The sequence below is a fragment of the Sinohyriopsis cumingii genome, unplaced genomic scaffold (assembly GCF_028554795.1).
Source record: "Sinohyriopsis cumingii isolate HCF-2022 unplaced genomic scaffold, ASM2855479v2 utg000036l, whole genome shotgun sequence".
In the NCBI taxonomy this organism is placed as follows: Eukaryota; Metazoa; Mollusca; class Bivalvia; order Unionida; family Unionidae; genus Sinohyriopsis; species Sinohyriopsis cumingii.
In genome coordinates, this window is record NW_028315863.1 from 1499693 (window position 1) to 1562370 (window position 62678).

At 35.2% G+C, this 62678-nt stretch overlaps 1 long non-coding RNA gene across 1 annotated transcript; it reads left to right on the forward strand.

Moving 5' to 3' along the window:
• The first annotated feature begins 32193 nt into the window (after window positions 1–32193).
• LOC149775018 (uncharacterized) lies at window positions 32194–36045 on the forward strand. The gene is made up of 3 exons (XR_016416650.1): window positions 32194–32749; window positions 33390–33534; window positions 35303–36045. It is a non-coding gene; the product is annotated as an uncharacterized LOC149775018 (long non-coding RNA).
• Window positions 36046–62678: the final 26633 nt, after the last annotated feature.

Sequence of the window (62678 nt, forward strand, 5' to 3'; positions counted from 1 at the left end):
CCCACAAGTATAGCCATCATGCCAGTCCACCCACAAGTATAGCCATCATGCCTATCTACTCACAAATATAGTCATCATGCCAATCCACCCACAAGTATGGCCATCATGCCAGTCCACCCACAAGTATAGCCATCATGCCAATCCACCCACAAGTATAGCCATCATGCCAATCCACTCACAAGTATAGCCATCATGCCTATCGATTCACAAATATAGTCATCATGCCAATCCACCCACAAGTATAGCCGTCATGCCAATCCACCCACAAGTATAGCCATCATGCCAATCCACCCACAAGTATAGCCATCATGCCTTTGCACTCGCAAGTATTGTTATCATGCCGATCTACTCACATTTATAGTTATCATGCCAAGCTACTCACAAGTATAGTTATCATGCCTATCCACTCACAGGTATAATCATTATGCCAGTTCACCCACAAATATAGTCATCATCCCAAACCATCTCCAAGCTTTTCTTCACACATTACATGTACCATATATGGGTCATATAAATATCATTTACACAACACATGTGCCATCTATGGGCCATATAAATAAATCTCTATCCTTTTTTGCAACATTTTGAATGACTGTGGTCCATATAAATACATCTTTATCATTAAGCAACACAATGACCAACTAAGATCCATGTAAATGCATCTCTTATTTTATTTGCATCTCATTTACATCCATCTTTATTTGAGGTCTCTTTAACATTTCTCAAAACATGTGATATCTTCAAGACTGGAATTATGGGTCATTATTACACAGAATAAAACTGTTTCAATAAATGTATACCATCTGTTCTTGACACCTCATCTATAAAAGTGACTGAATTTTGACACATAGAAATTCCACCCTGTATATTTTAGTAGTGCACATTGATTGTGGCTGAAATATCAGTATTAATTACCATTGAATATCAGCCTTAATTACCCTTAAATATCAGTCCTAATTACCATTGAATTTCAGTTTATTTACAATTGAATAACAGTCTAAATTAACATTGAATATCTGTCTTCATTACCTTAGAATATCAGTCATAATTACCCTTGAATATCAGTCTTAATTACCCTTGACTTGCTGCTTGTATACTTTCCTACTAAATAGATGTTGTCAGTAACAAAATTACTGTAGCTGCCAATAATCAACATTAGCTTCACTAATGTTTACACCTTATTGGCCTCTAATATCACTACCATGTAAAATACTGTAAGTATTGCCTGGTAATACCACTACCATGTAAGATACTATAACTATTGGCTGGCAATATTACTACCATGTAAGATACTGTAATCATTGCCTGGTAATATCACTGCCATGTAAAATACTGTAATTATTGCCTGGTAATATCACTACCATGTAAAATAATGTAATTATTGCCTGGTAATATAACTACCATGTAAAATACTGTAATTATTGGCCAGCAATATCACTGCCATGTAAAATACTGTAATTATTGCCTGGTAATATCACTACCATGTAGGATACTGTAATTATTGGATAGTAATATCACTGCCATGCAAGATACTGTAAGTATTGGCTAGTAATATCACTACCATGTAAAATACTGTAATTATTGCCTGGTAATATCACTGCCATGTAAGACACTGTAATTATTGCCGGGTAATATCACTACCACGTAAGACACAGTAAGTATTGGCCAGTAATATCACTGCCATGCAAAATACTGTAATTATTGCCTGGTAATATCACTACCATGTAAAATATTGTAATTATTGGCTGGTAATATCACTACCATGTAAAATACTGTAATCATTGTCTGGTAATATCACTGCCATGTACAATACTGTAATTATTGCCTGGTAATATCACTACCATGTAAAATACTGTAATTATTGGCCAGTAATATCACTGCCATGTAAAATACTGTAATCATTGTCTGGTAATATCACTGCCATGTACAATACTGTAATTATTGCCTGGCAATATCACTACCATGTAAGATACTGTAATTATTGGATAGTAATATCACTGCCATGCAATATACTGTAATTATTGGCTGGTAATATCACTGCCATGTAAAATACTGTAATTATTGCCTGGTAATATCACTGCCATGTAAGATACTGTAATTATTGCCTGGTAATATCACTACCATGTAAGACACAGTAATTATTGGCCAGTAATGTCACTGCCATGCAAAATAATGTACTTATTGCCTGGTAATATCACTACCATGTAAAATACTGTAATTATTGGCTGGTAATATCACTACCATGTAAAATACTGTAATTATTGTCTGGTAATATCACTACCATGTACAATACTGTAATTATTGCCTGGTAATATCACTACCATGTAAAATACTGTAATTATTGGCTGGTAATATCACTACCATGTAAAATACTGTAATTATTGTCTGGTAATATCACTGCCATGTACAATACTGTAATTATTGCCTGGCAATATCACTACCATGTAAGATACTGTAATTATTGGATAGTAATATCACTGCCATGCAAGATACTGTAATTATTGGCTGGTAATATCACTACCATGTAAAATACTGTAATTATTGCCTGGTAATATCATTGCCATGTAAAATACTGTAATTATTGCCTGGTAATATCACTACCATGTAAGATACTGTAATTGTTGCATGGTCATATAACTACCATGTAAAATACTGTAATTATTGGCCAGTAATATAACTGCCAGTAATGTAACTGAATATCAGTCATAATTACCCTTAAATATCAGTCCTAATTACCATTGAATTTCAGTTTATTTACAATTGAATAACAGTCTAAATTAACATTGAATATCTGTCTTCATTACTTTAGAAAATCAGTCATAATTACCCTTGAATATCAGTCTTAATTACCCTTGACTTGCTGCTTGTATACTTTCCTACTGAATAGATGTCAGAAACAAAATTACTGTAGCTGCCAATAGTCAACATTAGCTTCACTACTGCTTACACCTTATTGGCCTGTAATATCACTACCATGTAAGATACTGTAAGTATTGCCTGGTAATACCACTACCATGTAAAATACTATAATTATTGCCTGGTAATTTCACTGCCATGTAGGATACTGTAATTATTGCATGGTAATATCACTACCATGTAAAATACTGTAATTATTGGCCAGTAATATAACTGCCGTGTAAAATACTGTAATTATTGGCTGGTAATATCACTACCATGTAAAATACTGTAATTATTGGCTGGTAATATCACTACCATGTAAAATACTGTAATTTTTGTCTGGTAATATCACTACCATGTAAAATACTGTAATTATTGTCTGGTAATATCACTACCATGTAAAATACTGTAATTATTTACCAGTAATATCACTACCATGTAAATACTGTAAATATTGGCTGGTAATGTCACTACCATGTAATCAATGCAGTAAAATAAACACAAACTGGGAAGAGCTAACTGGCCACTTTAGGTGTACATAACTGAAACAATGTTTATGTGTTTAAAGATATATTTAATGTTTATGACAAAGGAAGACGGAATCAATTATTTAATTGGATTAACTTGCGATCAAATATTGGCATTTATTTGATTATCTATTAAATTATAAGGAAGTAAAGCTAGAAAATGTGCTGGCTTGCAAAATTAGTTGTCAGAATGGAAAAACTCTGATAGGTTTATTGGTGATTCATTGACTTCAGTCAGTATAATGTAAAAAGTTGGTGTTATAGATAATAGGTCATTCCATAAAAATTTACTTGACATTATGCTTAGTGATATTTTTTCCATTGGAATAACTATAAGATTGAATAACAAGATGGAATACTTTGTTATATTAAATGGGTTTTTGAACTGTTATGTAGCAAGGTCCATCAGTTAAAATACTTTGATAAAGAGAGATTTTTGCCAAGTTTGTAAAGAGCCAAAAATAGGAGGAAATAATTCACTGACATGTCCTGTTGAGAGTTTGCAAAGTCGCCAATTGTGTTGTTCATCCTTGATTTAAACTGGATTACTGAGTATGCCTTGATCATGTTGTTTATTATGCATGACTTTCATTCTTGATAAAACTGGATGCTGAGCATGCTTTCATTATGTTGTTTGATACATGATATTCATCATCCTTGATTTAAAATGGATACTGAGTTTGTCTTCATCATGTTATTTTGATGAAAGGATGTTCATCCTTGATGAAACTGGATACTGAGTTTGTCTTGATCATGTGATTTGATGCATGAAGTTCATCCTTGATAAAAATGGATACTGAGTATGCCTTGTTCATGTTGTTTGATGCATGAAGTTCATCCTTGATAAAACTGGATACTGAGTATGCCTTGTTCATGTTGTTTGATGCATGAAGTTCATCCTTGATAAAACTGGATACTGAGTATGCCTTGTTCATGTTGTTTGATGCATGAAGTTCATCCTTGATAAAACTGGATAATGAGTATGCCTTCTTTATGTTGTTTGATGCATGATTTTCATTCTTGATTTAAACTGGATACTGAGTATGCCTTGTTCATGCTGTTTGATGCATGATGTTCATCCTTGATAAAACTAGATACTGAGTATGCCTTGATCATATTGTTTGATGCATGATATTCATCCTTGATTTAAACTGGATTACTGAATATGCCTTGATTATGTTGTTTCTAATGCATGATGTTCATTCTTGGTAAAACTATACTGAATTTGCTTTGATCATATTGGTTTGATGCATGATGTTCATTTTTGATGAAACTGGATACTGAGTATGCCTCAATCATGTTGCTTGATGCTGTTTGAATTGCTACAGTAACTATAGAACATAGGCATTTTTGTGTATACTCACTTTTGGCTACATGCATCCATATGTATTCATTGACCATACACATACATACTCATTATTGATCATCAATTTGTATTCATTATTAACCTTAATATGTGCTTGTTATTGATCACATGCATCAGTGTGTACTTAGCATAAGCCAATATGCATATCTTTCAACAACATTTTGATATGACAGTAGTTCCAGCAGAAATTAAAATTGATTGGCATTCAAGTTATGTTATCATATAGCATTAGGACTATAATTTTAATAATATCAGCATTTTATTACATATTCAACTTTACATGTTTTCTCTTTCAGCTTCAACAACTTTTGCACCCACAGCTATAGAACAAACAACTCAGTCTCCAAAAGTCCAGACATCAGCAGCCAGATTTTCCATACCTGCTGCACCAGTGACAAAATCAGTAGCAACTGATGCACCCACAGCTATAGAACAAACAGTTCAGTCTTCAAACATACAGACCTCAACAGCTAAAGCATTAGTAACTGCTACACCAGTGACAAAAAGACTAGCAACTGCTGCACCCACAACTGTAAAACAAACTTCTCAGTCTTCAAAAGTCCAGGCATCAGCACATGAAGCTTCAGCAACTGCTGTGCCAGTGACAAAAGTAATATCAACTGCTGCACCCACAACTGCAGCTCAAACAACTCAATCTTCCAAACCCCAGGCATCTGCAACTAAAGCTTCAACAGCTGTTGCATCAAGAACAAAATCACAAACAACTGCTTCAACCTCAACTGAGGATTCACCCATCAGAGCAAAACAATCCAAGGCATGTTATTTGATGTGAACTCTAGAAATGTTTTGATGATTTACCACCATAAAAAAATCATGGATTCTTTGAGGGAACGTGTTTTATGCAAAGAAATGTGACCCTATATTTTAAGGATTACATCCTGTTTTATCATGATATTTTACTTCATACACACTATTCAGAATTGTATCATCTGTAACTTTTATATTTTTTCATATAATATTTCATGTTTACATTTATTTGAAAGACTTCATCTTCCCAAAGTTTGTTTTCAGTTTTATATGTTTTTGATAATTTTATTTTTAATCAGCACAATATAGCCATTGCAGTCTTTATCTGCCATAAACCTAACAAAAACACATATACAGACACACATTCAACCAAGGCACCAACAGCCATTGCAGCTACCACATCCAAGGCTGCAATGACTGCTGCACTAACAACAAGGATCAAACAGATGGAGCATCTTCAACCATGGTGACAATACTTGCTATACCTACAAGCAAGGTTTCAACAACTGCTGCACCTACAGTCATGACTATGGTAACTGTTACACCGACAACAGAGGTTCCAACAACTGCATTTTGAACTGTCAAGACTGCAACAATTGCTGCAGATACAATGAAGGCTTTCACAACATTTGATAACCAATGTTTAGATAACCATAGTTATAACAACTGCTACAGCAACAAGTAAAGCTTCAACTGGAGCCTGCAGTATCAATAACCATAGTTTCAACAATTACTGTGTCTACAACCAATGCTTTACTGTGCCACAACCAATGCTGCAACAACTGTTGCACCAAAAATTAAACTGCAAACCTTCTGCAGTACAAACAACCCAGGCTTCAATAACCACTGCACACAAAAAGCATTGGCTTCAACAACTGCTGTGCACTGATTGAGGCTGCAACAACATCATTTACTGCAACTAATGTTTCAACGCGTGACGTGCCAACAGCCAAGCTTATAATAATGCTGTGCCAGCAACCTAGGTTTCTTTGCCAACAGCCAAAGTTCCAACATGTGTTGTGCCAACATCAAAGATGCTAACATGTACTGTTCGAACAACCAAGGTTCCAACAACTGATGTGCCTACAAACAAGGTTCCGTCATGTGCTGCACTCTCAGAGAGGACTACATCAATTGTTGTACTTGAAACAAATGCTCCAGGAACGCCTGCTAACAAACAAATGTTCCAACAACTACATAGACAAGCAAGGCTTCAACTAAAGCTATATCTACAATAATGCGTTTAGCAACTGCTGCAGTAACAACGAATGCTTAAGCAACTGCTGCATCAAGTCATCAATAACTGCAGTACCTACAGTGAAGGTTCCAACATCTGCACTTAAGAATTTGAGTTAGAACATGAGTCTAGAAAAGCAGACAAGCTGCCAACTTATAATCATAATCCCATTTTCTGAACTTAATTAGAGTCAGGTAAATGTTAGATGATATAAAGTCAAAATAAACAAAAGGCCAATGTTTCACAAAAGTAGCATAATTGATTTATAAGTCATATCTGTACAGGGATATAAATCATGAAATTATATTTTAATAACATTCACATTGAGACAGGATGTGTTGATAGTGTGTGACATAATGTCACTGGTAATATTGCATTGCTTTCTTTTCTGGGATACGGCCTAATATCCCCACTCCAGTTAGTAATTTGAGATCCAGAATTGAAAAGAAGATTATCCCAGTCCAACTCATTAGTCATAGCCAACATACTTTTCTTGGATTGATGGTGCAAGTTCGAATGTAAACTTGGTCCAACCTATTTTGATGTTGCTAAATGTATTTTGGTCAATTATTGCCCTTTTTGTACGGACTTATTTATTTTCTCCCCGTTGCTTTCATCATTTGAGTTTTTCAGTTTATTTTTCTTATAATTTGTAAGGATTTTGCACACCTTTGCTCAGTGAAGCAATGATTCCCTTAATTTTTCCCATATTAGTAATAGTGTTAAAGCAGATTGTGTCAAGTGGTATATGCTTGCCTAGGGGGCCAAGTGGTATATGCTTGCCTTTACCAGTCCCTGCCATGTCACCGTCTGATGTCTTTCTGTATACAAAGAAGAATTTACTCACCAATCAAGGGAATGCTCAAGTTCCACCAAAGAGAAATCCTCAGATTCTGGCTGTAATAACAGGTCTTATGGTCAAGACTTTTTTATAGACCCTTTTTAACTCATTCTAGTAATAACTTTTAAGATAGCTATGGAATGGATTTCCTGAGTGAAACTGCAGTTATAAACTCTCCATTTCTTGCAGCTAGCAAGCTAGAGACTGCACATGGATCCATTATCATCACCTGGGTACCATTTTCACCACCTAAGGTTTTGAAATGGAATCCAGGTCAACACTCCAGAACCCATCTCAATTCTTCATTTAGATGTGACATACTCAGATTAGAGTTTACATCTGGAGCCAGAAGTTGTAGTCCTTTAGGGATTGTAGCCTTAGGAATAGGTGATCCTTCCTATTTTACAAATTGCTTTAAGTGGTCAGAAGATCAAAGTATGTCATCCACTTAAATATAATAATGTGTGCACTGTGGCTGTTAAGTTTAAAATGAATTTCTTTCAGTATAATTTATGAAGCAGAGCATTGATAATTGGAAACTCTTGCAGGAAAAGTTAGTCATTTTCAAATTTTGTTTAGGTGCAAATCTGGCTTTCTGTACAAAGAGTTCCAAGTGGGCCTGACAGGTTGCATCACTTAACATTTGGCCATTTTACTAAGCATATTCATATGTACTTTTAGAACTCAGCCTATGTAAACTCTCTTCAAAAACATATCTGATTGTATCATATCAGGTTTTGCTAGAGTCTGATAAAACATTTTTACAAAGATATAGACATAATTAGTATGCATTGCTAAGGACCGAATGATTCAAGATCCTGGTATTAAAGGATCTATTAGATGTTATATTGAAATTGAGAAATGTTGTTTCTTTATACTAGCAGGTAACAAAACTCAACTGATAAGATACATGATCATCTAATTAATATGCACATATATCTTATTACAGAACCCATCAAAGACATTGATGATCAAAAGCTTATTTACCAAGTTAGAGCATAAAATCACTAATTGATTTTTAAATTGATTAAAAGTTCAATCAGTTAAGACAAGATAACCTTGTAAACATGGGTAAATCTGGATCATAGTCAAACTCATATGATCTAACATGGACTAGCAAGTGCCATCAAAATCTCATCAAAGATAGTTTCAAAAGTATTTGAAAGTGCAGCTGATCGAATGCAAAGATCATATCTGTGATATTAAAGGATCTCACATAAATATTCTATATCTTGCTGAAATGAACTTTATTTGCCATGTTAGTGTTAAGCCAAGATTTAGCATACATATTCTATATCTTGGTGAAATTAAGTTTATTTACCATGTTAGTGATATGCCAAGATTTTGCATACATATTCTATATCTTGGTGAAATTAAGTTTATTTACCATGTTAGTGATATGCCAAGATTTAGCATATATATTCTATATCTTGGTGAAATTAAGTTTATTTACCATGTTAGTGATATGCCAAGATTTAGCATACATATTCTATATCTTGGTGAAATTAAGTTTATTTACCATGTTAGTGATATGCCAAGATTTAGCATACATATTCTATATCTTGGTGAAATTAAGTTTATTTGCCATGTTAGTGATATGCCAAGATTTAGCATACATATTCTATATCTTGGTGAAATTAAGTTTATTTGCCATGTTAGTGATATGCCAAGATTTAGCATACATATTCTATATCTTGGTGAAATTAAGTTTATTTACCATGTTAGTGATATGCCAAGATTTAGCATACATATTCTATATCTTGGTGAAATTAAGTTTATTTACCATGTTAGTGATATGCCAAGATTTTGCATACATATTCTATATCTTGGTGAAATTAAGTTTATTTACCATGTTAGTGATATGCCAAGATTTAGCATATATATTCTATATCTTGGTGAAATTAAGTTTATTTACCATGTTAGTGATATGCCAAGATTTAGCATACATATTCTATATCTTGGTGAAATTAAGTTTATTTACCATGTTAGTGATATGCCAAGATTTAGCATACATATTCTATATCTTGGTGAAATTAAGTTTATTTGCCATGTTAGTGATATGCCAAGATTTAGCATACATATTCTATATCTTGGTGAAATTAAGTTTATTTGCCATGTCAGTGATATGCCAAGATTTAGCATACATATTCTATATCTTGGTGAAATTAAGTTTATTTACCATGTTAGTGATATGCCAAGATTTAGCATACATATTCTATATCTTGGTGAAATTAAGTTTATTTACCATGTTAGTGATATGCCAAGATTTAGCATACATATTCTATATCTTGGTGAAATTAAGTTTATTTGCCATGTTAGTGATATGCCAAGATTTAGCATACATATTCTATATCTTGGTGAAATTAAGTTTATTTGCCATGTTAGTGATATGCCAAGATTTAGCATACATATTCTATATCTTGGTGAAATTAAGTTTATTTACCATGTTAGTGATATGCCAAGATTTAGCATACATATTCTATATCTTGGTGAAATTAAGTTTATTTACCATGTTAGTGATATGCCAAGATTTTGCATACATATTCTATATCTTGGTGAAATTAAGTTTATTTACCATGTTAGTGATATGCCAAGATTTAGCATATATATTCTATATCTTGGTGAAATTAAGTTTATTTACCATGTTAGTGATATGCCAAGATTTAGCATACATATTCTATATCTTGGTGAAATTAAGTTTATTTACCATGTTAGTGATATGCCAAGATTTAGCATACATATTCTATATCTTGGTGAAATTAAGTTTATTTGCCATGTTAGTGATATGCCAAGATTTAGCATACATATTCTATATCTTGGTGAAATTAAGTTTATTTGCCATGTCAGTGATATGCCAAGATTTAGCATACATATTCTATATCTTGGTGAAATTAAGTTTATTTACCATGTTAGTGATATGCCAAGATTTAGCATACATATTCTATATCTTGGTGAAATTAAGTTTATTTACCATGTTAGTGATATGCCAAGATTTTGCATACATATTCTATATCTTGGTGAAATTAAGTTTATTTACCATGTCACTGATATGCTAGGATATCAGATACATGTCCTATATTGAGGTGAAATTAATTTTGTTTACCACATAAAAGCAAAATATTTTTTACAAATAGTTGCTATATGCAAGGTTCATAAAAATGCAAAGTCAGCTCATTAATATGCAAAGGTTACTGCATTAATATGCAAGATGAGCTCATCAGAATGCAAAATCACCTTATTCATTTGCAGAGGTCACCTTATTAATATGCAAAGGTAGCTTAATGAAACTCATATAGATTGGTGACAGCTTATTTGCACATATGCAAAATCACCTCATTAATCTGCACAGATCTCACTTACTATGAAACTGAATTTAAATATTGATGATTTAATCCCGTATTTAATATTAGATGGGGGGCCTCAAGTGGTCAAGTGGTCTAAAGCACTTTCCGTTATGGATAACTGCCATCTCACCTCTGTCTGCGTGGGTTCCAGTCTCGGATTCGACTAATTTGGGTATGTGAGAAAGCTTGCCAGTAGCTACTCGTGGGTCAGTGGTTCTTTCCGTGCTTTTCCCTGGTTCTTCCTCCACCATTAATACTGGCTGCCATACATAGCCAGTCATGAGCTGAAAAATGGCGTTAAACCCTACAACAACAACAACATATTAGATGAAAACTGGATGAAAATTATGGTCATCAGAGATCTTGATGTCAGCCCACATTCCAGGTTAGATCAAAATTGACTAAGGTGTATGCCACATTATAATGGTAACAAGTTTTGGCAGTCGAATGTAAGATGGTTTATTAATATGCATGGGTAATTCGTTTTATAAAACTTGTGCAAAATCAGGCTGATATAAGCCCATATTCCAAGCCAATCAAATGCAAGATCTCCTGATTAATATGGCTGGATTTTGCTCATTATCAAACACATGAAATACATTCATCCATGTTTGACCAAAGTCATATTACATGTATAGCCTGCTAACCAATCAGATGCAGCATTACATCATTATTATTAATAGATCCTGCTCATTATTGAACTAGTTCAAAATCTTGATGATATAAACCCATAGTCCTTGTTGTACCACAAATATTGACTCAAGGGATATCTCATTGACTTGTGACACAAGTTCAACTTCTGATCAAAACCAAAAATCATGAATATGCCACTGTAGATTTGTAACAAACTCTGCCAATCAGACTAGCTCATTATGTGTGGATGTTGATCATTATCAGGTTTGTATAAATCCACTTTTCACAGATGTATATTCATAATCAGCTATTTAAACATCAAGCATGAGATAATTATGCAAATGTACACTCAGTCATGTTAGTGCTTTTGGAAAAAAATTATTTCTACCATATAACTGGAGTTCAAAAACATCAACAGTTGTAAAACATGGAGGATGGCATACACTTGAAGAAGAATCCTATTGATTTCAGGGTTCAAAGGTCAGAATCACAGAGACTGAGAGAAAAAAAAAATGATTTCAAACAACAACATTAATTCCAGTTCAGTTATTTAAATAAAGCTTTGGGGATGACATATTTGGAGTTAGAAGGAAGCCTTTTGCTTTTGAAGTCATATGTCAAGGTCACCTTGACTGAAAAAGAAATTTATTTTAATTCCATGCAGCAAAATTGGTTATACATCACATATATAGGCTAAACTTTGCAGATGTTTAAAAGGGTATTGATTCTGGAGCCAAAATGTCAATGATCATGGTCATTGACTTTGAAGACAAAAAATCACATCTGCAGAAAAAATTAGCTTATCTACATAGAGGACTATTAAGACAGGGGTTATCCACATATTGGACTATTACCGATAAGATGGGGGTTATCTACATAGAGGACTATTATCAGTAAGATGGGGGTTATCCACATAGAGGACTATTACCAGTAAGATGGGGGTTATCCACATAGAGGACTATTACCAGTAAGATGGGGGTTATCCACATATAGGACTATTACCAGTAAGTTGGGGGTTATCCACATAGAGGACTATTGAGACTTGGCTTATCCATACAGAGGACTATTAAGACTGGGTTTGTCCACACAGGGGACTATTAAGACTGGGGTTATCCACATATAGGTCTATTAAGACTGGTTATCCACATAGAAGACTATCAAAACTGATGTTATCCACAGAGAGGACTGTTAATACTGAGGTTATCCACACACAGAGGTCTATTAAGACAGGGGTTATCCACATATAGTACTATTAAGATGGGGTTATCCACATAGAGGACTATTGAGACTTTGCTTATCCATATAGAGGACTATTAAGACTGGGTTTGTCCACACATGGGACTATTAAGATGGGTTAGTATCCACATATCAGTCTATTAAGATGAGGTTATCCATATAGAGGACTATTGAGACTTGGCTTATCCATATAGAAGACTTTTTAGACTGGGTGGGCATATAATATGCCATTTCATGGGATAAAGAGGTAGATAGGCCGATGAATAGAGACCAATATTTAGCAAAGCAACAGGAACAGAAAATAGAGAAAACAATACAGAAGCCATACACATGTATGAATAAATATAAAAGAAACAAATTCAATTAAGTTAAATTGAATATTCAAATTGCAATCTTCAGATAAAAATTGTGTTTCAAAAGAACTTGTATATTTCCAAAATAAAAATTACCAGGTTGTGATAGTCCTGAAAGTATTATATGTTCATAAAGTAAATGTCAGATTGTAAATATGAATTGTGTAATTGTTTATCAAATCTGTATAGTAATTACATTCAAATATGGGACTGGATGTGGTGGCTGAGCAGTCTAAAGGACTGATCACTTACATCTCACCTATGTCTGCATCAGTTCGAGTCATAGGCAGAGCCAATTATGTGAGAAAACGTTTACACTTTTACCTTTTGTACTATTTACATTTCATTGTACCATTTTTCCACTTTTACTGTGTTGAATTTCCAACATTTTACAACTGATTTCAGGTCTGGTGCAGATGACTGACACATTGGGATTTCTTACGTAACAACACTCGTACAATGTTGATTGCACCTTTCATTGGTCTACAATAAGTTTAAGTAGTGTAAGATTTAATATTTATCATATCTACATTGTCTGATCTTCATATTTATGATTGTATTAAGAATCTGCCTCTATTCTTCTGTACATTTTATTTTTATCAAAATCTCAGACAAGTTTGAGTCTTTTAGACTTACCAGGTTCATGTTGTTTTTTTTTTTTTTCAGGTATAAGATTTTTTCCAGGTATACTTGTTTCAAACGTATACAAGTTTTTTTGGTCTCTGTGTTTGTTCAGGCATATGCATTTTTCCATGCATGTGATTACGTGTTTTTCAGGTGTTTTTCGATATGTGTTTTTTTCTTCAGGTATGTGTTTGTCCATGTGTACCTGTTTTTCAAAATTTTGGATGATATAGTTAAAATCTATTTCATTTCTTCATAATATAATTTATTTTCTTCGTAGGTTGTCACACTTTTATGCATTGTGTTTTGTTATTTACTGTTGATGTTTATATATTTTCTGTCGAACACACTGTGTTTGCAATCGTTATCTTTCCAAACTCAGACATTTCATAGATGTTATTACCATACTTGTATTAATTGTGCTTCTTGTGTCAGCAGATGTAAGGTTTGCTTCTGTACATTGTCTCTAGAGGAGTCAGAGTTTCTTTTATATTAAATGTTTAGCTGGTTTCTCAAGTACATGCCCTTTAACCATTCATTCATTCAGCCTTAATTTCTAACTGTTATACTGCATGCAGGTGAATGTTCATTGTTTGTCAAAGAGAGATAACTCTTGTTCATAAAACATGCACTGCATAGTCTTTATCTTCAGGTGTTCCAGTATACGACTTAAAATTACTTGCCTGATTTTTACCAGTGTATAAATGACTGGATGACTTAAAATTACTTGCCTGGTTTTTACCAGTGTATGAATGACTGGAAGACTTAAAATTACTTGCCTCTTTTCTGTCAGTTTATAAATCACTGAATGACTTAAAATTACCTGTTACATACCTACCAGTTTATTAATGGCTGGATGACTAATCAGACATTGCTAAACATTTGTTTCTGTATGGATATTTTAAATGGAGTTCTCATTGATTCACTGCATTGATGTAATGGGTTTAGAATCAGTGTATATATCAATACTTTAATGAGATTATTCATTTTATACATGTATGGCCTCTTCTTAAAATCAAATATTAATTATGTATTGCTGTATTTATCATATTTTTCATTGTCTATACAGATTTAAGATGGCAGTTGTGCCACTAAAACTGATGCTTGTCACCATTTTTTACACCTCCCTCCCTATTTATGAAGCCAAAGGGACGAGTTAACCGATTTCTTGCATGATGCATTATGTGGCATGATGACATTTTATGAAACCTGACCATCATGCTCTAGCAGGGTATCATTGTATGTATTCATCTGCTTTGACAATATTTGTGAAACTTTATTACATAATAGTTCTGTCATTCCCTTCAGTATGTCTGTTCATTCAGCGTGTATTGAATTTTCAAGATTTATGATTCTTCAAATTCTGAAAGTATTACTTAAATTTTGTAAGTAACTTTGTGCCTTGATTTATTTGTGCCTTAAGTTTTGTGTAGCTGTTTTTCATTACTTTTCAGGAAAGTTCAGGATGGTATTTTTCTGTCATTACAAGATTGTTTCCTTGCTCTTTCTGGTGACATTTTATTGTTTGCACATCAACTTATTGGGATGAAAACATTTATCAGGTGCACTGAATTGACAAAATCTGGATAAAAATTAATGTTACTGTTTGCTGACATTTGTGTAAAGACGAGAACAAACTATTGCAGTCTGGAATTGGACCCAGTTAACCTGTCTCACAGTAAGGTGCACATACCACTTGTCTAAAGGTCTGGACTAGCTAAGCTGGTTCGTAAGTGGCCTTATATACATAGACTGCTACACTTGTCCCCCATTACTGTAATTTAGTTTTACTTGCATAACTGAAAAAAAAAAATTTTTTTTTTGTATTTCAGAATGAGCTTAGTTTATTGCATGTTCCACTTCAAGGTCATGGCAGAAGCCATTTTTTATTTTAAAGGGGTGAGATTGTCACATATATTAATAGTTCCAAGTAAAAACAATTCTCACTGTCCTCATATGGTTATGTGTATCACTTACCAATAAATAAAAGTATGGTTTGACTCCTTTTGAAAACATACTATATATCAATGTATGGTTTCACTCCTTTTGAACACATACTATATATCAATGTATGGTTTGACTCCTTTTGAACATATAAAATAATTCATTTGATGGCCATATGCATGGACTGCTCATATATTTGCATGTGTGCATAATAAGCACCTGGATTGATTAAGTTCCTTATTAAAGCCCCTGCTTTTATAATTGTAGTCCTGACTCTCAAAAGATTTCTGCAGATGTTTCTATACAAATCTGCTAGAATCCATTTTGACAGGTCATCCTCTGTTTCTCTGATTCTGATTACAAATCAAAGCCACATACCCTTAATAATCATAGTCATTATTTGTATTCCTGGATATGGAAGGAATTGAACCCTGTGACATGTAATGACAAAACTAACTGCATAACAATAATGTCTTCTTGTTTAGGTCTTTGGGTTGATGATGCAATCGCCACACTATAATTATAAAAAGTATTAGGTGTCTGTGTATGTAGATGGTGTGATTAGTAATTAGTAATTAATCAGTTTTATACAACATGAAGGCTTGCACAAACTTCATGTATGTCAGTTTGAATCTTATCACACAGGAACAGACAAAAAGACTCAAGTAGGATATAGTTACATAGCAAATGGCATTAACATAACAGATTTCTCATCTGTATATACTACATTTGTATTTAATCCATTTTTATTGTGTTATCATACAGTTAACTCCCTTTATTTACTTTATAAAATATACTTACTAGCATTCAGGGAGAAGAGGGAGTTTGTCATTTATTTTTCTGCTAATAAATCAAGCTGCAGAATTGTAAAGTTTGTATTGTTTTATCTTATATTACTGATGTGAGAAGAGTTCATAAAATTTGATGTCAAACAAATAATAAATAAAAGTCACTGTGATTACTTGTCTTTTAATTGGTACTATATAGCCTGTAATGTTCTGACATACCATACAGGCATATATAATTACATTCATACATACATATATACTTACATACATACATACATACATACATACCTACTTACCTACCTACCTACATATATGCATACCTACCTAACTACCTACATGAGTATACATACATACATACATACATATATATTTGTATGACTGAAGGTATTGAGGTGTTTTGTTTTATCAAAATGGTAGCTTACACAGTACTACTATTTTAATTTTGTAACCTTTCTGATGTTTTTCATGATCTTGTATTATCCTGAATTTGATTAATCTGATGTAATTTCTGTTGAAGAGGAAACAAATTCAGTCACACACACACATACACACATACATACATACATACATACATACACAGAATTTAAATATGGACTTGAATACACAGTGTAGTATAACTACAGACATAAACAGTGGTAGGTAACTAAAGACTTACACAGACACAAAGGGGGATAACTTCAGACTTGTAGAGACACAATGGGGGATAACTACAGACTTAGATACAATGGGGGATAACTAAATACATATTGAGAGACAATGGGGGATAACTACAGACTTGCACAGATACAATGGGGGATAACTAAAGACTTATAGGGAAACAATGGGGGATAACTACAGACTTACACAGACACAATGGGGGATAAATACAGACTTGAACAGACACAATGTAAGATAACTGCAGACATGCATAGACACAACAGATGATAACCACAGAGTTGCACACACAATTGAGGGTGACTACATATTTCAACAAACACAATGGAGAGTTACTAAAGACTTGAACAGATACAATATAAAGATATCAAAAAATTCTTTACTCATTATTTTATTGTTAAGACTCTGTGGCTGCTATCGTTCAGCTTTACAGCTGTTATGGTCAACGTCTATAGTTAGCTCTACAGCTGGTACCACATTGACTCTGATTATAGCTGGTATCACATCGACTCTGATCTTAGCTCCGACCATAGCTTGGAGCTGCAGCTCCGATCAGCTGAAAATACATCCAACATAAAATACCTGACCAATACATATGCCAGCTAAATGAATACTTTCCTGATCAACATCATTCTCAAGAGCTTTCTTTGCCATAGCTCTAGTAACTGCACAAGTTGGGTATAGCTCAAGGAATTCTTTTTCAATTGGATAGACTTTCTGATCTAAGCAAGACTTGTCAGTTACATGTGGATTAACCACAACCTTATCTCCAGCTATGTCAGTGCCTAGTAATAAATGAATGCACTCAATGGGTAAAGCAACACTGTTCCAACTTTCACGGGTCCTGAGACTGTCTGATGACAAATTTACACAGTGGAGAGGAACATTAACAAAGCCACACTCTACTCCCTGAATAAGAAGACTCTCATTAGAAGCAGACTTTTCATAAAAAGGCAAAGTACCTGATAATAAAAGACTCTCTTGTGTTCCTAAATATTTAATAGGTATAGTTCCAGCCGAATCACCCATGAGTTATACAGAACCCTTCGACAAGAATGGTTCATAATTTTCCATAATAAAATCAGATTGGGTTTATTAGACCCAACAATTATGTTGCTCTCGATACATGAATGTGACCTTGACCTTTGAGAAATAAGAGCATTTAGAATAGGTCTGTCTTGATTTTGTTGCTTATTTTTCAATTTGTAGCAATCAGAAACAATGTCTCCTTTCTTCTTGCAATAGGTACACATAGGAAGAGATAATGATTTCTGATCAATCTTATCAGAAACTTGATTTCTAACAGTTGTGCCATAGTGAAATTTAGAAGGGCATGTATTGCTGCAATATATTGTTTTACCAGAAGACTGCTGAGTGGAAGACTTACAAAAGAAACTTTATGAGTGAACAAATACTCGTCAGCAGCAAATGAAGCATTTTCCAAAGTTTTTGAACTGATGCTCATCAAGATAAGTCCTAATGTCATTATGGACACGGTTCTTGAACTCCTCAAGTAATACGAGTTGTTTTAGATTTCTGTAATCTTGATCAACTTTCTTGGCTAAGCATCACCTATCCAATAACTGTTCTTTCTATAAATGAAATTAAAAAATTAAAACGTCATTCAGATCAAGCAGAAAAGAACTCAATTTTGGACAAGGTCAGGTCCAATAAACAATGTTACATTATATTAGCATATAATGAAACAAAAAAATGATAAAACTAATGGTAAAACAATTAAATTAAATATAAATAACAAAAAGTCAAAATTGCTTGGTCTGAAGTGGGAGGAATTAATTTGACTTACAAAGTTAGATTCACTCATACTCAAGAGGGAAGAATTAACTGTACTTTAAAACATAAAAAGCACTTAGACTGAAGTGGGAAGAATAATATTGGATTCAGAATGTAAAAGTCACTCATACTGAAGTGGAAAGAATGAATTAGACTTAAAAAGTAAAAGTCACTAAGACTGAAGTGGGAACAATTAATTGAACTTGAAAAATCAAAGTCACTCATACTAAAGTGGTAATAATTAATGGGACTTGAAAGGTCAAAGTCATTCAGACTGAAGTGGGAAGAATTAAATTGGACTTAGAAAGTCAAAATCACTCAGTCTCAGGTGGAAAAAATAACTGGACCTTAAAAAGTAAAAGTCACTTAGACTGAAATGGGAAGAATAATATTGGAATCAGAAAGTAAAAGTCACTCATACTGAAGTGGAAAGAATGAATTAGACTTAAAAAGTAAAAGTCACTAAGACTGAAGTGGGAAGAATTAATTGGACTTGAAATGTCAAAGCCATTCTGACTGTAATGGAATGAAGTAATTCTTGGAATGTAAAAGTTACTTAGAATGCAGTGGGAAGGATTAAATGGACTTAAAAAGTCATGGTCACTCTCACTGGAGTGGGAAGAATAATATTGGACTTAAAAAGGTTGAAAGTCACTCCAGCTGAGGTGGGAAGAACTACATGGACTTAGAAAGTCAAAATCACTCAGTCTCAATAGGAAAAAAAAACTGGACCTTAAAAAGTAAAAGTCACTTAGACTGAAGTGGGAAGAATAATATTGAACATAAATGTCTAAGTTACTCAGACTGAAGTGGGAAGAAATAATTGAAATTGAAATGTCAAAGTCACTAGGACTAAATCTTTAAGAATTAATTGGACTTGAAAAGACAAAGTCACTCAGACTCAAGTGCGAGGAATTAATAGTGCTTAAGAAGTAAATGTCACTCTGACTGAAATGGGAAGAATAATATTGGACTTATAAAGTCAGTCACACAGACTGAACTGGGAAAAATGCATTATACTTAAAAAGTCAAAAGTCACTCCGACTGAAGAGGGAAGAATTAATTGGATTTATAAGTCAAAATCACTCCGAATAAAGTCGGAGAAAATATTGAACTTGAATTATAAGTCAAAATCACTCAGACTGAAGTAGAAAGAATAGCATCAAACTTGAAAAGGCAAGGTCACTCATAGTGAAGTAATAAAATATAATTGGACTTATAAAGACAAAATCACTCAGGCTAAAGTTGGAACAATTAATTGGATTTAAAAAGACATAGCCACTCAGACTTAAGTGCTAAAATTAACTGCACTTCAAAAGTCAAAGTCACCCAGACTCGAGTGCAAAGAATAATATTCAACTTAAAAGGGCAAAATCACTCAGACTGAAGTGGGAAGAAATAATTGAGCATGAAAAGTCAAAGTCACTCAGACTGAAGTGGGAACAATTAATTGGAGTTAAAATGTCAGAGTCAGTCAGATTAATGTGAGAAGAATTAATGGGACATGAAAAGTCAAAACCTGGACTCAGACTAAAGTGGGAAGAATTAAATGGACTTGAACAGTCAAAGTCACTCAGACTGAAGTGGAAAGAATTAATTGGAATTAAAAAGAGAGTCACTCAGACTCAAGTGCAAAGAATTAAATGGACTTGAACAGTCAAAGTCACTCAGACTGAAGTGGAAAGAATTAATTGGAATTAAAAAGACAGTCACTCAGACTCAAGTGCAAAGAATTAAATGGACTTGAACAGTCAAAGTCACTCAGACTGAAGTGGAAAGAATTAATTGGAATTAAAAAGACAGTCACTCAGACTCAAGTGCGAAGAATTAAATGTACTTGAAAAGTCAAAGTCACTCAGATTGAAGAGGGAAGACTTAATCGGACTTGAAAAGTAAAAAATCTCTTAGGCTGAAGTGGGAAAAAGTAATTGGACTTGGATTGTAAAAGTCACTCATACTGAAGTGGGAAGAATTATTTGGACTTTAAAGGTCAAAGTCACTCTGACTGGAGTTGGAATACTAACATTGAACTTAAAAAGTCAGTCACACACACTGAAGTTGAAAAAAAGAATATTGACTTAAAAAGTAAAAAAGTCACTCAGACTGAAGTGGGAAGAAATAATTGGATTTGGAATGTAAACATCACTCAGACTTAAATGGGAAGAATCAATTGGACTTAAAAAGTCCAAGACCCTCTAACTGGAGTGGTTAGAATAATATTGGACTTACAAAGTCAAAGACCCTCTAACTGGAGTGGTTAGAATGATATTGGACTTACAAAGTCAAAGACCATCTAACTGGAGTGGTTAGAATAATATTGGACTTACAAAGTCAAAGACCCTCTAACTGGACTGGTTAGAATAATATTGGACTTAAAAAGTCAAAGACCCTCTAACTAGAGTGGTTAGAATAATATTGGACTTACAAAGTCAAAGACCCTCTAACTGGAGTGGTTAGAATAATATTGGAATTAAAAAGTCAGTCAGACACACTGAAATGGGAAGAATGTATTGCACTTGAAAAGTCAAAGTCACTCAGACTGAAGTGGAAAAAATTAATTGGACTTACAAAGTCAAAGACCCTCTAACTAGAGTGGTTAGAATAATATTGGACTTACAAAGTCAAAGACCCTCTAACTGGAGTGGTTAGAATGGTATTGAACTTACAAAGTCAAAGACCCTCTAACTAGAGTGGTTAGAATAATATTGGACTTACAAAGTCAAAGACCCTCTGACTGGAGTGGTTAGAATGGTATTGAACTTACAAAGTCAAAGACCCTCTAACTAGAGTGGTTAGAATAATATTGGACTTACAAAGTCAAAGACCCTCTAACTGGAGTGGTTAGAATGGTATTGAACTTAAAAAGTCAAAGACCCTCTAACTAGAGTGGTTAGAATAATATTGAACTTACAAAGTCAAACACCCTCTGACTGGAGTGGTTAGAATGGTATTGAACTTACAAAGTCAAAGACCCTCTAACTGGAGTGGTTAGAATAATATTGGACTTACAAAGTCAAAGACCCTCTGACTGGAGTGGTTAGAATAATATTGAACTTAAAAAGTCAAAGACCCTCTGACTGGAGTGGTTAGAATAATATTGGACTTACAAAGTCAGTCACACACACTGAAGTGAAAAAAATAAATTGGGCTTAAGGAGTCTAAAATCACTCAGACTGAAGTGGAAAGAAATAATTGGACCTGAACAGTCAAAGACACTTAGACTGAAGTAAGAAGAATAATATTGGACTTAAAAGCTCGGTCTCAGAGACTGATGTGGGAAAAATATAATGGACTTAAAAAGACAAATGTCACTCAGACTAAAGTGGGAAGAATTAATTGGAGTTAAATAGTCAAAAACACTTTGATTAAAGTGAGAGGAAATAATCAGACTTGAAAAGTAAAATCCACTCACACTGAAGTGGGAAGAATATCATTAAACTTAAACAGGCAAAGTCACTCAGACAGAGCTGGGAAGAAATAATTGGACTTGAAAAGTCTAAGTCACTCAGAGAATTAACTGCACTTGAAAAGTCAAAAGTCTGTCAGACTGAAGTGGAAAGAATAATAATGGACTGAAGAAGTAAAAGTCTGTCAGACTAAAGTGTGAAGAATTAATTAGTCTTAAAAAGTCAAGTGTGTGTGAATAGGATTTGTAACGTAGCTATAACAATTTTTCAGTCATGTTGCTATGATGTCTGCAGTGTGGCAGTTTATAGTGATGTCTCCCATCAAGTCACATTATTCTGACACCAGGCCAACCAGTCCTAACACTAACCTCTTAATGCTGAGCATCCAGCGAGGCAGCTGTTAGTACCATTTTTGTAAGTCTTTGGAATGACTCTGCCGGGGTTCAAACCCATGACCTCCCACTTCCAAGGCAGACGCTCTAACCACTAGACCACTGGAACGGTGCTAAAAGGTCAAAGTCACTCAGACTGAAGTAGGAAGAAAAATATCGGACTTTCAATGTTAAAAACACTCAGACTTAAGTAGGAGGAATTAATTGGACTTGAAAAGTCATAAGTCACTCTGACTCACGTTGGATGAATAATATTGGATCTAAAAAGTCAAAATCACTGATACTGAAGTGGGAAGAATAATATTGGACTTGAAAAGACAAAAGACAATCAGACTGAAATGGGAAGAATTAATCAAAAAGTCAAGGTCACTCTGACTGAAGTGGGAAGAAAATTATTCAACTTAATAAAGGCAAAGTCACTCAGACTGAAGTGGGACGAATTAATTGGACTAAAAAAATCAAGGTCACTCAAACTGAAGTGGGAGGAATTCATTGGACTTGAAAAGTCAAAGTTACTCAGACTAAAACTAGAAGAATTTATTGGACTTGGAAAGTCAGTGTCACTCAGACTGAAGTGGAAACAATTCATTCGAGTTAAAATGTTAGTCACTCAGACTGAAGTGGGATTAAATAATTAAAATTGAAAAGTCAAAACCACTCAGTCTGAAGTGGCAAGAATTAATCAGATTTAAAAAGACAAAGTCACTCAGACTCAAGTGCAAAGAATTAAATGTATTTGAAATGTCTAAAGTCACTCAGACTGAAAAAGGAAGAATAATATTGGACCGAAAAGCAAAAGTCACTCACCCTGAAGTGGGAAGAATTAATTGGACTTGGGAAGTCAAAGTTACTTAGACTGAAGTGATAAGATATAATTGAACTTGAAAAGTGAAAAATCACTTAGACTGAAATGTAAAAAAATAATATTGGACTTAAAAATGTGAACGTGGAAAGAATTAATTTGACTTAAAATATCAAAGCCAGTCAGACTCAAGTGTGAAGTATAATATTGGACGTAAAAGATAAAAGTCACTCAGACTGAAGTGGGAATAAATAATTGGACTTTAAAAGCCAGTCTCTCAGACTGAAGTCAAAGACTTAATTTGACTGAAAAAATCAATTTCGTTCAGACTGAAATGGGAAGAATTAATTAGACTTAAAATGTCAAAGTCACTCAGGTTGAAGTCGAAAAATAATATTTGCACAATTACAATAGTTCCAAACCAAAGTGTTTAGATTTCTTTCATTTGATGTGGGAAAAAATATTATCAAGTGTGGGGTCAAAAGGTTAAAGGTCAAGATCACTGTGCCCAAAATTATTCCCTTGGAGTATTTTTTAGAAAAAGGGAGGTGGCCAAGGAACAACTCATTAATTTGTATGGATTGTTACCATTATTTTTTAAAATTTATTATTAGTAACCTTTTACAAACTTGAAATACTAGATGTAAGAAATATGGTATGTATTAATGATGAAATCATAGACAACAGATGTTGAAATTTACTGTTAATAAGCTTTGATCCCTCTAATCACTAATCCTATATTCTATTTCATTATTTGTTTAAATTCTATTACCATGTACAGAGATAAGAAATTTATAGGTCTATCATGTAGCTCAGTTTGAACTAAATATATAAGTAATGTCTCTAAATCTAATTATAACAAAAGCCATTTTTATAAAGTTATCTTACAGAAACTACATTGTTGTTGTTATGGGTTTAATGCCAATTACAACATATGTTCTATATGGACACCAGTATAACTGGTGGACAAAGAACCCAGGAGAAAACCTGAGGAAGAAACAACAATCCACAGGAAGTGAAACAAACTTGTTGATGGATGGACGGATGTATTGAGTGATTGACTGATTGACAGACTGATGGATGGTTATGTGGCTGCATGGATAGATGGATGGATGGATGGACTGACTGACTGATGGACAGACTGATGGAATGATGAGGTGGATGGATGGATGGAATGATGGCTGGATACAGGAACATGCTCACCAAGATTACTAACGAGCTAAATTACTAAATTAATGTTCAGTGTTCTTGATTAAGATGTACTCTAATTAACTAAACTGTTAGTGACCTACCCAATTGATTAATATAGACTCTAATTAAATACATTTTTCGTGATCTACCCACCTGATTAAGATGGACTCTTAAAACCTAAATTGTTAGAGCTTTCCCACCTTGATGTTGTTGTTGTTGTTGCTGTGGGGTTTAATGCCATTTTTCAGCACATCATAGGCTATACATGGTGGCCAGTATTAATGGTGGAGGAAGAACTCGGGAAAACTGCGGAAAGAACCACCGACCCAAGAGAAGCTACTGGCAAGCTTTCTCGCATACCCACATTAGCCGAATCCGAGACTAAAACCCATACAGACAGAGATGAGATGGCAGTGATCCGTAATGGAGAGCACTTTAGACCACTTGGCCACTTGGGGGCCCCTCTCAGCTTGACTGAGAGAGATTCTAATTAACTAAACTATTACTGATCTGCCTTCTTGATTGAGACGGACTATAATTAACTTAATTGTTAGTGATTTGCAATGTTAATTAAGATGGGACTCTAATTAACTAAAATGTAATTGTTCTGACACTTGATTAAGATTGGCTCTAATAAATCAGATTTGTATGGCTCTCTCTAATTTGTTTAGAGGGATTCTAATAAACTAAACTATTAGTGTTTTATTGCTAAATGCTAAAATTGTGAAAGTTTTACGAAGTATAACATGATATACACTAGTGCCTTGCATAGTACATAGATGTCACATAGAGCCATCAAATGGTTTTATCAATGCTAAAACTGTGAGAGTATTTATAAAGTGTAACATTATTTATTGTAGTACCAAGTACAGTATTGAGTTATCTTGGGAAGTCATGTTATGGCATAATATAATCTGTGAGAGTATTTCTAATGTATAATATTATATACAGCAATATGTTAGATATCAAAACAGTTAAATGAAAACTGCTTTTGGTTGTGTTACTTCAGTTTGGTTGTATTACGTCACATTGGTTGCATTACCTCACTATGGTCGTGTAACCTCTGGTTGTACTACCTCACTCTGGTTGTATTACGTCACATTGGTTGCATTACCTCACTATGGTTGTGTAACCTCTGTGGTTGTACTACCTCACTCTGGTTGTATTATGTCACATTGGTTGCATTACCTCACTATGGTCGTGTAACCTCTGGTTGTACTACCTCACTCTGGTTGTATTACATCACATTGGTTGCATTACCTCACTATGGTCGTGTAACCTCTGTGGTTGTACTACCTCACTCTGGTTGTATTACATCACATTGGTTGCATTACCTCACTATGGTTGTGTAACCTCTGTGGTTGTACTACCTCACTCTGGTTGTATTACGTCACATTGTTTGCATTACCTCACTATGGTTGTGTAACCTCTGTGGTTGTACTACCTCACTCTGGTTGTATTACTTCACTTTGGTTGCATTACCATACTTTGGATGTATTACCTCAAAGTGGTTGATTTACATTACACTGTTTTACCTCATTTTTTATTGCATTGGTACTTCTTTTGTTACCACACTGATTGGGGTGTGTACAAAACAATTGTTTTAGACAATGTTCTGTATCATAATAAACTAAAGACTTCCGTGATCACACTAATTGGGATGTGTACATCTGGACTTTACACTTGCCTTAAATTTGGTCTTGTATCATTACATTGGAGATTTCTGTGATCACACTAAATGAAGCCTATACATCTGGATCATCCACCTGTCCTACATGTGGTCTTGTTTCTTTAGGCTGATGACTTCTGAGACTAAATTGATTGATGTTTGTACACCCAGACCAGACAGATACTCTAAGTGTGGTCCTACATCATCAGACTGAGGGATGTATACAATTGGTTACATTAGAAAATCCTAGCCTTATTACATTTTCTATCCTAATGCAGAGACTATGATCGCTTAATATGACCAATCAAATGACTCCATTCATTACATGTGGGAAAAACATTCATGGTGTTTTCACACTGTCATCTTAATTCAACTGATCGAAACCTATCAACACGTTTTTGTCTTTGTTTTTTAACATTTACATTGATCAGTAGTGCAATAAGACTTTTATAAAATTGATATTTGACAAATAACAGCTTGTACTTAGCATTAATAATGGCTATAATGCTAGGTACAAAATAACATCTTGTTCTGAGCATTAATAATGCTCAATACCGAATACCAGTTTGTTCTGCATTAATAATGGTTGCAATGCTCAATAACAAATACCAGCTTGTATTGAGCATTAATAATGGTTATAATGCTTGACACCAAATACCATCTTGTTCTGAGCATTATTAATGGTTGCAATGCTCAATACCAAATACAAGCTTGTTCTGCATTAATAATGGTTGCAATGCTCAATAACAACTACCAGCTTGTATTGAGCATTAATAATGGTTATAATGCTTGACACCAAATACCATCTTGCTCTGAACATTATTAATGGTTGTGATGCTCAATACCAAATACAAGCTTGTTCTGCATTAATAATGGTTGCAATGCTCAATACCAAATACCAGCTTGTTCTGCATTAATAATGGTTGCAGTGCTCAATAACAAATACCAGCTTGTTCTGAATATTAATAATGGTTATAATGCTTGATACTGTTATTTATATATATATATATATATATATATATATATATATATATATATATATATATATATATATATATATATATATATATATATATATATATATATATATATATATATATATATTATTTAATTGTTTGTCAATTAGTTTTAATTTTTTTGAAATTTCATTACATGTTGTTGTAATGTAACATTGTTTGCTGGACTTGACCTTGTCCAAAACTGAGTTTGTTTCTGCATGACCTGAGTGACTTTTTTATTTTTTTTAATTTAATTTATTCAAACAACTAATAATAGCTCTACGAGCTTATTATTAGGAGTATTATTCAGGTAAACAAGAATTTGTCATTATGTTGATCACTGTCAGGGTTTTAAAGATTCCTAAATGAATTGTGTAGGCTGTTGTGTTGCAAATAAACAAGGCTCATTAGATCATTATAGAAAGTTTTTTCCATTAGGTAATGGTTCTTTTTAGAAAATGTTAATTGTGACCTGAAATCAAACAGTGTACTATATTATCTTGTGACTGTGAGGAATTTACCAGTCATGCTTTAACATCTAGTACTTTAAGTTGGGCTGAATTTTATTTTATTTAAATTATTAAATTTAAGTGATTGTTTTCTCTGGAAACACAAAAGTTGTCTGATAAAATTCTTGGATGAAGACATTCACTGGAATTTATACTGAATTCGAACCTGGAATAATATTATTTGTTAAATTTTACAAAGCTTGCTGTCTTCACTCTTTCCTGTTACTTATTTTAAGAGCATAGACTCATAACAGATACCAATAGCAGCTTGTTCTGCGCATTAATGATGGTTACTGTACAGTGATTGATACCATTCATATTGTGCTTACATTGTTATACTAGTAAATCATCATTTCTCATTTTGATGTTCATGTGGGATTCAGAGGGAACAGATAGTGTTCTTTAGGAAGTGTTAAGTACCTTGATTGTATCTTTTATTAAATTGAGTAGTCAATTTTTATAGTAGTAAATCATCATTTCTGAGTTGCTGGAAGTATATATAAATCAACATTCTAAGTTCTGCAGTTAAAAGGATATGCTTTTTAATATTAACATGGTTGAAAATACAACAAAGGGATGTCTTGCAACTTAGAGTGATATTTTATTTGGGTTTGTTGGTTATCAACTTAGGAATGATTCAGAGCTTTATTCAAAGATGAAGAACTGGTTTATCAATTTTTTTCTCTCCAGACCATATGATCGAATGAGAGTATTGCATGTCTCTACTTCTGTTGTTCATTTGCCAACAAAATTGCTTGCTACCGCTTGCTATATTTCTTATCTAGATTTGAAATAATTATAGGTTACTGCATTTGTATGGGATAATATGAATGAGTTTTTCAGATTGAATACTGCAATGGGAAAGGGGGGTGGGGTGGCTGTGACTTTCTAATCTATGCTATTTACAAGCTAGGAATAAACTTTCTTAAATTCCAGACCATACACCTTCTCACAAATATTAAATGGCAAGTTGATTAGTGGTAATTATATTAGAAGTAAAATAAAGTATTTAGAATAAAACACGGTGTATAAATAGCTGGCAGAGAACTGCATTTCTTCTGTAAATATTGTGCATGAATTTTCTTTTCATTTTCTGAACTAATGGAGTAAAATATTTATTGGACATGGTGTATGTTGAATAATTCCTTAAGTTTTTGGACAAATAAATGAATTTGTTAAAATTATTGTTTTTGTGTCTTTTAAAAGGCAATTGTCATTCCATTGCAGTTGCTTTACAGGCTAAGATATATGCTGATTAAAAACTTAATTGCAAAACTGTCTGTTATAGAAAGAATGAGTGATATAAAGCTTTAAGATGTACATGTACGATCTTTTATCTATATTGCTTACAGACCAGAATAACTTGTACTTTAATATAGGCTTGTCATCCATGACAGTTGTTATATAATGTTTTATACAGAAGTTTGGTTTGATTCTAATTGAAAATGGTACATATCTGACATACGATATGGCTGCCATCTTGAATATCTTGTTATTGCTGTTCACAAATGGAAAGTCATATTGAAATAAGGCTTTCACCAGAAGACTGCTTATGTTGTATATTTGGTCCTAAATTAAAATATTGCCAATCTGACCTTAGATATGACTGCCTTGATGTTGATATTAAAGAGCATATTATCACTATGACTCCTAGTTCAATTGTCATATCAACAAGAAAGTTTAACTCAAGGACATATTATGACTGGTTGGGCCTCAATGAGAAAGGTGCCAATATGATAACCTGTATAGCAGCCATCTTAAAATGTTGTAATCACTTATGCACATAAATGGAAAGTTATCTACATGGAGTTTTCTCCTGAAGACTTGTTATTTTATCTGGTTGGTCATAATTGAAAATGACACCCATCTTGCAGGCAGTTTGAACACAATTGGCAGTCATCTAGAAAATCTTGCCATTTCCTAACATGATTTTTTTTACCAGATCATTTTCTATTGGTATTATTTAGTACCTGGGAAAAATGAAGTGGGATATCCATAGAAATGCTGTGTAGCATGGATTTTTCCAGCGATTATTTTCCTCAATATTTATTCTCAACATGCAAACTTGTGAAGCATGTTACGAATCGTTTTAGTCTTCAATATCAAACCATGTAAGACATTAAGTTTGTGATTTTGTGATAGTGCTAATATATTGACCTTTGTAATGAATTGGGTATTATACAATAATGTCATGTAGGTATGATAACTGGAATATAAACATATTTATAGGTAGATGTTTGGCTGTTCGGCTGTTTATCAGGTTGTAAACATTGATACGGCGATTGAATAGCAAGTTCCAGAATGGCTTCTCTGAAATAGGTCTTGCAACCCGTACAGAAAAATCTCACCAGTTCACATGAGCTGCTCATAAGCTGCACATGAGAACCTTGTTAGAAATGTATGCAAATTGGGTAGATTTTGCAGGCTCATGTGTGCAGTTTGTTAGATCTTGTGAGCCAAGGAAAAACTAACCTGATTCTCACGTGAGCAGATTTTGCTCACGTGAGAATCTAAATTTTCACATGAGAAAGTAGAACTTAGAAAATTTTCTTTCTCCATTACATACAACCATGTTTGAAAATAAGGCAGAGTCCTAATTTCTCACGTGAGTTATCACGTGAGAAACTTGGACTTTGATTCTGATTAAACACTTATTTCAAATTTATTCAAAGTTGGATTTTCTCATGTGAGTTATCACATGAGCAATTTGGACTTAAATATTTTGTGTAAATGTTGAATGTCAAGCATCTCCATTATTGTCAAATAGACATCATTTCTATTTTGCACTTGTTCATGTTGCTTTGTTGTATTTTTTAAATTTTAAAACATTTTCAACTTATTTTCTCACACTTAGTTTTAATCTTATTTTGACCCAACAGGCTCCTTGTATTTGAACATATTAAGGTTCATTTCACTGTTCATAAAACGAAACAATTCAGAATTAAGGTCTCGTATAACCAGACTACCCATTAAACTTTAACAGCTGTCAAAGAATAGAGTTAATAACTTGCATACTGATCGTGGTTAATGTTTAATAAAGTAATCCGTAAAAAGGTGAAATGTTTCTCTCCCCAAAATACACAGTTTACAAATATAAAAAGGAAATAAAACTTTTGCCCTAAAATGAATCCTATGTTCCATAAACATATGATGCAACTCCTTTATTCACAAACTTCTAAAACCCCACTATAAAATTGTAAAACAAATACATAGCCACATATCTGGAAAAAAAATAAACACTGATGCACAGTCCTTTTGGCCTAATAAACTCTCAAGTCATTTTCCAGAAAAATTGGAGAATTACATAAACTACGTCGTTTTCTTCCATGCCTAACATTCGCACAAATAGTCAATACAATCTTATACTTACTGAATTGTGTAATTCGCTTAGGGGTAATCCATTTAGTACCTACGCAAAAATCTGGCAAAGCTTGACCCCCCCCATGCATGCATACTTTTTTACGCACCCCCCCCCCGCGTACATACGCTTGACGCCCCCCTCCCCATATTCTATTAAACGGCCTATGTTTAATCCACGCAGAAACCATAAAGGATTAATAATATTAATGTGTTTAATAAAACATTGTCCACCGACGTTGAATGTCTGGCATCAAAGAAATACGCGGGGTAACATTAAACATTTTGTCTAGTGTCCGCCAAAATTCAAACGCCAACTGAACAGTCGAACAGGTTACGTATTAGACAAATTATTATCGAGGTTTCACCTCAACCCCGTTTCCTATGCATATGTACATTACCATTATAAAAAAAAAATGTACTGTACATAAAATTTAATAAATCCGTAAGAAACTGCCTAATCCAGTCGTGTTTGTTTGTGTAGCTGTTTCGCACCGTTTTACATGTGTATATTCTTGGCAATGGAAAATTTTGCTTATTTGCAGCCTTTTAAATGTTCTGATCGTGTCATTTCAAATTTTATAAAAGAAATTTCCTATTGAAATAATCACAAAACAAATCACTGACGTTTCCGTTAACTTTTCTGTGACCCAGGTTATAAGAGTACACGGTGGAAGAATCGGCTTGTTAGAACCATTAGAGTGTCCTATGGGGCATGGCTCGGCACAAGCTACTGTAAAAACATCAAAATTAACTTGGTCTATATTAATTAACTTATTAATGATATGAATTCACGTATAGCTCAGTTTTTGTGAAACATCAGATAATAAAATAGCATTTATTTGATATATAAAATATAACATTAAGAAATACCCGCGTACATGTGTACAAAGGAGTGTAAAACCAGAAGGGCTCGCATCGTTGCTTACAATTTAAATGTCAGTCATACAGTAGTATAAAATAATAAAAGTATTATTTTTATACTAAATGTATGACTGACTTTTATATTGTAATCAATGATACAAGCCCCTATGCGTACAACAACGTGTTTACTAATAATTTACCCTTTATAGCGCCTCAGATAAACTCAACAGATGCTGGATGTTGACCTACAGTGTACATGTAGAATAGCACTTTTAAACCGAACAGACAGAAATTTACGCGCGGGCCATGTTCTCTTAGAAAGGGCCACGCTGTTTATGAAGAAAGTTATTTAATATTCTCCTGCAACATGTTTGCTCTTAAAACATTCTGACAGCAAGAGTGTGGACATTATTAAAATATAGAAACCAACACCAACACCTAAAGATGTCCACGTCGGTACTGATGTTAATGTCCAGTACGAAACAGAAGACGTCGACGTGCTGTTAGGGAAAATTCAAGGATTATGAAAGACTGGTTCTTTGCCGAGAAAGAGGTAAGTCACTTTTTCTCATTTATTTTTACAAATTTCGCATATAGAATGATCAAAGTGGATAGCCTGAATCATCGACATTATAAGCATAAGCATAAATTCGCATGGTCGGTTAAAATTGAGCCAAGGGTTTGTTTCAGATTGTACTTAAAGATGATAATTCAACCTCCTGTTTCTAAAAATGATATCTACACCACACTATCATCGAATATTTAAGCCTTCCACAATTCAACTGTGCAACCATGTCTGGCTCTTACCCCCACCCCCAATAATAATGCGGGCGCCTCAGTGATGAGCACTTGCGTTACCGATTGAAACAATATGTACAAACATAAATGTTCTTCTTATTATTTTATTGCTGATTGGGTGGATCAAGATAAGCATACACGATTGAGAACCAAATGCAGTAGCTTAATTCATGATTTTATTCCTAAAAGACATTTGCCCTGTCTGTCAAATATTTTGATTGTTAAATTTAAAAGAGATTTAATTGGATAAGGATTACAGCTTTTCTTAATGCTTATATATACTTATAGACTAGGATTCTTTTGCCAACCAAATCGTTTTCTCATTTCAATGCATTCTTTCTGTTCTGCGTAGATTAATAAACAGATCAATTATACTAATTTTTATCTTTTTACAGATTAAATTTCATGAAGGTCACAAAATTTAATGAACACAACAAAGTTAGCAATCATTTGAAAGAAGTGCAAAACACTGACAGCAACAGGAAGAAGTCAGACAAAACTGCATTGCCATGCTAGAGGAAATTCCAACTCCAGTAAAGGGTATGTATAATACGCTTCAAATCTTTTGACATGATAACATATGCATTTCAGACTCTACAATTGGACCCCCAATACATTTTTTTTTAAATATAAAAATTGGAAACCAGATTTTGAATTTCTTTATATATTGCAAATGTACATATTTTGGAAAAATGTATCCTAAAAGTTTTGGAGAAATCTTCCAGAGGACTGTTCAAGAAGTCAGTTTTTTGGAAATTTCTAATGTGTACCCATCATTCCTAACGATTGGTTACCAGAGTATACAATCAAAAGGAAATTGTATTAAATGTGAAGCTGAACTGCTTTGTTGTAGGTTCACATGTTCCAACCCCAAAAAGAGCTGTAAGCATAATTATTACTAATATAAGTGGCAAAAATCATAATCTGAGCACAATGAGTATAAATTACATGCCATTATTACAGAAAACTGTATGAAAAATGTATATGCAGTTATAATTTTTGTCACAAATCAGCTGAACTTGTGTGGATTAGTAGTATGGATGAGAACAGACAAAAGAAATTGATAAATTATTTGTGCATAACAGTCATTTCGACTAGCGTACATGTCTACAGTAACTTTTGCGAATTATCATAAAGTCCATAAATGTTGATTGTTGTATTATCCTCAACCTGCCATGATTCATTCCATAACGACGGTCCAGTGCAACATGTTTTTAAGTTTAACAAAATCTCTTTTCTCTAACATTTTTCAGTTACATAACATCCATCAGTTACATTGATACATCCCGGGTTATTTTTGTTGTTGTTTTTTCTTCTTTTTTAAAAAATGATATCTGGTGCCATTTATTTTCTATTTAAGCAGGACTACTATGTGTGTAGTATCATAATAGAATGAATCTAGGGCAAATGGTTTCACATTCAAGAACCTGTCTGTTTTCTTGGAACTGTTTGCTGTAAAATTCATGCAGAAGTTACAAATGCATTAATTTTTATTTGATTTTTTCAAAACTGTTATTAAGTAGCAAACTTTTTTTATCTTTATATTTCAGTCTGTATAGTTGTCCATTTCATTCATTTTTTGTCCTAACATGGTGGTATAAGAAGTGCATGTTACAGTAGCCAAGTTAAACCAGACATTCATATTGTGCTTAATTTTATTTGACCCAGATAATGTCACCAGGATCTGAAAACAAGAGTGTTTTAAGTCCTGAGAAAATTGGCACATGAACCATGGACAGGCATGAAGTTAGGATGGTCAGGCTTGAAATATCAGCGTTGATTCTTAAATAGGTCACTTGAGAAAGGATTGTATTATTATACAGAACACGTATGACAAGTAAACTGTAAGCAACCATATGAGCCCCTGTGAACACTTTTTTTTTAACGGGTACCCAATTGTTCGTTTTATTACCCAGATTATTATCTATGGGAGAATACCCGGGTACACATTGGCATCTTTATCCAGAAGTAGTCAAATTTGGAATATGCATCATGGCTTGCAGATATCTCATCAACAGTGCAGTTTATATGTTTGCTACTTAACTATGGTAATTCTATTGGTAGAGCTATTTGACTCATAGTCCAAAGGATGAATTGTCAGACTGGGTTGGCTGCGTAAGTGTGTCCTTGGGAAAACAGTTGGCTTCTATTTTCACAGTGTGATAAAGTGCCATCTAATCCAAACTACAGTTATGTATTTTGCCTTTACCTTGTAAAACGAATCTTAAAAAATCAACCTTACATAATGTCTCAAATGCTGTGATCAGAAGAAAAAAAACTTCTACCAACATTTTCATTTCCATTTCAGGTTTCATTTTTCAACAGTTCAAAACTGAGCCTGCTAACTTAAATTCAGTGGTCAACAGGAAGTGCATTGATTCAAAGAGAACAATCTCCAAGTGAAAATATTGTTGCAGACTGGCAAATGATGAAATTCAGAAGCAGGAATGCCAATTACACGTTTTGTTTGCTTCGAATTTTCTGGAACAGTGAAGAATGGTCTTCATGTGAAGCAAATTTCCAGCAGTATCTTTCATTATGACCTTAAAGTGTTTAGAATAAATGTGATGTATTAATATAACAGGTACATTCATTCATACATACATACATACATATTCTAGTTGTCTTACCTTATTAAAAGATCACTAATTGAACTCGAATTATATGCTTATGATTACTAGATTTGAATATTGATCTTACTCTGTTTAATTCTTGTATTCAATAAAAACTAAATACTATAGTTGTTTTTTGTTGTTTCTGCTCATGTGAGCAAGATGCTGCTCACGTGAGCAAAATCTTGCTCACATGAGCGAGGTGTGGCTCACGTGAGCAGAACTTGCTCACGTGAGCGAGGTGTGGCTCATGTGAGCGAGGTGTGGCTCACGTGAGCAAGATATTGCTCTTGTTAACAATTCCTGCACATGTGATTTTCTTATTAGAATCTATTTGCTCACGTGAGTTCTACCTAATTTGCATGTTAAATTGCACATGAGACTAACCTGAGTTAGATCTCACGTGAGAATCTCATGTGCAGAAGGGTAGGCAGTTTTGGTGTGGGAAGTTTGTTATGTGTATTTTCTTGATAATATATTACCTCCCTTGACAAATAACATGAACATTGCCCATCGCATGGACTTTTATCATGAAAATTAGTGGCCAAAGAAAAATAACAGAGTGATCAGCAAGTCAGAATTCTGTTATCTGGTCTGCAGTTTTCGTAGATCAGGAAAACATGGACATAAACAGACTGATCAACATTTTAACACAAAGCTGTGATTTGGGTGTTGGGGTTGCAGTGTGCAGGGAAAGCCTTCTGAAGGATGATTGACAACACATTTAAAATGCACTGCAAAATTATGAAATTGAACAAACCAACGTAAATGTGTCTATAATAAATAATTTAGGATGAAAAAGGATAAGAAAGTGGTAAAAACTCGAGTCCCAAAGACTCAAAAATATGTAACCATTTATTTTCTATATGGCTTAATAGTATATTAAGGTCATCTACATATAAATATAAAAACAGACTTAATCAAATTGCTGAATAGACCTACAAAGTTGGTTTGTACTCAAATGAGTTAACACAGCTTTCATGAACAAAAGTGCAAAAGCATGTAGAAATTAAAAAGTTGCTTTAGTGGTACGAAAATATGTTCAGGGTAATTACTTTTTAAATGATATAGTTTTAAAAATTCTATGACTCCAAGTTAAAAATAGTTTATGTGCTATTATGCAAAATAAATTCAGCACAGTCATGCAACACAACATCAAGATAATATGATCCCTTTTGTTATTACATTGTAGGATAGATAAAACCGTTGAGCTGAATTACTTGTAGACTGGTACAGATTTCTTAACAGACTTCTTACAGATGAATTACATGTGGACTGAAACTGACTTCCGAGGGGCTCCTGATGGTTGAGTTGTCAAAGGCACTTGCTCTTACATATCACTGTTGTCTAATCTGTCTGCATGGCTTAAATTCTGAGGTTCAGCCACCATGGGAATGTGAAAAAGCTTGCAAGTAACTTCTTATGAGTTGTTGATTCTTCTGGTGGTTTTTCCTGGGTTTTTCATCCCCCGGATATACTGGCCACAGTGTAGAGCCTATCATGACCTTAAGAAAAATGGTATTAAGCTCACAATGAGAAGAGCGTTACACATTTCTGAACAGACTTCTGCAGTTGAATTATTTGTGGACTGATACACAATTCTGAACATTTCAAAATAGTTGAATTACTTGTAGACTAATTCAGATTTCTGATCAGACTTACAGTTGAATTACTTGTAGAATAATTAAGATTTCTGATCAGACTTATGGTTGCATTACTTGTAGACTAATTCAGATTTCTGATCAAATTCACAGCTGAATTATTTGTGGACTAATTCAGATTTCTGGAGAGCCTCCTTATACTGGATGAATCACTTGTGGACCAATGCAGATTTCTACACAGACTTCTCACAATGGATGAAATGTTACCCTGTTGATTTAGAGGATAAGGTGAAGGACAGAGGTTAGTATTAGCCATACTGAAAGCAGTTTAAACCAGCCTTTAAAATGGAAGCGTTGTTTTTACAGTGTATGGGTACTTCAGTGGAATGCAAATAATTACATGCATTCATGTGAGCCATCCATGTAGGCAGAATGCACATTTTTGATATCCCATCAACCTATAACAATACAACCTTCAAATGGACCATATATAAGTGAACTGTATCGACATTTCAATGGCGCTATACTGACATTGTGGATTTCAATGGAGTCTTAATGGTTATTCCTGTGATCAAACCATGGCAGTATAGCAATCATGTATGAAAAAGGTGTCTATGTAGGGAGCATAACAGTCATGTGTACAAAAGGTGTCTATGTATGTTGTATAACAGTCATGTGTACAAAAGGTGTCTATGTCGGCTGTATAACAGTCCTGTGTACAAAAGGTGTCTATGTCGGCTGTATAACAGTCCTGTATACAAAACGTGTATATGTAGGCAGCATAGCAGTCATGTATACAAAAGGTGTTTATGTAGGCAGCATAACAGTCCTGTGTACAAACGGTGTCTATGTAGGAAGCATAACATTCTTGTGTACAAAAGTCTCTATGTAGGCTGTATAACAGTCCTGTGTAAAAAAGGTGTATATGTATGGTGTATAACAGTCGTGTATATAAAAGGTGAATATGTAGACTGTAATACAGTCGTGTATACAAAAGGTGTTTATGTATGCATTATAACAGTCCTGTGTATGTAGGCTGTATAACGTTCCTGTATACAAAAGGTGTCTATGTAGGCAGTATAACAGTCGTGTATACAAAAGGAATCTATGTAGACAGTATAACAGTCCTGTATATAAAATGTGTCTATGTAGGCACTATAACAATCCTGTATACCAAAAGGTGTCTATGTAATCAGTAAAACAATACAGTATACTAAAGGTGTAGATGTATGCAATATAACAGTCCTGTATAAAAATGGTGTCTATTTAGGCAGTATAACAATCCTGTATACCAAAATGTGTCTATGCAGGCAGTATAGCAGTCGTGTATAAAAAGGTGTCTATGTAGAGTGTATAACATTCCTGTCTAAGAAAGGCATCTATGTAGGCAGTATAACAGTCCTGTATACAAAAAGTGTCTATGTAGGCAGTGTGACATTCCTGTATACCAAAATGTGCCTATGTAGGCAGTATAACAGTCGTGTATAAAAATGGTGTCTATGTAAAGTGTAGAACAGTTCTGTATACAAAAGGTGTCTATGTAGGCAGTATAACAGTTCTGTATACAAAAGGTGTCTATGTAGGCAGTATAACAGTCCTGTATATAAAAGGTGTCTATGTAGGCAGTATAACAGTCCTGTATACAAAAGGCATCTGACATATGATCTTCAAATTATTCGTATTCCTACTTAGTATGAATTGATGGTCTTATCAATATGTAATTTTCATTAATATGCTTATCACCATCAACGACCAGCCTCTGCAAGAAGTAGAAAAATTCATGTACCTGGGCAGCAAGGTCGCCACGGATGGAGAGTGCACAAGGGAAGTCACCACAAGAATCAGCAAGGCCAACCAGGCCTTTGCAATGCTGAAGTCCAACTGGAGGACAACAAACCTCAGCGCCAACACGAAGATCCGTATCTTCAAGAGCAACGTGCTGAGCGTCCTTTTGTACAGGTCAGAGTGTTGGAAGATCACTGCCAATATAGAACGTAAGCTCGAAGTCTTCCAGACCAAGTGCCTGCGACAGATCATGAGGATCTTTTGGCCAAACATGATCTCGAACGAGGAACTCCGGCACAGAGCGGGCGCTAGCACCATCGCTGAGACCATTGCAACACGTCGATGGAGATGGCTCGGCCACGTCTGCAGAATGCCCCCGACTCATTACAAAGGAACCATGGCAGACCAAAAGAGACCTGGCTCTGAACCGTGGAGCCAGAACACAAGACTAGAGGCCTCACCCTGCAGACCGCCCCCATAACAGCAGCCGACAGACCAAAATGGTGCTCCGTTGCTGTCGCCTCAAGCACAAGACGGCGCAGTGAGGATTGATTGATTGATTGATTGATTGATTGATTGATGTCTAAATTAAAATAGTACTGACTTAATATGGCCACCATGACATCTATCTTGAAAGTCATGTTTTTGCTACTATTCCGTGAACTGATGTTGATATTGACAAGGGTTTAGACAATTATATGTATCTGGCCATAATGAAACTTGTGTCAATCAGAACAAGGACACCAAATCAATTTCATTGCTACTTCACCGAAATGGAAGGTGTAACTACATGAGGTTTCCACCAAAAGATTGATCATGTCACCTCTCCAGTGGCCTTTATGGTTAGAGTGTCCACTTTGGATGCAGGAGGTCATGGGTTCGAACCTCGGCCAAGTCATACCAAAGAATTATAAAATGGTACTAAAAGCTGCCTGTTTTGGTGCTCAACATTAAGAGGTTAGCATTAGGATGGGTCGATTCAGAATAATGTTACTGGGTGGGATATGATGTCATATATCTCTATCATGCCCCAATGTTAGAGATTACTATAGACTGACACATATGACTGATTTGTTTTAAAAAGCTATGTTAAAAATCCAAATCACACATGCACAACTTACCTTGTCTTCCTGATATTAATTGGAACTATGCTAATCTGACACACAAGATGGCCAGCAGTTTTGCTTCAAATTATGCCAATCTGACATAGAATATGGCCTGTATTATAGCTGAAAATGATGCCAATCTGACATACAATATTGCATTCATGATGGCTGGAAATAACGCCGGCATGAAGTACACTATGCCCAGTATGGTAGCTATAGTATAAATCTTATGCCTACTTCTCGCAACGAACCACACGATGTTCGAGCTAAAGATATGCTATAGGGTCTATTTGATCCTAAATGGAAACGATGTCAAACTGGACAGCTTAAAAGATCTCACATATTTGTTTCCTGAATGGATAGTCATAGTGATATAGCGATTTCATTCGGCATTTCATATGACACTTAGTTGCTCCTAAGTAAACATGATGCAAATCAGGCCTCCAGTATAGTGACCATCTTGAAAATGTCATTAATACTTCTCTTAAAGGCATGCTGTTATTGAAACATGATTGTCCATAAAACATATCTCGTTATATCTCTTAAAGCACATGTGTCAAACTCAAGGCCCGCGGGGCACATCAGGCCCGGCGTACAATTATATCCGGCTCGAGAGAGAATTTTAGGCAAAAGTATTTTTTAATGGCCCTGCGATATAAAGTGCAAATCAAATTCCCTAATTAGCAGCCTTGCCAAACATCCATCTCTGACAAATTGGCATAAGAGCGAAAATGGGCATGCCAATGATATTTTATTATTAAAACTTTTTTCTGTTTTAATTTATATTAATGTTTGAAAAAAGTTTAATTTTCCGCTTATTATGCTGCTATTGTAACATGATTGTCCATAACACACATCTCGTTATATCTCTTAAAGGCATGCTGTTATTGTAACATGATTGTCCATAACACACATCTCGTTATATCCCTTAAAGGCACGTTGTTATTTTGTAAAATGATTGTCCGTAACACACATCTCATATCTCTTAAAGGCATGCTGTTTTTGTAACATGATTGTCCACTAAAAACATCTCAATATATCTCTTAACTGCATGCTGTTATTGTAACATGATTGTCCACTAAACACATTTCGTTATATCTTGGTAGGCATAAATGAAAATGATAATGATGCAATGTACCATAATTTAATAGATCTTGTAAAAGCAACTATTTTCCAGAACAGCTGGTCAACCAGACATATATGTTTTGTTAACTACACCTTTCATGCAATGTTTCTGTAATAAATAATGCTGATAGAATCTTCAAAAGGGTTGCCCTGTGGGTAAACCTGAAAATCTTTATAAAGCTATACCCAGTTAATAGAAGGTTGTATTGACAAATGGGTTTTAGCTAGTTCTAATAAAGTTGTATTTTCACTAAAACACTCTAGCAGTACATATTTAGTTCTAAAAGAATGTTGTCTGCATTACAGCATTATACTAATATATATAAATAGTTCTAAAGGATGGTATTTTTATTAAAGCATTGTATCAGTACATAGCTAGTAGTGATTAAAATAGGGCTGTCATTAAAACACTGTAGCAAGACATAGATCTTAAAAATGGCTGTTTTACTTTATAAAACTTTAGCATTACATTTTAAACACTGTGCTTATCTTACCACCCACATGCTGCTATAGCGATCTCAAAATATTGTCATCTCTACTCTTCTTGCATGAATGGCAGCACTGAAAATTGGTTGTCATTAAATCTTACAATATGACTAGGTTTTGTATTTGGTTAAATTGTAAATAAAATTGAATATTCGTCATTATTAGTGTAATACAGGAACTAAGCAAATCAGGTACGACAACTATTTGTTATGTTTGAGAAACCAAATTTGGTAACACAGCTAACTTGAGATAACAAGTTTATAGGATACAATACTATTTATCATGACCTTTGACTTAAACACTGATGACATTAATAAAAGATATTTGATCTGTAAAGTGTATGTCAAATTATAACCATGTCCTACATATGAATAAATCTGTAATATCTTTTGGAATAAAAACAAATCTATATAACATGTATCATTAATGGAATAAAAACAAAGCTATATAACATGTATCATTAATGGAATAAAAACAAATCTATATAGCATGTATCATTCATGGAATAAAAACAAATCTACATAATATGTATGATTCATGGAATAAAAACAATATATATATATATATATATATATATATATATATATATATATATATATATATATATATATATATATATATATATATATATAACATGTATCGTTATGGAATAAAAACAAATCTATATAACAGGTACCATTTATGGAATAAAAACAAATCTATATAACATGTATCATTTATTGAATAAAAACAAATCTATATAACATGTATCATTAATGGAATAAAAACAAATCTATATAGCATGTATCATTCATGGAATAAAAACAAATCTATATAACAGGTATCATTTATGGAATAAAAACAAATCTATATAACATGTATCGTTCAAGATGTTCCTCAGATTTTTCTCCAAACTAAATTATACAGAACCCTACCTACCTGTTGTGCTATCATGATGACAAGCCAGTAAAGCTACAAATCCCTACCTACCTGTATGTTGTGCTATCATTATTACAAGCCAGTAAAGCTACACATCCCTACCTACGTGTTTTTCAATCACGATTACAAGCCAATAAAGCTATACATTGCTACCTATCTGTTGTGCTGTCATGATTACAAACCAGTAAAGCTACACCTCACTACCTGTCTGTTGTGCTATCACGATTACAAGCCAGTAAAGCTAGATACCCTTACCTACCTGTTGTGCTATTCTGATTACAAGTCAGTAAAGGTACACATCCCTACCTACCTGTTGTACTATTATGATTACAGGCCACTAACGCTACACATCCCTACCTACTTGTTGTGATATTATGATTACAAGCCAATAAAGCTAAATAGCTACAGCAAGACCATTGACTTCAAAATCAGGGTTGGTCATAATATTCATCATTTCAAAAGTCGAAATGGTTTTTATATTTATTTCTCTAAAACCTTGTTAGCCAGTAGAGCTCGAGTTTCCTCTTGAGCCTCTTGACAAACTGTACAGTTTTGAAAATTTAATACATATGCATGTGTGTTCTTGACAAAGTATGCTTGAAATGTATCTCTTTGCTGCTTAATTTCATTGACTTCATTATTAATGAAACAGATCATAGTTCTCATTGTCCTTAGATACATTCTGACCTAACTTGGTGTCACTATATCACTATAACAATATATAGCTAGGTTGGATATAATTTTTTGTTCTCATTGTCCTTAGATACATTCTGACCTAACTTGGTGTCACTATATTACTATAACAATATATAGCTAGGTTGGATATAATTTTTTGTTCTCATTGTCCTTAGATACATTCTGACCTAACTTGGTGTCACTAAATCACTATAACAATATCTAGCTAGGTTGGATAGAATTTTTTGTTCTCATTGTCCTTAGATACATTCTGACCTAACTTGGTGTCACTAAATCACTATAACAATATATAGCTAGGTTGGATAGAATTTTTTGTTCTCATTGTCCTTAGATACATTTTGACCTAACTTGGTGTCACTAAATCACTATGACAATATATAGCTAGGTTGGATAGAATTGTTTATTCTCATTGTCCTTAGATACATTCTGACCTAACTTGGTGTCACTAAATCACTATAACAATATATAGCCAGGTTGGATAGAATTGTTTGTTCTCATTGTCCTTAGATACATTCTGACCTAACTTGGTGTCACTAAATCACTATAACAATATATAGCCAGGTTGGATAGAATTATTTGTTCTCATTGTCCTTAGATACATTCTGACCTAACTTGGTGTCACTAAATCACTATAGCAATATATAGCTAGGTTGGATAGAATTGTTTGTTCTCATTCAGACACTATAGTTATACCTAGCTAGTTCGGACAAAAATAGCAGTTGCTGATGATATGCTCAAATATGTGTACAGTTTAAATAATTCTCAGTTTCCCTAGTGAATGTACAATTTTCAGTATTAATTGCCATCAATTCATCATTTACATTTACATAATTTTTATTTATTTTTATAACCTAAACTACATTGTATTCAGAGTGTCTATTATAAGATAGCAGGTGATCATTGGTCAGCATTCCAAAATGTAATAATGTGAGAAGTTATCTCCCCTGCACGTTTCAAATTTTCCATGGCAGAACCGAGTACACAGGCAAAAAAGAAAACTAACATCTAAATAACTTATAATTTTGTTATTCTTAACCGATTTTTCTCTGTGTTGTAATTAAGTTATATTTAATAAAAATGGAAACTAATAACAGTTCTTCCCAAAATTACATTTGAAAAATATTTTCATTCAATGTTTAAAATTAACTCAGTCTTTTCAGGGTTTATATATATATATATATATATATATATATATATATATATATATATATATATATATATATATATATATATATATATATATATATATATATATATATATATATATATATATAATCTTATGTTTTTGCATGGTCCTCTTTACTGGTCAGATAAGAAATCCCAAATGCTAATTTTGTCCTCATGCCCGAATACTAGTTTTGCCATGATATCAAGTTAAGATAATCAGTTCGATATTCAGATTTTCACTGATTACCATGACCTAGTGGCCCATGTGGCCGAAGTGGTCTAAAGCGCTTAATACTAGGCATCAATGCCAGCTCACCTCTGTCCGCGTGGGTTCGATTCTCGAGTTATGCCAAAGTGGAAATGTAAGAAAGATTGCCAGTAGCTTCTCGTGGATCGGTGGTTCTTTTCGGAGTTTTCTCGGGTTCTTCGTCCACCTTTTATAATGGAGACCATATATAGCCTATCATGTGCTGAAAGATGGGGTTAAACCATACAACAACAACAACGATGACTTAGTAAAGTAGTCTAATGACTCTATCTCTTAAAATATGTAGCAGAAAAATGTGAAACCAACGATTTGATTTATTCCCCAGGAGACACAATGAAAATTCAAGACACAATATCGTGAATTAAATTATAAATATTCTTAAAATGTCCTATCACAATATCCAAGAATATAGAATATTCTGCATTAATTCCAATATTATTAAATGTTCCGGTGTGCTGTCTCTTGAATGTTCTTATATGAATTCCCAATTATCCAGAGTGTAACATGGTATTATGAAAACCAATGAGCATTTCACTAATTCTAACGAATAATTTAAATACATAAATCATATCTGATTATTTCTGATTTGAACAAAGAAATTGTAAACACAGTAGAAGTCAAAGTTACTTTAATGTAATCCACCATCTCCCAGTTTTATGGACCAGTTCATAGAAGCCAAACAAGATGATAGTCTGAGGTGAAGACATATAAGCTCTTTCATTCCAGGATATTGTGTGAATTCTTCAATGCCGCAACAAAAGAACAATACACAATGTATGAGGTTTGTATTGTAAAATTATCATTTTAGTACCGCTACGGCCTAGTATTCAGAGAACAGCTAAAAGTAAAATTATTATTTCAGTAACCATAGGGCATACTATGCCGAGAAAGGCTAAAAGTAAAAAGATTATTTCAGTAACCGTAGAGCCTAGTATGCAGAGAAAGGCTGAAATTTTTCCAATGAACATTTCAGTGAAACAAGAAATTTATTTGAAGCTATAAATTCACTTCGAAAACGTAAGAAAAGGTTAAAAGACTAATCAAACATGACAAATTTGATTCCTAAACTCTGGAGTTATTAAAACATTTATTTGCATTCTTACAAGAGCAAACATTTTGAGGACTATCTATATCAAGATTATGGAAACAATGAAACTTAGTAGCTGATAAATGTTGTGCAATGAAGACAGAAGATATAAAATGAATAATAAACAATTTCAAAAACATTTAGGTTGAGTTGACTACCTGACAATTCTGCCTTTTTTTGTTACATTATTTATGCAGGAAACATTCCAATTGCCCTTACTGTTCCTCCACTGAGGATCTCTACCATGTGTTCAACATATGTCCTAGATATAAGATATATGGAGAAAATTTAATCAACTCCCTTAAAAGAATTGCTTCTTCTTTCACTACTTCGAATTATTTGACCAAAGTAACTCAAACCCCAACCTTACCAATAAGGCCATGCTGGTATACCTTAGTGAAATAGAAAAAATTGGAACAATTTAACTCTGCTCGTTATAATCTCATAATAATCTCCCATCATGATCTCAGTTTGGCATTTCATCCAAAAGCAATGCAATATAATTTTATATTGGCCCCTTAATAGCACACCCCCACCCCCATCCGATGGTATAAATTTTATACTGCTTACCTTAGCTGATACATCCCCAATCTAGTCATTAATACCACCAATAACATACAACTGACATCCCTACAAACAAGCTGAACTGAGAGTGGGTGCGGGGGTGATATACGGTTTAGCAGCAGAGAGACTGAGCCCACCAACTATTCCGTCCAACAGAACCCTCTATCGAGAACACTCTTGATAGAGGGTCTTATTTCACAAAATAAACCCTCTGTTCAGAAAACTATGATAAATAAGCCTTCTCTGCTGACTAGAAGAGTTATTTCCTGAAAAATAACTAGCTATAAAAATACTTCTTGACTCCGGCGTCTACTAGACGAAACACTTGGTGGCCTAGTCTCTCTGCTGCTAGAAATGTAAATATTCTAGGATTTCTGCTGTGAATTAAAAATTTAAGTTAACAATAATGGCCAACATTGGAGAAGCCCATTCTGCTAGACTGGCTCGAGAGCGACTAGAAGCAATAAAAAAATTTCTTCCTGTGAGAGATTCTGTGAGACAAAAATTACAAGCACGGCAGCAAGCACAAGTTGAATTTGCAACAGGTGCAGAAGAATTATTTAAACCCGTTACAACAGCTACTGAGAAAGCTGCGGCGGTCACTGAAAGAGCTTTATTGGGAGATGAAAAGGGTATTCTTCCAGTGCTAAAACAAACCGCTGAGCAGACTGAAAAGATTGCTAAAAGAACTAAACAAACAAAAAAGATTTTACGAGAGCTTCCAACTGATATAGCTGCAGCTCAACCTCCGCCCGTCGGCGAAGAAATACTTGAAGGGGTCAGTGAAATTCGTACTGAAGTAGCTGGAGTAAAAGAAAAACTTACACCTAAACCAATAAAAGAAAATGTTGCAATGATTAAAAAATTTAGAGAAGGGTTTGTCGAAGATATTAGAAATACTAAAAGTGAAGAACTACCTGAAAAAACATTAATTAGTATATTTAATAAATCCAGTATCTTAAAGCCTGGCTTTGAAAAAAATAAACGATGATAGTCTTATCAAATGGATATATCGTATATATAAAAATAAAAAGCAAGCCAGAGATGATGATTTAGAATTCAGAGTTTTTTTTTTGAGAAAGTAGAGAGACTTTATAATGAGAAAGTGAAACAAGTAGAACAACAACTATCCACTCAGTCACCTCCGCCATCAGTAGAAAGACAGCTACAGCCTTCACTTCAACATATTCCATCCCTGCAGCCTTTACATCAGCTTGATACACCTCTACCGTCTTCATATCAACTTACTACACCTCGGCCACCATTAGAAAAACGACGGCGGGAGTTAGCTAAGGAATTTGAAGAAGGGGGACCTTCCGGTGCTACTGGTAGTGGTCTTGGTGGTCACATTACCTGTCCTGATAATATCATCAATGATGTATCACGGCTAGAAGTTCTCTTAGGAGGAAGGCGTGCCGGAAATAACTCACCAGAAATAATTAATGAAGCGGCTGATATTTGTCAGCGATTATTTCGCGGCGGCATTATGGATACTCACATCTATCGAGAACTTATTGATGAACTCGTGGACAGCGATTAGAGAAATAACAATTAAATAAAATGATTGTACACAATTCTCATCGTAGACCAGTCATGGTCAGGGTTGTAAATTCACGAGTACCCGTATACAGGATGACTTATGGAAACGGATTAGGCGATGTTATTCAGGGTTTATTTGCGAGGATGGCACCTAAAGCAATACCGATCGCAAAACAATTATCGATGAAAGCCATTGATGTTATTAAAGATAAAGCCACTGGCGCTATTGGTAGCGCTGCCGGTAAAGCATTCCTGGCAATCAAGGACAGACTAGCACGACTGATACGTAGAAAACCTCCGCCGGTAAAATTACCAGCCACCGCAGACATGCCAGCAAATGTTAGTAAAGTAATAAATGAAGCCGCAAATCAAAAACTAGCAACGCTGATAAATCCTGAACAAATAAACACAAGTTTGATTGCGGGAAGTGGTCTTTGTTTTAGACGATAACTTCTATAATAAAATGTTTAAACGGGAGTCCGACCCAGCATTCGACATAGACGAACCGGTTCTTAAAAATGAATCAGTGCGTGATTATCAGTATTACTCTTATGACGCACGAGAACCAAATAAACGAGGACGAATTGAACTTCAGGTTCAAGATACAAGTAGATATTTCCTGCCCGCTGAAGCATTTATTGAGGTAGAAGGTGAACTTATAAAAACCGATGACACAGAATACGGACCCAATGTTAAAATCGGTTTTGTCAATAACGGAAGTATGGCCTTGTTTGATAGTGCTATCTACATGATTGATGGAAAAAATATTGAATCAATTCAAAAGGATGTCGATGTTGCTACAACAATAATTGGTCTAGCGAGATATTCTGATGATTATACAAGATCAGCCGGTCCATCAATGATGTTTGCCAAGGACACTTCTAATTTTCCTAACAGTGATCAGTACGATATTAGACGACCAAGAAACTTTGACGATAACGCTGACGCTGATGTGTGGCCGGTGGTTCGTGGTGCTAATGCAGAATTTAATTTAGGTTTCGCTGCACGTAGACAAATGCTAAAAGGTAATCGTAGAAATTTTTCATGTGCCATTCCGCTGTTGCATATCTTTGGATTTTGCAGAGATGTCAGAAAGGTGATTTTTGGAGCAAAACATACAGTCGTGCTTGTTAGAAAAGCCGACGACAATGATGCGCTATGGCGACCTCTAGGTGACGCTGGTAAGGTAAACATAACAAAACTATCACTGTGGATGCCGGTAATGACTCCTGCAATTACTGAAGAACAGCGAATGCTTTCTTTTATGGATCAAGGTGGTAAAGTGTTGTTTTCGTGGCTTACAACAACCACAGATAGTGCTCAAAGTACCAATAACGGTTTATTCACATGGCATATAGCATCACAGCAGGGGGTTGCCGCGCCGCGACATATTTTCATTGCTCTTCAGGATGTTGCACGGGTGGGTAATGAAACACGTTCGCATATGATATTTGATCAACTTGGCATCACTGACGTTTCTCTGAGAATAAACGGACATCAAGAACCATCTGAGAACATACTGTTAAATTTTGCTAACAACCATGTTGCACGTGCATATCAACGATTGACAAAATATCTAGCGCGTGATCTAAATATCGACACTGGTTTGCAAATATCACAATTGGATTTTATATCTCATTATCCAATCTATTACTTCTCGCTGGAGCATCTTGATTTAACCAGACAGTCTGTCGTTGATATTCATTTTCGGGCTACCATGAATAGAGACGCAGGAGTTATAGCTAATTACAGAGCAATCGCGGTCATACTTTACGATAAAGCAATGTTGCTTGAAGGTGCTGGCGGCCGAATGATACTCGTTGATTCACCAGTAGAAAACTTGTAGTTTTCCGAAGATACGTAACAATTAGATCAATCTCGTATTAAATAAAATGTCATACAGTCATGTTAATGTCACTCTGACTCCTGTTCAGATCGAAAAATTGAAATCAAAGCATGCAAATGCCACAGGGATATCAATAACACTCAAACATGGACAACTAAGTGGTGGTCAAAATAAGCTATCAGTTACTCAAACACAGCTTGATCAAATCAATAACGCTAAATCGACAGGAAAAGGAATCAGACTTGATTTTAGTGCCGCAGCTGTCCATGATATGATTAAATCCGGTGGAATATTTCCACTTATTCCAATAATACTCGGTACACTCGCCGCATCGGCACCAGCGATAGTAGCAAAACTTGCAGGAGCCGCGGCACTTGGAGCAGCTGGATTTGCGGGTAAAAAAATAGCAGAGAAAGTAACTGGTGGAAAATGTAAGAAATGAGGAGGAAATATAATAGCAGTACTTGGACCACTTGCACAACTTGCCAAAATGCCACCAGGTCAAAAGGCAACTTTTTCACAACCTGATTTGTCATCGTTGCCGCCTCAACAAGCTCAAATGGCCCGGTTTATGTTAAATATGGCAGGAACTGCGCTTCCTTACGCCGCAAGATCACTAATGCCTAGATCAGGATCCGGATACAAAAAAAGAGGGGATCCGGCCTAAGACTTCTAGGAACTCCGCCATCATGGTACCCAAAAAGGTTTTGAAAACACAAGGTGTTTCTGTTTCACTTGCAGCGAGTAATTTTGATTTACTTGATGCCGCTAAACGATTACGCGTAAAACATTTCAGAGGTGTCTTTATGCGAGATCAATTACCAGCACGACCGAATAATCCAGAAACCGGAATTATTAATCTTGATAACAGCGATGGTCCAGGAACTCACTGGGTTGCTTACGCGATCGATCCACGTGGAATTATATATTTCGATTCGTACGGGCTAGCACCGCCAGTTGAATTCCTTCGATATGTATCCCCGTTAACAACGTCAGCAAAGGTTTGGTACTCAACGTTGCCAACACAAACACTGACCGATCCTCCGATATGTGGCCGTGAAGTATTAAATGTTCTTGATGCAATCTCGAAATCAGCGAGTTCTCCTCACAAAGTCGTGCATGAATACACGTTGAAATCACAGATGTGATTTCCAAATTTAAACAACCCCGTAACTAATAATGGTTGATATTTACGGAAGATCAAGCAGAACAAAGGAAGAAAAAAAAGATATCGATTTATCAAAGTATGCAACCAAAGATGAAATTGATAATCTTTAACCGGGATAGACCCAGATGAGGTTGTAATTTTTCAAGATCGACATGGCAAGCTAAAAACCAGTACCATTAAGTGGAATGACATAATTCGCAGGGTTATTGGAGCTACCACGGACAACATCGTTGTATTCACTGACAGCGGCAGAATCAGAGATTCGCTGATATCAATCGCGGCGCTTCGAGATGATGCACGAAATGTCGCAGGGGAACGTGTAGCGAAGACCGGTGATACAATGACAGGTGAACTCAATCTCGGCAACAACAAAATAACCGCGTTAGCGATTGCAACATCCCCGGAAGATGCCGCAAACAAACAATATGTAGACACGAGTGTCCACACAAGCACTAGCGCCGTTGACAGTAAACTAACCACGTTGCGGGCAGAGTATGATGTTCACGTGGACGCGTTTACAAGACTTCGAAGAAACTTCGCAAAAACTGATGAGGCCGTGGATAAGTTCTTTGGGACTCCTCCAATCATCGATAAGACTTCGAAGAAACTTCGCAAAAACTGATGAGGCCGTGGATAAGTTCTTTGGGACTCCTCCAGTCATCGATATGAAACTTTCTGAAATCATACCAAATCTTACTAATAACGCCAACGATATCAACAAGATTAATACCCGGTTAGGTGTAGTCAGAACAGATAGAAGTTTTTCAGATCAAATCGCGTTGATACAAAATAGCATTCACACGATCAAACAAACACAGCAAGATATCGTATCGGGAATTCCTGAGATCGTTAACAAAACCAGTCTGATTAAAGTCCCCACTGGAGTTACTCCCGGGCATATCACCAACATCCTATACACGGTATCATCGGGATTCGCAACATGGTCCCGACAAAATAATACTATCAAATATACAGCAACAGCCACTGGCGTGTATAGACTGTCTGTATTCAGTGCCGCTAAGATTGAAATCTTCACAACATATCCATGGAGACATTCCACCGATAAGTATTCCGGGGTTGTGACTATCATACTAAACAAGGAAACCGAAGAAACATTTATACTGGAAACCGCAGACAAGAAATTAACCGCAACATCTTACTGGTGGTGTTTGGAATTTGTAGCTGAAACGCCTCAATTGGTTACCGCGTAAAATAATAAATGCAAAGTGTTTCGGCATCAACGACAACACTAAATGCTCAGCAATATAGGTATGATCAAGTACGTGAATGGCAGTCAGAGTTAATAACCACTATTGACAATTGTGCAACAAAGATAAAAAAAATGCAAACGGCGTGTAACTGTATTAGACACAATAGTGTATTCGGTATCCGCGGTAGTTGCATCCACGGGTGTCCTATTATCAGCGCTGACACCAGTGACAACTGCAATCGCGATTACAATCACAATTTCAGCATCAACGACGATTGCAGGAGTTGCTAATATAATTGCAAAAAAATAATATCCTCGTGTGCGCTAACAAAATTACACGAATATGAAAAGTTAAACAGCGCGGCCACGATCACCTACTCGAAATTGTCCTCGTTGATATCATCCAGCCTTGACGATACAACAATATCCGATTCCGAATTCACGTTGATGTCCAGCGCATACAACGATTACAAAAACACAAAGTGTTTTTCAAAGTACTTTGATTTGAAAACGATGAAGATAAATAATGACGGAATTACTTCAGCAGATAGCCGCAAACACAGCTCCGGCAAAAACATCAATGATAACAATATCTTCAACTCAACCAGAGTTTAATATTAATTTTTCAACTGCAATTCCAGTAAAAGAAATCGCGTTGGCACAATTACGAGTATATCACAGTTGGCCCAACATCAGGTTGACATCATTTCACGGACAGTTGCCAGATAATTCATTTGTATTTTCGTATCAGAATAACCCCGACGGTACCCCCGACTGGAACGTTGTCACGTTACCAACAGGGTCTTATCAGATAGAAGAAATCAACAAAGAAATACAGCATCAAATAAAGCGTATCACCGGAAAAGAAGCAAAAATATCAATAACCGCCCACGAGCCAACGTTGTCAACGGTCATCGAAGTCGCTTCACCGGGTTACGCCGTAGATATTTATAATAGTTCGATCAGAACAGTATTAGGATGGCCTGAATCAAAACCTCCTGATACACCGATACCACCTGAACCTAAACAGTCTGATTATATCACTAACGAGGAGTCATATCACGGAATTACACCGTCATACAAACAACATCTTAATGATATAAAACGTTCATCGTCTGGCCGGATTACCCACTTTAAAGATGGCGACGATATTGAGTGGTCCTTTATTATCTCAGAATATGAATCATCTTCTCTTCGTCTAAGCGAAATTACTGAATATTTAAAATTATTAATATGTTACATAGAGAACAACTAACACGGCTACAACAGCGCTTCCAAGAACATCTTGGAAATGTACACATTTCCGATATGAGTTCACGCAGCGAAATTATTAAACAAATTGAGATATTTAATCAACTTGCCGCAGATATGGAATATATTAACCAGCGAGCAATTCGGGTAGTAATTTACAGTAACCCCGTCATTAAACAACTATTTTTGAAAGGTACTCGCTGACCGAAGCCACGTTGCCGAATTATAAGTTTCCAGGATATGTTTCCGCGGTCATCTTGAAAAAATTTGTTACTGATATCGTCGATGAACACTTCAATGACATACTTGAACACAACAAGCGAATATTGCCATCGCCAACTATCCTCAGACATGACAATTCCACAGCCAGTGATGGCAGACATATTTCTCCTGGAATCGTAAATATCACTGATGTCGTCGCGGTCAATCTTGTGTGTGATGCAATTGATGGCAGTTACAACATAGACACAACAGTATCAAATCAAGCCAAGCAAGAGTTTATATTATACTCATTTACTCCTGAAGAACCACCTGGGTTTTTGATTGTACAAGAGCCAATTAATCCAGTATTTCTGCAGTGTTTAAGTCCAATGCTGACAAGGATGAATTTTAAAGTCACTGACCAGCAGGGTAGACTTTTGGACCTGAGAAATGTAACTATTAGTATTAATTTGCTGGTGAAATCGTGAAACGATTTTCAATTAATAATATCATATCATAATAATGTCCCAAAAATCTTCGACTTACAAGAAATGCAAAGCGTTTCCGAGAAATTCGAAGAATTACCAGAAGTATGATGATGATGATAAAAATCTCTCTGACAGTGATTTTATTGTTAGTGATGAAGATGTCTCTGACAGTGATTTTATTGTTAGTGATGAAGATGCCTCTGACAGTGATTTTATTGTTAGTGACAGTGACGACGATGATGGCACTGTTGGTAACATCACCATCAATGACAGCACTGTCACAATAAATTATATTAAATGATAAAAAAAATATAGCATGTATCAGCACGTGAAATGTTTCATATACGACAAACAAACACTTGAAGAATATATCAAAAAATTATTCAGCGGATCGTCGTCGATTTCATCAATGATGAAATTAGGTGAAGTTAAAATAGTTATTGATAAATACGGTAATGATGAATTTTTACTGACAGAATCGCAGTTGAAACAACTACAAGAAAATCATATCATATCATATCATCACGTTTTCCAGACCAAATCATGAATTATGCTCACTCGTGTATTTCGCGGGATCATCTTGATAAGATACTGCAGTGAAAATCCTAAAGGATTTTAACGCTAGCGTTTTTGAAAATTCTTTAGAATTTTCAAATATTATATATATATTTTTTAACACTGACAATTTCGCTGATTTTGATAGGGTATTTGCTAGTAAAAACCAGAGAGAATGTCCAAATTGCTAATCCTGATAGGGTATTTGCTAGTAAAAACCAGAGAAAATGTCCAAATTGCTAATCCTGATAGGGTATTTGCTAGTAAAAACCAGAGAAAATGTCCAAGTTGCTAATCCTGATAGGGTATTTGCTAGTAGCAATCAGTGAAATCGGACAATTGCATAATTTGGACAGTAAAAAAAAGTAATATTTTTTTTTTTACTTTCGATTTCACTTCCAAGTAAATAAAGGTATTTGACTTCGTCAATGACGAAATCAAGGTGAGGTATTTACTTCCTCGTCACTGACGCTGTCATCCTTGACGAAGTCAAGAGACATACAATGCTTTAATTTTCTAACCCGATTAGTTATTATCTTTTTAGTTTCATACTCGGCTGCCAGTGCCAGCCTGATCTTTTCGATTGCACGAGACAGTGGAACAAATTCATTTATTTGTGCTTCTTCTACGCTGTTCAGCGATTTATACAAATTATTTTGAATCATCTTTATGAATCGATATTGAGCAGGAAGAATATAACGCCCTGCACATTTAGATTCATATAACGATTCAAAATCAGACAGAATTGTTTCAGGATTTAGTGATAAATTAAATCCTTGTTTTTCTAACTTTTTAATAGCATCAATCACATTATTGATATTTTCGTGATTCATATTTATATATAACAGTAGCCGCTATGAGCGGTTAGTCTTATACTGGCTTATGGGTCTCCACAAGGTCCTTTCAGACTTGAGATTTTTTACTTCCTTGATTTTGTCATTGACTTTGTCAAGGTGATTTTTTTATTTTTCAGATTTTTTTTTATTCTCAGTCTTGCAGAGCTTTTCTTATAGCTTCTCGCCATCCTCGTGATCGGTTCTTTTAGCCATATTTTGTTTTTGACCGTAGAGCTTTATACATCAACGGCTACTGTTTATTTTGGTGGGCTCCAAGCGAAAGTGAAACTGTCTGTGTACATACCCCCCCAAATCGAATCCCAGGGGTAAAACGTACCCCCACGATTCGACGTGGAGGAGATATGTACACAAGGCCCCTGCTGGAACCCCCATCTATTATAAAAACCCCTAAATGAGCCCGTCGACAATATGTCCGTAACGAGGATTCGAACGTGGCATTTGATAGCGTCGGGACGAAAGTCAAACGCGTTACCACTGTGCCACTGTCTAATCTGATAATATAGGATTTAAAAATTATTATATACTGATCTACCTGTTGTGAAATTTATACAGGTAGGCCTCGCTTACAGGTAAGAAAATACAAATTAAGATATTGTGCAGAAAATCGTCTGCTCGTTGTGTTACCTGTGAATGCGGAAGTGTTATAGCGCGCTGTCATCCTTGACGCTGTCAAGGTGACAAGGGGGAAATAATTGCATCATTGACTTAAAAAATCCTTCGGATTTTCACACAGTCACTGCAGAGTTATCTACATAAGAAAATATAATCCAGCTATCAAACTTACGTGAAAAAGTTGATTTGATAATATTTTCTGCAACACGTTGAACCGAAGCCCCACAAATATCAAAATGCTTACTGGCTGCATTCATCGAATGAAATGCTATTTCTTCATTTGTATTTAAAGTTATGGAAACAACTCTCCTGGCGATCTTATTACCACGACCAGTATTCCTAGCCCTACAATTTTCGCTCTGCGTCACAGCTCTCAGATTGGATAAAATATTATTAAGTTTCTGTCCATCAGTGTGATCAATTACAAGACCATCTTTGATCTCTCCAAAGAAACACTCGAACACGAACTTGTGATTATGATAGGTTTTACCCCCACCAACCCTAAATCTTAGATAACCAGTATTACTAACAGCACCAACTGGGTTTTTCAACCTGCAATGTCTAACTATTCCCTCACGTGATGCTTCATAATTTTTAACGGTTGGATGTCGAACAAATTTTTGATTCATTTATAACTTCATGTATTTGTCTAATTTATAATTTGTCTGAAAACTTAGTTATATAATCACTCTCGGATTTCAGTAGTATCGCTTGAGTTCACGGTATCGTTTCCCCCCGCATCCCGCACATAATTGTGTTTTACCCCTGACACCAATGCCACATCGCAGGCAAGGGATAGGTTCTGTGCTTCCTCGTTTGATGCTTTGCATGTGTTCACCGCAGAATTCCTTCCTGCAGGGCTTATTACAGACTGTTACGGATCCAACTTTTAACCACTTGCAGTGATTCATTGTATATATAATATTTCTTATTTAAATATTTGTCTTAAATATAATATGAAGGGTTTATTTGGCGCTGGAAGATTCGATCTTGACAGGCTAAACAGAGACTCACGACGGCGGAATCTAACTGATCTATTTAATATTATCAGGGAGGGTAAAAAAGAATTCCGCGACGACGGCGCTTCTCATGTACGGTCGTCATTTAAAATTATCCGCGATATTGACGAAATCATCGATGACAGCATCGATGTTGACGAAGTCATCGATGCTACAATGACTGATGTCCGAGCAAAAACAATTATTGATTATCTATTTGATATTCATCAAAGCGATGAACACAGTAAGAAATATTTTTTCAGAATAAAATTTATTGTACAAACAGATTCCGATGAATGGATTATCCGTGACAAACTCGACCCTGTTCTTGCTAATGGAAAGACCATTCTGTTAAGTAGAGATTCCAAACCAGGAATGCTGACCGGGATTGATAAACCATATTACGCTCGAGCGTATCCTGTGAACGCAGTCATTTATGGAATCTATCTGGTAAAAAAACCAAAAACTGATAAACTCACCCCGATGAAAATGACTTCGTCAACATTGACAAAGTCAATGACTACGTTAAATTGTGTAGCCGAGCGAGTAATGGAATATTTTAAAAACGCAAAACGAGGAAACGGTTTAACCGATCTTCGACGTGAAAAAATAACAGCATGGGCTGAGCAAGTCAAGGATACTGACGCAACAATAAATGATGTTGCTGTGCTATCAAGTAAATTAAAATTTTCAATAACAGTAAAAACACTAACCGGGGAAATATTATATAATTCGAAGCATTATAAAAAGTCAGGATCACCGATTGAAATTATTGATCATAACTCTCATGCCTGGACTGATGCAGTTACAATATTTCCACGAGATCGTGTTGTCAAACTTTATTCCGGAAATATATTTGATGCTATTTACACGCTGAGTAAAACGGACCCTGTGTCAGTGTGGTTATTTAGGAGTTCCGAAGATTCCGAGTATGATCAATTTGTAAAACCCAACGGGGAATTATACCGGACGGAGTCTTTGCATCAACAAATGAAAAAACTCGCAGAGAAATATGTGAGAAACGCAAGCGTTTCTGAAGACATTGAGCAATTATTGGTCAGTTGTTTTACAGTTCCAAGTGTTGCCGCTCACGCCGCCAGAGAAAGAAATTCGTGGAGACCAACCCGAAGTCAGTTTCTCTCGGATATACAATTGAGTTGTGTCGAGTATGGGCATGGCGGGTTATGGAATACCTGGTATGACTACCGGGATATGATTTCCGTGGATATGATTGCTTACTACCCAGGAAGCTTTCTCGGGAACGTTGAGTGCAGCGAATACTTTAAGCGATTTGGACATCCCACGAACTCGATGACACGAGTTGCTATAAACGGCGTTTAACCCGATTTTGACCTGACAGGATTTGCTCATGTGACTTCGTTTGAATTCGCCGCGAGACTTCATCCGTGCTGTTATGTTTGGTTCGGCAGACACTTCAGTGAAAAGCGATGGGTACCAATAGTGTTATTGCGATATATGCTTGACAGCCGAATACTGGTATCGTTGACTGTCAGTGAAGCAATCATATCATATCAACCGCAGACCTCAGTTTGGTTGCCAACACCGGAGCGTGTCAGTGTAGATGAAGTTATCGGCGAGTATGCACGAGAGAGACCAAATACCCCGATGGATGTCATTGTCAGTGAGGCTCCTAAAGTTCTCAAGATCAAACTCGGTAATAGTGAAAAAATAGCAAAAGATCTCGGACGAAGAATAATTGGTAAATTTACTCAGGGTGCAGCATTTGATCATAAAATGCATCACTCGCGACTGATTATCGATGATGCTGAATTGGATTTTATAATTGCTGACGCTGTTGCAAGAAATATATTTTGTAATCGTTAGGATGTGTTCTTGTCCGACGGGAAAAAGTTGGGCACAATTGTAAGTTATATCGACGGAGAATCGCCTTAGTACGCACATTTAAGATCTTCAATGCTGGCTTATGTTTCTATAAATTTACTATCAATGATAAATCGATTTCCTGACACCGCAGTTAGAGTTGCAACGGATTCATTTTATATCAATAAAAAATATTCAGAATTATTGGCACGTTTTACAAGCACTGATGAATCATGGAGTTCGTGGAGAATAAAAGCGGAGATGTTACACGAATTGTGTGAATCCGCTGATGTTGCAATTAAGGATGATTATTGTAAATCAGAAATGTCAGAAATGTCGAACGCACCATCTGTGTATGATCCAATCACTAGACACAAAACCGTTTATTTAAACGGGCCGGGAGGGTCTGGTAAAACAACTCGAGCGATTGAATTATTTGGAAAATCGGATATGATTGTGCTAACACCTACACACAGACTAGCCAGGGAAATGAAACAACGAGGAGTCAATTCTTGTACTTATCACAGCTTTTTCAAATACAGCGGCGGTGTGTGGACGTCAGATCGAATGGGAACAAAATATATTCCCGAGAAAATAATTTGGGATGAGATATGTACGGTACCGTTAGATACATTAAAAACATTTCTTGATTGGCTGCTAACGAAAAATACTGCAGTGATTATGTGCGGCGATCACGGTCAACCACCTCCGTTTGTCGGCGCATCTCCGCATGATTGGTTAAAAGATTTTATTGATTATTACGAAGAAGTGTCTGATGATCATAGAGCACTTGATGCAACGTTGAAAGAATTTAAAACATTAATCAGATTACAACCGAATAAAATTCAATGTGAAATTATGCGCGAGATGATTCCTGAAACTTCAATGAGCGACTTTTGGAGCTCGTGGAAACCAGACGATTTGATAGTGGCAAGTAGAAAGATAGTCAGAGACACACTTCAACAGCAGTTATTTCAATTACAACAAGAAAAGTTTCCAATGCTGCCAGTGCCGTTATGTTATAGACCAGCTGATACGCGGTTACAAAATATAGATGTTGATACTCCAGGACGCCTGACTGCGTCAGGGACCTTGACAGAGTCAAGGAAGCAGAATTTAGTACTGAATGATATTGTGTTAGTTGATATTAATGCCGTCAAAGATGCACTAAAAATGAATAAATCACCGTGGACGCTAGGATACGCAATGACAATTCATTCATCTCAAGGACTAACTATCAGTGATACAACTGTCTGGATCGTTGATGATCGAATCGAATGGTCAAACTTAGTCTACCTAGCGGTGTCCCGAGTCAGAAGAATATCTCAACTGCGAAGAATTGTCTTGGAAGATTCAATAGCTGATAAAATTAATAATGAAAACAACAGCATCACCGATGATGATGTAATAAGAAAAAACTCTCTGGTTACAAACAGAGTGACAAAAAAATAATCGCGACTTTGATCTTGATGTTGAATTTATTGTTGAGTTAAAACAACAGCAGAATAATCACTGCGCGAGCTGTAATTGTATAATGCTATAGCAGTATTCGAATAAAAATTCAAAACAATTTACCGTAGACAGAAAAGATAACAGTCGTGGTCATACACGCGATAATATTATGTTGACCTGTCTTGAGTGTAATCGACGTCGGGGTGCTAGTTAAGTGATCGAAATCACTGAAGTGATTTTGGCGGTAATTGCGTATCCTCAGGAATCACCTGTAATTGCTCACGTGTGAATCCGCGTTGAGGAGCAGTTGAATCCAACCTATAGATTGCTGGTCTACCAGTGGATCTTATCACAGTGGATATCCTATGTGTGGTAACACTCCAGATAGGATCAGTCGCTCTTTGTTTACCACCTTCAAGTTCACCTGGTTCATATAAATATCTAACTGTAACATTACCCAGTATTGGCTGCGCTGAAGAATCACGTCGTACGGGTATATATTTTTTTGTGATTGCGATGGCAGGTTTCATGTTGGTTGTTCGTGTGATCTCGCTATTTAGCGCAGCTATCACGCTTGGTAATCTTGCAACCCATTCGCGCGATCTCGTATCCTGAATAAATTCCTTCGCGTATTGATATCCAAATAACCGCTCAGCAAGTGTTCGATTGAATCGCTCAACAATTGCCTGATCACGGTGAATTTCAGTATGTCCTCGTCTGATGGTGACGTTATGTTGCTTCATCAACGATGATACTGCACCCTGAAATTCTTTGCCAGGATCAACTTGTAATAAATTTGGCCATCGCAGACCACGTTGATAAATTCGTTTAAACGCAGAAGCAACCTCAGATGCTGTTTTAGTCGTTAACGGTTCAGCATCTTTGTATCTACTTGCAACATCAACTACAGTTAACGCGTACTTGCATGTACGTCTTCGGATAGTATCATGTGGCAGAAATACTATATCAGCCTGATGAACCTCATTTGGCACACTAACATCAAAATGTGCAAAGTGAATTTGTTTAGGACGCGGCAGATAAATTTGCCATATTGCCTGTCGGGATAACCAATTTTTAGCCGTAACTTTTGTAACTTTTGCTGCTTCAGCGAGTTTACTAATTGCTGCGTTACCTCTCCAGTATCCTCTTGGGGAATAATAATTCGATTCCATTATAATTAATTACCAGCGCCTAATAAAGCTCAGATTTCATTGCAGTTTTTATTAACCAGGATGCTAACCTCTCCTTGAAAGATTTATCAGGGATGGCATTTAACGCATGAATTAATTTCACATCCGCAAGATGGCGCTGTTGCAAATCCTTGCTTCGGTAAGCTACAGCATGAGCATGACACGCCTTATCAATAGCGTTTATCGGATACTCACCTGGATTGGGCTGATCCTGAGCATCAAGTCTTATATCAAGTCGGGTTCCAGGACCGCAGTAATTATATCCTGGAAGATGTTTTTCTCCTGGGTATTTAGCCCACGGTGTTCCTGGTAACTTGGCTAACTTGGCTGCGATATCACCTCCCTTTTTTTAAAATAAATCTAAACTTTTTTATACCGCATCGTTCACACTTGCCTGTAAGCGCTTGTCGATTATTTTTTGTTGTAATTGTTGTCATATCCGCAGTTGGGGTATGTGCTCGGCATTTCACACCATATAAATTCATATTTATTTTATGATATATCTAATGGAGATCACTGACTTTTCTGCGTCAAAGCGACGAGAGCCAATTAAACATAACTCAGTGCTACCAAATTCAATTCGAATGATTATTATAGGCCCATCTGGGTCGGGTAAGACGCAGTTGTTACTTAATTTAATAATGAAGTGGATGAAGTGGGATAAATTATATTTGATAGCCCCGTCTGTGGACGATCAGCGATGTTATCAGGTATTAAAAGATTTTAACGAAAGTGCAAAATCGATAAGTGAAGAAGATGTTATTGATTTTATAATTGATATTGATGAAGCACCGAGTATCGATGATATTGATGGGAGTATTAATAATTTAGTCGTGTACGATGATATCATGTTCGACAAACAATCAAACCCTGCCAGGATATTTTCACGCGGCAGGCGCATAAACGTTGATGTGATTTATGTAACTCAACGGTATACACAAATCCCGAAAGTGATCAGAGATAACTCTACCGTTCTCGCGGTATTTAACTGCGTTGACGCACACACGTTACAAAATATTCATCGAACTTGGTGCAGCGGTGACATGGACATAAATAAATT